Here is a 72,089-nt window from a genome sequence, read left to right as displayed (position 1 = left end):
AATCGAGGAACGTGTCTATGGAAACGACAGGATTTTCTTTTGGGATACGAGTATCTCCTTTTCGATGCACTATTCTTTCTTTACTGCATATCTCGCTCCCTCGCATAGACGAATTAACACAGAAAATGCGTCGCCATGTAATATTATGGGTTATAGGAATTCTCATTCTAAATCGAGGAACGTTTCTATGGAACGACAGGATTTTCTTTTGGGATACGAGTATCTCCTTTCCGATGCACTATTCCTTCTTTACTGCATCTCTCGCTCCCTCATGTTGACGAATTGACAGGGAAATTGCGTCGCTATGAAATACTATGGGTTATAGGAATTCCAATTCTAAATCGAGGAACGTTTCTATGGAAACGACAGGATTTTCTTTTGGGATACGAGTATCTCCTTTCCGATGCACTATTCCTTCTTTACAGCATCTCTCGCTCCCTCGCATTGACGAATTAACACAGAAATTGCGTCGCTATGAAATACTATGTGTTATAGGAGTTCTCCTTCAAAATCGAGGAACGTTTCTATGGAAACGACAGGATTATCTTTTGGGATACGAGTATCTCCTTTCCGATGCACTATTCCTTCTTTACTGCATCTCTCGCTCCCTCACATTGACGAATTAACAGAGAATTGCGTCGCTATGAAATACCATGGGTTATAGGAGTTCTCCTACTAAATCGAGGAACGTTTCTATGGAAACGACAGGATTTTCTTTTGGGATACGAGTATCTCCTTTTCGATGCACTATTCTTTCTTCACTGCATCTCTCGCTGCCTCTTATTACGCATTAACACAGAAAATGCGTCGCTATGAAATACTATGGTTTATAGGAATTCTCCTTCTAAATCGAGGAACGTTTCTATGGAAACGAAAGGATTTTCTTTTGGGATACGAGTATCTCCTTTTCGATGCACTATTCCTTCTTTACTGCATCTCTCGCTCCCTCACATTGACGAATTAACACATAGTTGCGTCGCTATGAAATACTATGGGTTATAGGAATTCTCCTACTAAATCGAGGAACGTTTCTATGGAAACGACAGGATTTTCTTTTGGGATACGAGTATCTCCTTTCCGATGCACTATTCCTTCTTTACTGCATCTCTCGCTCCCTCCCATTGACGAATTAACACAGAATTGCGTCGCTATGAAATACCATGGGTTATAGGAATTCTCCTTCTAAATCGAGGAACGTTTCTATGGAAACGTCAGGATTATCTTTTGGGATACGAGTATCTCCTTTTCGATGCACTATTCCTTCTTTACTGCATCTCTCGCTCCCTCCTATTGACGAATTAACACAGAATTGCGTCGCTATGAAATACCATGGGTTATAGGAATTCTCTTAATAAATCGAGGAACGTTTCTATGGAAATGACAGGATTTTCTTTTGGGATACGAGTAACTCCTTTTCGATGCACTATTCCTTCTTTACTGCATCTCTCGCTCCCTCTTATTGACGAATTACACTGAAATTGCGTCGCTTTGAGATACCATGGGTTATAGGAATTCTCCTTCTAAATCGAGGAACGTTTCTATGGAAACGACAGGATTTTCTTTTGGGATACGAGTATCTCCTTTTCGATGCACTATTCCTTCTTGACTGCATCTCTCGCTGCCTCTTATTACGAATTAACACAGAATTGCGTCGCTATGAAATACTATGGGTTTTAGGAATTCTCCTACTAAATCGAGGAACGTTTCTATGGAAACGACAGGATTTTCTTTTGGGATACGAGTATCTCCTTTCCGATGCACTATTCCTTCTTTACTCCATCTCTCGCTCCCTCTTATTGACGAATTACACTGTAATTGCGTCGCTATGAAATACCATGGGTTATAGGAATTCTCCTTCTAAATCGAGGAACGTTTCTATGGAAACGACAGGATTTTCTTTTGGGATGCGGGTATCTCCTTTTCGATGCACTATTCCCTCTTTACTCCATCTCACGCTCCCTCGTATTGACGAATTACACTGAAATTGCGTCGCTATGAAATACCATGGGTTATAGGAATTCTCCTTCTAAATCGAGGAACGTTTCTATGGAAACGACAGGATTTTCTTTTGGGATACGAGTATCTCCTTTTCGATGCACTATTCCTTCTTTACTCCATCTCTCGCTCCCTCTTATTGACGAATTACACTGAAATTGCGTCGCTTTGAAATACCATGGGTTAAAGGAATTCTCCTTCTAAATCGAGGAACGTTTCTATGGAAACGACAGGATTTTCTTTTGGGATACGAGTATCTCCTTTTCGGTGCACTATTCCTTCTTGATTGCATCTCTCGCTGCCTCTTATTACGAATTAACACAGAATTGCGTCGCTATGAAATACTATGGGTTATAGGAATTCTCCTACTAAATCGAGGAACGTTTCTATGGAAACGATAGGATTTTCTTTTGGGATACGAGTATCTCCTTTTCGATGCACTATTCCTTCTTGACTGCATCTCTCGCTGCCTCTTATTACGAATTAACACAGAATTGCGTCGCTATGAAATACCATGGGTTATAGGAATTCTCCTACTAAATCGAGGAACGTTTCTATGGAAACGACAGGATTTTCTTTTGGGATAGGAGTATCTCCTTTCCGATGCACTATTCCTTCTTTACTCCATCTCTCGCTCCCTCTTATTGACGAATTACACTGTAATTGTGTCGCTATGAAATACCATGGGTTATAGGAATTCTCCTTCTAAATCGAGGAACGTTTCTATGGAAACGACAGGATTTTCTTTTGGGATACGGGTATCTCCCTTTCGATGCACTAGTCCCTCTTTACTCCATCTCACGCTCCCTCGTATTGACGAATTACACTGAAATTGCGTCGCTATGAAATACCATGGGTTATAGGAATTCTCCTTCTAAATCGAGGAACGTTTCTATGGAAACGACAGGATTTTCTTTTGGGATACGAGTATCTCCTTTTCGATGCACTATTCCTTCTTTACTCCATCTCTCGCTCCCTCTTATTGACGAATTACACTGTAATTGCGTCGCTTTGAAATACCATGGGTTAAAGGAATTCTCCTTCTAAATCGAGGAACGTTTCTATGGAAACGACAGGATTTTCTTTTGGGATACGAGTATCTCCTTTTCGATGCACTATTCCTTCTTGACTGCATCTCTCGCTCCCTCTTATTACGAATTAACACAGAATTGCGTCGCTATGAAATACTATGGGTTATAGGAATTCTCCTACTAAATCGAGGAACGTTTCTATGGAAACGACAGGATTTTCTTTTGGGATACGAGTATCTCCTTTCCGATGCACTATTCCTTCTTTACTCCATCTCTCGCTCCCTCTTATTGACGAATTACACTGTAATTGCGTCGCTATGATATACCATGGGTTATAGGAATTCTCCTTCTAAATCGAGGAACGTTTCTATGGAAACGACAGGATTTTCTTTTGGGATACGAGTATCTCCTTTCCGATGCACTATTCCTTCTTTACTCCATCTCTCGCTCCCTCTTATTGACGAATTGCACTGAAATTGCGTCGCTATGAAATACCATGGGTTATAGGAATTCTCCTTCTAAATCGAGGAACGTTTCTATGGAAACGACAGGATTTTCTTTTGCGATACGAGTATCTCCTTTTCGATGCACTATTCCTTCTTTACTCCATCTCTCGCTCCCTCTTATTGACGAATTACACTGAAATTGCGTCGCTTCGAAATACCATGGGTTATAGGAATTCTCCTTCTAAATCGAGGAACGTTCCTATGGAAACGAAAGGATTTTCTTTTGGGATACGAGTATCTCCTTTTCGATGCACTATTCCTTCTTGACTGCATCTCTCGCTGCCTCTTATTACGATTTAACACAGAATTGCGTCGCTATGAAATACTATGGGTTATAGGAATTCTCCTACTAAATCGAGGAACGTTTCTATGGAAACGACAGGATTTTCTTTTGGGATACGAGCATCTCCTTTCCGATGCACTATTCCTTCTTTACTCCATCTCTAGCTCCCTCTTATTGACGAATTACACTGAAATTGCGTCGCTATGAAATACCATGGGTTATAGGAATTCCCCTTCTAAATCGAAGAACGTTTCTATGGAAACGAAAGGATTTTCTTTTGGGATACGAGTATCTCCTTTTCGGTACACTATTCCTTCTTTACTGCATCTCTCGCTCCCTCTTATTGACGAATTACACTGAAATTGCGTCGCTATGAAATACCATGGGTTATAGGAATTCTCCTTCTAAATCGAGGAACGTTTCTATGGAAACGAAAGGATTTTCTTTTGGGATACGAGTATCTCCTTTTCGATGCACTATCCCTTCTTTACTGCATCTCTCGCTCCCTCACATTGATGAATTAACACAGAATTGCGTCGCTATGAAATACCATGGGTTATAGGAATTCTCCTACTAAATCGAGGAACGTTTCTATGGAAACGACAGGATTTTGTTTTGGGATACGAGTATCTCCTTTCCGATGCACTATTTCTTCTTTACTGCATCTCTCGCTCCCTCTTATTGACGAATTACACTGAAATTGCGTCGCTATGAAATACCATGGGTTATAGGAATTCTCCTTCTAAATCGAGGAACGTTTCTATGGAAACGACAGGATTTTCTTTTGGGATACGAGTATCTCCTTTTCGATGCACTATTCCTTCTTTACTGCATCTCTCGCTGCCTCTTATTACGAATTAACACAGAATATGCGTCCCTATGAAATACTATGGTTTATAGGAATTCTCCTTCTAAATCGAGGAACGTTTCTATGGAAACGACAGGATTTTCTTTTGGGATACGAGTATCTCCTTTTCGATGCACTATTCCTTCTTTACTGCATCTCTCGCTCCATGACATTGACGAATTAACACAGAATTGCGTCGCTATGAGATACTATGGGTTATAGGAATTCTCCTACTAAATCGAGGAACGTTTCTATTGAAACGACAGGATTTTCTTTTGGGATACGAGTATCTCCTTTCCGATGCACTATTCCTTCTCTACTGCATCTCTCGCTCCCTCTTATTGACGAATTACACTGAAATTTCTTCGCTATGAAATACCATGGGTTATAGGAATTCTCCTTCTATATCGAGGAACGTTTCTATGGAAACGACAGGATTTTCTTTTGGGATACGAGTATCTCCTTTTCGATGCACTATTCCTTCTTTACTGCATATCTCGCTCCCTCCCATTGACGAATTACCACAGAATTGCGTCGCTATGAAATACCATGGGTTATAGGATATCTCCTACTAAATCGAGTAACGTCTCTATGGAAACGACAGGATTTTCTTTTGGGATACGAGTATCTCCTTTTCGAAGCACTATTCCTTCTTTATCTGCATCACTCGCTGCCTCTTATTACGAATTAACACAGAAAATGCGTCGCTATGAAATACTTTGGTTTATAGGAATTCTCCTTCTAAATCGAGGAACGTTTCTATGGAATCGACAGGATTTTCTTTTGGGATACGAGTATCTCCTTTTCGATGCACTATTCCTTCTTTACTGCATCTCTCGCTCCCTCACATTGACGAATTAACACAAAATTGCGTCGCTATGAAATACCATGGGTTATAGGAATTCTCCTACTAAATCGAGCAACGTTTCTATGGAAACGACAGGATTTTCTTTTGGGATACGAGTATCTCCTTTCCGATGCACTATTCCTTCTTTACTGCATCTGTCGCTCCCTCATATTGACGAACTACACTGAAATTGCGTCGCTATGAAATACCATGGGTTATAGGAATTCTCGTTCTAAATCGAGGAACGTTTCTATGGAAACGACAGGATTTTCTTTTGGGATACGAGTATCTCCTTTCCGAAGCACTATTCCTTTCTTACTGCATCTTTCGCTTTCTCACATTGACGAATTAACACAGAAATTGCGACGCAATGAAATACTGTGGGTTATAGGAAATCTCCTTCTAAATCGAGGAACGTTTCTATGGAAACGACAGGATTTCCTTTGGGGATACGAGTATCTCCTATCCGATGCACTATTCCTTCTTTACTGCATCTCTCGCTCCCTCAAATCGACGAATTGACACAGAAATTGCGTCGCTCTGAAATACTTTGGGTTCTATGACTTCTCCTTCTAAATGGAGGAACGTTTCTATGGAAACGACAGGATTATCTTTTGGGATACGAGTATCTCCTTTCCGATGCACTATTCCTTCTTTACTGCATCTCTCGCTCCCTCTTATTGACGAATTAACACAGAAAATGCGTCGCTATTAAATACTATGGTTTATAGGAATTTTCCTTCTAAATCGAGCAACGTTTCTATGGAAACGACAGGATTTTCTTTTAGGATACGAATATCTCCTTTCCGATGCACTATTCCTTTTTTACTGCATCTCTCGCTCCCTCTTATTGACGAACTACACTGAAATTGCGTCGCTATGAAATACCATGGGTTATAGGAATTCTCGTTCTAAATCGAGGAAAGTTTCTATGGAAACGACAGGATTTTCTTTTGGGATCTCCTTTCCGATGCACTATTCCTTCTTTACTGCATCTCTCGCTCCCTCTTATTGACGAACTACACTGAAATTGCGTCGCTATGAAATACCATGGGTTATAGGAATTCTCCTTCTAAATCGAGGAACGTTTCTATGGAAACGACAGGATTTTCTTTTGGGATACGAGTATCTCCTTTTCGGTGCACTATTCCTTCTTTACTGCAACTCTCGCTGCCTCTTATTACGAATTAACACAGAAAATGCGTCGCTATGAAATTCTATGGTTTATAGGAATTCTCCTTCTAAATCGAGAAACGTTTCTATGGAAACGACAGGATTTTCTTTTGGGATACGAGTATCTCCTTTTCGATGCTCTATTCCTTCTTTACTGCATCTCTCGCTCCCTCACATTGACGAAGTAACACAGAATTGCGTCTCTATGAAATACCATGGGTTATAGGAATTCTCCTTCTAAATCGAGGAACGTTTCTATGGAAACGACAGGATTTCCTTTTGGGATACTAGTATCTCCTATCCGATGCACTATTCCTTCTTTACTGCATCTCTCGCTCCCTCACATCGACGAATTGACACAGAAATTGCGTCGCTCTGAAATACTTTGGGTTCTATGACTTCTCCTTCTAAATGGAGGAACGTTTCTATGGAAACGACAGGATTATTTTTTGGGATACGAGTATCTCCTTTCCGATGCACTATTCCTTCTTTACTGCATCTCTCGCTCCCTCTTATTGACGAATTAACACAGAAAATGCGTCGCTATGAAATACTATGGTTTATAGGAATTCTCCTTCTAAATCGAGCAACGTTTCTATGGAAACGACAGGATTTTCTTTTGGGATACGAGTATCTCCTTTCCGATGCACTATTCCTTCTTTACTGCATCTCTCGCTCCCTCTTATTGACGAACTACACTGAAATTGCGTCGCTATGAAATACCATGGGTTATAGGAATTCTCGTTCTAAATCGCGGAAAGTTTCTATGGAAACGACAGGATTTTCGTTTGGGATCTCCTTTCCGATGCACCATTCCTACTTTACTGCATCTCTCGCTCCCTCTTATTGACGAACTACACTGACATTGCGTCGCTATGACATACCATGGGTTATAGGTATTCTCGTTCTAAATCGAGGAACGTTTCTATGGAAACGACAGGATTTTCTTTTGGGATACGAGTATCTCCTTTGCGATGCACTATTCCTTTTTTACTGCATCTTTCGCTTTCTCACATTGACGAATTAACACAGAAATTGCGACGCAATGATATACTGTGGGTTATAGGAAATCTCCTTCTAAATCGAGGAACGTTTCTATGGAAACGACAGGATTTTCTTTTGGAATACGAGTATCTCCTATCCGATGCACTATTCCTTCTATTCTGCATCTCTCGCTCCCTCACATCGACGAATTGACACAGATATTGCGTCGCTCTGAAATACTTTGTGTTCTATGACTTCTCCTTCTAAATGGAGGAACGTTACTATGGAAACGACAGGATTATCTTTTGGGATACGAGTATCTCCTTTCCGATGCACTATTCCTTCTTTACTGCATCTCTCGCTCCCTCACATTGACGAATTAAAACAGAATTGCGTCGCTATGAAATACTATGGGTTATAGGAATTCTCCTACTAAATCGAGGAACGTTTCTATGGAGACGACAGGATTTTCTTTGGGATACGAGTATTACCTTTCCGATGCACTATTCCTTCTTTACTGCATCACTCGCTCCCTCTTATTGACGAATTACACTGAAATTGCGTCGCTATGAAATACCATGGGTTATAGGAATTCTCCTTCTAAATCGAGGAACGTTTCTATGCAAACGACAGGATTTTCTTTTGGGATACGAGTATCTCCTTTTCGGGGCACTATTCCTTCTTTACTGCAACTCTCGCTGCCTCTTATTACGAATTAACACAGAAAATGCGTCGCTATGAAATTCTATGGTTTATAGGAATTCTCCTTCTAAATCGAGGAACGTTTCTATGGAAACGACAGGATTTTCTTTTGGGATACGAGTATCTCCTTTCCAATGCACTATTCCTTCTTTACTGCATCTCTCGCTCCCTCTTATTGACGAATTACACTGAAATTGCGTCGCTATGAAATACCATGGGTTATAGGAATTCTCCTTCTAAATCGAGGAACGTTTCTATGGAATCGACAGGATTTTCTTTTGGGATACGAGTATCTCCTTTTCGATGCACTATTCCTTCTTTACTGCATCTCTCGCTCCCTCACATTGACGAATTAACACAAAATAGCGTCGCTATGAAATACCATGGGTTATAGGAATTCTCCTACTAAATCGAGCAACGTTTCTATGGAAACGACAGGATTTTCTTTTGGGATACGAGTATCTCCTTTCCGATGCACTATTCCTTCTTTACTGCATCTGTCGCTCCCTCTTATTGGCGAACTACACTGAAATTGCGTCGCTATGAAATACCATGGGTTATAGGAATTCTCGTTCTAAATCGAGGAACGTTTCTATGGAAACGACAGGATTTTCTTTTGGGATACGAGTATCTCCTTTCCGATGCACTATTCCTTTTTTACTGCATCTTTCGCTTTCTCACATTGACGAATTAACACAGAAATTGCGACGCAATGAAATACTGTGGGTTATAGGAAATCTCCTTCTAATTCGAGGAACGTTTCTATGGAAACGGCAGGATTTCCTTTTGGGATACGAGTATCTCCTATCCGATGCACTATTCCTTCTTTACTGCATCTCTCGCTCCCTCACATCGACGAATTGACACAGAAATTGCGTCGCTCTGAAATACTTTGGGTTCTATGACTTCTCCTTCTAAATGGAGGAACGTTTCTATGGAAACGACAGGATTATCTTTTGGGATACGAGTATCTCCTTTCCGATGCACTATTCCTTCTTTACTGCATCTCTCGCTCCCTCTTATTGACGAATTAACACAGAAAATGCGTCGCTATGAAATACTATGGTTTATATGAATTTTCCTTCTAAATCGAGCAACGTTTCTATGGAAACGACAGGATTTTCTTTTGGGATACGAGTATCTCCTTTCCGATGCACTATTCCTTCTTTACTGCATCTCTCGCTCCCTCTTATTGACGAACTACACTGAAATTGCGTCGCTATGAAATACCATGGGTTATAGGAATTCTCGTTCTAAATCGAGGAAAGTTTCTATGGAAACGACAGGATTTTCTTTTGGGATCTCCTTTCCGATGCACTATTCATTCTTTACTGCATCTCTCGCTCCCTCTTATTGACGAACTACACTGAAATTGCGTCGCTATGAAATACCATGGGTTATAGGAATTCTCCTTCTAAATCGAGGAACGTTTCTATGGAAACGACAGGATTTTCTTTTGGGATACGAGTATCTCCTTTTCGGTGCACTATTCCTTCTTTACTGCAACTCTCGCTGCCTCTTATTACGAATTAACGCAGAAAATGCGTCGCTATGAAATTCTATGGTTTATAGGAATTCTCCTTCTAAATCGAGAAACGTTTCTATGGAAACGACAGGATTTTCTTTTGGGATACGAGTATCTCCTTTTCGATGCTCTATTCCTTCTTTACTGCATCTCTCGCTCCCTCACATTGACGAAGTAACACAGAATTGCGTCTCTATGAAATACCATGGGTTATAGGAATTCTCCTTCTAAATCGAGGAACGTTTCTATGGAAACGACAGGATTTCCTTTTGGGATACTAGTATCTCCTATCCGATGCACTATTCCTTCTTTACTCCATCTCTCGCTCCCTCACATCGACGAATTGACACAGAAATTGCGTCGCTCTGAAATACTTTGGGTTCTATGACTTCTCCTTCTAAATGGAGGAACGTTTCTATGGAAACGACAGGATTATTTTTTGGGATACGAGTATCTCCTTTCCGATGCACTATTCCTTCTTTACTGCATCTCTCGCTCCCTCTTATTGACGAATTAACACAGAAAATGCGTCGCTATGAAATACTATGGTTTATAGGAATTCTCCTTCTAAATCGAGCAACGTTTCTATGGAAACGACAGGATTTTCTTTTGGGATACGAGTATCTCCTTTGCGATGCACTATTCCTTTTTTACTGCATCTTTAGCTTTCTCACATTGACGAATTAACACAGAAATTGCGACGCAATGATATACTGTGGGTTATAGGAAATCTCCTTCTAAATCGAAGAACGTTTCTATGGAAACGACAGGATTTTCTTTTGGGATACGTTTATCTCCTATCCGATGCACTATTCCTTCTATACTGCATCTCTCGCTCCCTCACATCGACGAATTGACACAGATATTGCGTCGCTCTGAAATACTTTGGGTTCTATGACTTCTCCTTCTAAATGGAGGAACGTTACTATGGAAACGACAGGATTATCTTTTGGGATACGAGTATCTCCTTTCCGATGCGCTATTCCTTCTTTACTGCATCTCTCGCTCCCTCACATTGACGAATTTACACAGAATTGCGTCGCTATGAAATACTATGGGTTATAGGAATTCTCCTACTAAATCGAGGAACGTTTCTATGGAGACGACAGGATTTTCTTTGGGATACGAGTATTACCTTTCCGATGCACTATTCCTTCTTTACTGCATCACTCGCTCCCTCTTATTGACGAATTACACTGAAATTGCGTCGCTATGAAATACCATTGGTTATAGGAATTCTCCTTCTAAATCGAGGAACGTTTCTATGGAAACGACAGGATTTTCTTTTGGGATACGAGTATCTCCTTTTCGGGGCACTATTCCTTCTTTACTGTAACTCTCGCTGCCTCTTATTACGAATTAACACAGAAAATGCGTCGCTATGAAATTCTACGGATTATAGGAATTCTCCTTCTAAATCGAGGAACGTTTCTATGGAAACGACAGGATTTTCTTTTGGGATACGAGTATCTCCTTTCCAATGCACTATTCCTTCTTTACTGCATCTCTCGCTCCCTCTTAATGACGAATTACACTGAAATTGCGTCGCTATGAAATACCATGGGTTATAGGAATTCTCCTTCTAAATCGAGGAACGGTTCTATGGAAACGACAGGATTTTCTTTTGTGATACGAGTATCTCCTTTTCGATGCACTATTCCTTCTTTACTGCATCTCTCGCTCCCTCACATTGACGAATTAACACAGAATTGCGTCGCTATGAAATACTATGGGTTATAGGTATTCTCCTACTAAATCGAGGAACATTTCTATGGAAACGACAGGATTTTCTTTTGGGATACGAGTATCTCCTTTCCGATGCACTATTCCTTCTTTACTGCATCTCTCGCTCCCTCTTCTTGACGAATTACACTGAAATTGCGTCGCTATGAAATACCATGGGTTATAGGAATTCTCGTTCTAAATCGAGGAACGTTTCTATGGAAACGACAGGGTTTTCTTTTGGGATACGAGTATCTCCTTTCCGATGCACTATTCCTTCTTTACTGCATCTCTCGCTCCCTCTTATTGACGTATTACACTGAAATTGCGTCGCAATGAAATACCATGGGTTATAGGAATTCTCGTTCTAACTCGAGGAACGTTTCTATGGAAACGGCAGGATTTTCTTTTGGGATACGAGTATCTCCTTTCCGATGCACTGTTGCTTCTTTACTGCATCTCTCGCTCCCTCTTATTGTCGAATTACACTGAAATTGCGTCGCTATGAAATACCATGGGTTATAGGAATTCTCGTTCTCAATCGAGGAACGTTTCTCTGGAAACGACAGGATTTTCTTTTGGGATACGAGTATCTCCTTTTCGGTGCACTATTCCTTCTTTACTGCATCTCTCGCTGCCTCTTATTACGAATTAACACAGAAAATGCGTCGTTATGAAATACTATGGTTTATAGGAATTCTCCTTCTAAATCGAGGAACGTTTCTATGGAAACGACAGGATTTTCTTTTGGGATACGAGTATCTCCTTTTCGATGCACTATTCCTTCTTTACTGCATCTCTCGCTCTCTCACATTGACGAATTAACACAGAATTGCGTCGCTATGAAATACGATGGGTTATAGGAATTGTCCTACTAAATCGAGGAACGTTTCTATGGAAACGACAGGATTTTCTTTTGGGATACGAGTATCTCCTTTCCGATGCACTATTCCTTTTTTACTGCATCCATCGCTTTCACACATTCACGAATTAACACAGAAATTGCGTCGCAATGAAATACTGTGGGTTATAGGAAATCTCCTTCTAAATCGAGGAACGTTTCTATGGAAACGACAGGATTTTCTTTTGGGATACGAGTATCTTCTTCCCGATGCACTATTTCTTCTTTACTGCATCTCTCGTTTCCTCTTATTGACGAATTACACTGTAATTGCGTCGCTATGAAATACCATGGGTTATAGGATTTCTCCTACTAAATCGAGGAACGTTTCTATGGAAACGATAGGATTTTCTTTTGGGATACGAGTATCTCCTTTTCGATGCACTATTCCTTCTTTACTGCATCTCTCGCTGCCTCTATTTACGAATTAACACAGAAAATGCGTTGCTATGAAATACTATGGTTTATAGGAATTCTCCTTCTATATCGAGGAACGTTTCTATGGAAACGACAGGATTTTCTTTTGGGATATGAGTATCTCCTTTTCGATGCACTATTCCTTCTTTACTGCATCTCTTGCTCCCTCACATTGACGAATTAACACAGAATTGCGGCGCTATGAAATACCATGGGTTATAGGAATTCTCCTAATAAATCGAGCAACGTTTCTATGGAAACGACAGGATTTTCTTTTGGGATACGAGTATCTCCTTTCCGATGCACTGTTCCTTTTTTACTGCATCTCTCGCTTTCTCACATTGACGAATTAAAACAGAAAATGCGTCGCTATGAAATACTATGGTTTATAGGAATTCTCCTTCTAAATCGAGGAACGTTTCTATGGAAACGACAAGATTTTCTTTTGGGATACGAGTATCTCCAATCCGATGCACTATTCCTTCTTTACTGCATCTCTCGCTCCCTCACATTGACGAATTGACACAGAAATTGCGTCGCTATGAAATACTATGGGTTATAAGAATTCTCCTACTAAATCGAGGAACGTTTCTATGGAAACGACAGGATTTTCTTTTGGGATACGGGTATCTCCTTTCCGATGCACTATTCCTTCTTTACTGCATCTCTCGCTCCCTCACATTGACGATTTGACACAGGAATTGCGTCGCTATGAAATACTATGGGTTATAGGAATTCTCCTTCAAAATCGAGGAAAATTTCTATGGAAACGACAGGATTTTCTTTTGGGATACGAGTATCTCCTTTCCGATGCACTATTACTTCTTTACTGCATCTCTCGTTCCCTCACATTGACGAATTGACAGGGAAATTGCGTCGCTATGAAATACCATGGGTTATAGGAATTCTCCTTCTAAATCGAGGAACGTTTCTATGGAAACGACAGGATTTTCTTTTGGGATACGAGTATCTCCTTTTCGATGCACTATTCCTTCTTTACTGCATCTCTCGCTACCTCGCATTGACGAATTAACACAGAAATTGCGTCGCTATGAAATACTATGGGTTATAGGAATTCTCCTTCTAAATCGAGGAAAGTTTCTATGGAAACGACAGGATTTTCTTTTGGGATACGATTATCTCCTTTCCGATGCACTATTCCTTCTTTACTGCATCTCACGCTCCCTCACATTGACGAATTAACACAGAAATTGCGTCGCTATGAAATACTATGTGTTATAGGAGTTTCCTTCTAAATCGAGGAACGTTTCTATGGAAACGACAGGATTATCTTTTGGGATACGAGTATCTCCTTTCCGATGCACTATTCCTTCTTTACTGCAACTCTCGCTGCCTCTTATTACGAATTAACACAGAAAATGCGTCGCTATGAAATACTATGGGTTATAGGAATTCTTCTTCTAAATCAAGGAACGTTTCTATGGAAACGACAGGATTTCCTTTTGGGATACGAGTATCTCCTTTTCGATGCACTATTCCTTCTTTACTGCATCTCACGCTCCCTCACATTGACGAATTAACACAGAAATTGCGTCGCTATGAAATACTATGTGTTATAGGAGTTCTCCTTCTAAATCGAGGAACGTTTCTATGGAAACGACAGGATTATCTTTTGGGATACGAGTATCTCCTTTCCGATGCACTCTTCCTTCTTTACTGCATCTCACGCTCCCTCACATTGACGAATTAACACAGAAATTTCGTCGCTATGAAATACTATGTGTTATAGGAGTTCTCCTTCTAAATCGAGGAACGTTTCTATGGAAACGACAGGATTTTATTTTGGGATACGAGTATCTCCTTTCCGATGCACTATTCCTTCTTTACTGCAACTCTCGCTGCCTCTTATTACGAATTAACACAGAAAATGCGTCGCTATGAAATACTATGGGTTATAGGAATTCTCCTTCTAAATCGAGGAACGTTTCTATGGAAACGACAGGTTTTTATTTTGGGATACGGGTATCTCCTTTTCGATGCACTATTCCTTCTTTACTGCATCTGACGCTCCCTCACATTGACGAATTAACACAGAAATTGCGTTGCTATGAAATACTATGTGTTATAGGAGTTCTCCTTCTAAATCGAGGAACGTTTCTATGGAAACGACAGGATTATCTTTTGGGATACGAGTATCTATTTTTCGATGCACTATTCCTTCTTTACTGCATCTCTCGCTGCCTCTTATTACGAATTAACACAGAAAATGCGTCGCTATGAAATACTATGGGTTATAGGGATTCTCCTTCTTAATCGAGGAACGTTTCTATGGAAACGACAGGATTTTCTTTTGGGATACGATTATCTCCTTTCCGATGCACTATTCCTTCTTTACCGCATCTCACGCTCCCTCACATTGACGAATTAACACAGAAATTGCGTCGCTATGAAATTCAATGTGTTATAGGAGTTCTCCTTCTAAATCGAGGAACGTTTCTATGAAAACGACAGGATTATCTTTTGGGATACGATTATCTCCTTTCCGATGCACTATTCCTTCTTTACTGCATCTCTCGCTGCCTCTTATTACGAATTAACACAGAAAATGCGTCGCTATGAAATACTATGGTTTATAGGGATTCTCCTTCTAAATCGACGAACGTTTCTATGGAAACGACAGGATTTTCTTTTGGGATACGATTATCTCCTTTCCAATGCACTATTCCTTCTTTACTGCATCTCACGCTCCCTCACATTGACAAATTAACACGGAAATTGCGTCGCTATGAAATACTATGTGTTATAGGAGTTCTCGTACTTAATCGAGGAACGTTTCTAAGGAAACGACAGGATTATCTCTTGGGATACGAGTATCTCCTTTCCGATGCACTATTCCTTCTTTACTGCATCTCACGCTCCCTCACATTGACGAATTAACACAGAAATTGCGTCGCTATGAAATACTATGTGTTATAGGAGTTCTCCTTCTAAATCGAGGAACGTTTCTATGGAAACGACAGGATTATCTTTTGGGATACGATTACCTCCTTTCCGATGCACTATTCCTTCTTTACTGCAACTCTCGCGGCCTCTTATTGCGAATTAACACAGTTAATGCGTCGCTATGTAATACTATGGGTTATAGGAATTCTCCTTCTAAATCGAGGAACGTTTCTATAGAAACGACATGATTTTCTTTTGGGATACGATTATCTCCTTTCCGATGCACTATTCCTTCTATACTGCATCTCACGCTCCCTCACATTGACGACTTAACACAGAAATTGCGTCGCTATGAAATACTATGTGTTATAGGAGTTCTCCTTCTAAATCGAGGAACGTTTCTATGAAAACAACAGGATTATCTTTTGGGATACGAGTATCTCCTTTCCGATGCACTATTCCTTCTTTACTGCACCTCTCGCCGCCTCTTATTACGAATTAGCACAGAAAATGCGTCGCTATGATATACTATGGGTTATAGGAATTCTCCTTCTAAATCGAGGCACGTTTCTATGGAAACGACAGGATTTTCTTTTGGGATACGATTAACTCCTTTCCGATGCACTATTCCTTCTTTACTGCATCTCACGCTCCCTCACATTGACGAATTAACACAGATATTGCGTCGCTATGAAATACTATGTGTTATAGGAGTTCTCCTTCCAAATCGAGGAACGTTTCTATGGAAACGACAGGATTATCTTTTGGGATACGAGTATCTCCTTTTCGATGCACTATTCCTTCTTTACTGCATCTCTCGCTGCCTCTTATTACGAATTAACACAGAAAATGCGTCGCTATGAAATACTATGGGTTATAGGAATTCCCCTTCTTAATCGAGGAACGTTTCTATCTAAACGACAGGATTTCATTTTGGGATACGATTATCTCTTTTCCGATGCACTACTCCTTCTTTACCACCTCTCACGCTCCCTCACATTGACGAATTAACACAGAAATTGCGTCGCTATGAAATTCAGTGTGTTATAGGAGTTTTCCTTCTAAATCGAGGAACGTTTCTATGGAAACGACAGGATTGTCTTTTGGGATACGATTATCTCCTTTCCGATGCACTATTCCTTCTTTACTGCAACTCTCGCTGCCTCTTATTACGAATTAACACAGAAAATGCGTCGCTATGAAATACTATGGGTTATAGGAATTCTCCTTCTAAATCGAGGAACGTTTCTATTGAAACGACAGGATTTTCTTCTGGGATCCAATTATCTCCTTTCCGATGCACTATTCCTTCTTTACTGCATCTCACGCTCCCTCACATTGACGAATTAACACAGAAATTGCGTCGCTATGAAATACTATGTGTTATAGGAGTTCTCCTTCTAAATCGAGGAACTTTTCTATGGAAACGACATGATTATCTTTTGGGATACGAGTATCTCCTTTCCGATGCACTATTCCTTCTATACTGCATCTCACGCTCCCTCACATTGACGAATTAACACAGAAATTGCGTCGCTGTGAAATACTATGTGTTATAGGAGTTCTCCTTCTAAATTTAGGAACGTTGCTATGGAAACGACAGGATTATCTTTTGGGATACCATTATCTCCTTTTCGATGCACTATTCCTTCTTTACTGCAACTCTCGCTGCCTCTTATTACGAATTAACACAGAAAATGCGTCGCTATGAAATACTATGTGTTATAGGAATTCTCCTTCTAAATCGAGGGACGTTTCTATCGAAACGACAGGATTTTCTTTTGGGATACGATTTTCTGCTTTCCGATGCACTATTCCTTCTTTACTGCATCTCACGCTCCCTCACATTGACGATTTAACACAGAATTTGCGTCGCTATGAAATACTATGTGTTATAGGAGTTCTCCTTCTGAATCGAGGAACGTTTCTATGAAAACGACAGGATTATCTTTTGGGATACGAGTATCTCCTTTTCGATGCACTATTCCTTCTTAACTGCATCTCTCGCCGCCTCTTATTACGAATTAACACAGCAAAGGCGTCGCTATGAAATACTATGGGTTATAGGAATTCTCCTTCTAAATCGAGGAACGTTTCTATGGAAACGACAGGATTTTCTTTTGGGATACGATTATCTCCTATACGATGCACTATTCCTTCTTCACTGCATCTCACGCTCCCTCACATTGACGAATTAACACAGAAATTGTGTCGCTATGAAACACTTTGTGTTATAGGAGTTCTCCTTCTAAATCGAGGAACGTTTCTATGGAAACGACAGGATTATCTTTTGGGATACGATTAACTCCTTTCCGATGCACTATTCCTTCTTTACTGCATCTCACGCTCCCTCACATTGACGAATTAACACAGAAATTGCGTCGCTATGAAATACTATGTGTTATAGGAGTTCTCCTTCTAAATCGAGGAACGCTTCTATGGAAACGACGGGATTATCTTTTGGGATACGAGTATCTCCTTTCCGATGCACTATTCCTTCTCTACTGCATCTCTTGCTCCCTCGCATTGACGAATTAACACAGAAATTGCGTCGCTATGAAATACTATGGTTTATAGGAATTCTCCTTCTAAATCGAGGAACGTTTCTATGGAAACGACAAAATTTTCTTTTGGGATACGATTATCTCCTTTGCGATGAACTATTCCTTCTTTACTGCATCTCACGCTCCCTCACATTGACGAATTAACACAGAAATTGCGTCGCTATGAAATACTATGTGTTATAGGAGTTCTCCTTCCAAATCGAGGAACGTTTCTATGGAAACAACAGGATTATCTTTTGGGATACGAGTATCTCCTTTTCGATGCACTAATCCTTCTTTACTGCAACTCTCGCTGCCTCTTATTACGAATTAACACAGAAAATGCGTCGCTATGAAATACTATGGGTTATAGGAATTCTCCTTCTAAATCGAGGAACATTTCTATGGAAACGACAGGATTTTCTTTTGGGATCCAATTATCTCCTTTCCGATGCACTATTCCTTCTTTACTGCATCTCACGCTCCCTCACATTGACGAATTAACACAGAAATTGCGTCGCTATGAAATACTATGTGTTATAGGAGTTCTCCTTCTCAATCGAGGAACGTTTCTATGGAAACGACATGATTATCTTTTGGGATACGAGTATCTCCTTTCCGATGCACTATTCCTTCTATACTGAATCTCACGCTCCCTCACATTGACGAATTAACACAGAAATTGCGTCGCTGTGAAATACTATGTGTTGTAGGAGTTCTCCTTCTAAATTTAGGAACGTTTCTATGGAAACGACAGTTTTATCTTTTGGGATACGATTATCTCCTTTTCGATGCACTATTCCTTCTTTACTGCAACTCTCGCTGCCTCTTATTACGAATTAACACAGAAAATGCGTCGCTATGAAATACTATGTGTTATAGGAATTCTCCTTCTAAATCGAGGAACGTTTCTATCGAAACGACAGGATTTTCTTTTGGGATACGATTATCTCCTTTCCGATGCACTATTCCTTCTTTACTGCATCTCACGCTCCCTCACATTGACGACTTAACACAGAAATTGCGTCGCTATGAAATACTATGTGTTATAGGAGTTCTCCTTCTAAATCGAGGAACGCTTCTATGAAAACGACAGGATTATCTTTTGGTATACGAGTATCTCCTTTCCGATGCACTATTCCTTCTTTACTGCATCTCACGCACCCTCACATTGACGAATTAACACAGAAATTGCGTCGCAATGAAATACTATGTGTTATAGGAGTTCTCCTTCTAAATCGAGGAACGTTTCTATGGAAACGACAGGATTATCTTTTGGGATACGAGTATCTCCTTTTCGATGCACTATTCCTTCTTAACTGCATCTCTCGCCGCCTCTTATTACGAATTAACACAGAAAAGGCGTCGCTATGAAATACTATGGTTTATAGGAATTCTCCTTCTAAATCGAGGAACGTTTCTATGGAAACGACAGGATTTTCTTTTGGGATACAATTATCTCCTTTCCAATGCACTATTCCTTCTTTACTGCATCTCACGCTCCCTCACATTGACGAATTAACACGGAAATTGCGTCGCTATGAAATACTATGTGTTATAGGAGTTCTCCTTCTTAATCGAGGAACGTTTCTATGGAAACGACAGGATTTTCTTTTGGGATACGAGTATCTCCTTTCCGATGCACTATTCCTTCTTTACTGCATCTATCGCCGCCTCTTATTACGAATTAACACAGACAATGCGACGCTATGAAATACTATGGGTTATAGGAATTCTCCTTCTAAATCGAGGCACGTTTCTATGGAAACGACAGGATTTTCTTTTGGGATACGATTATCTCCTCTCCGATGCACTATTCCTTCTTTACTGGATCTCATGCTCCCTCACATTGACGAATTAACACAGAAATTACGTCGCTATGAAATACTATGTGTTATAGGAGTTCTCGTTCCAAATCGAGGAACGTTTCTATGGAAACGACAGGATTATCTTTTGGGATACGAGTATCTCCTTTTTGATGCACTAATCCTTCTTTACTGCATCTCTCGCTGCCTCTTATTACGAATTAACACAGAAAATGCGTCGCTATGAAATACTATGGGTTATAGGAATCCCCCTTCTTAATCGAGGAACGTTTCTATGGAAACGACAGGATTTCCTTTTGTGATACGATTATCTCCTTTCCGATGCACTACTCCTTCTTTACCACCTCTCACGCTCCCTCACATTGACGAATTAACACAGAAATTGCGTCGCTATGAAATTCAATGTGTTATAGGAGTTCTCCTTCTAAATCGAGGAACGTTTCTATGGAAACGACAGGATTATCTTTTGGGATACGATTATCTCCTTTCCGATGCAGTATTCCTTCTTTACTGCAACTCTCGCTGCCTCTTATTACGAATTAACACAGAAAATGCGTCGCTATGAAATACTATGGGTTATAGGAATTCCCCTTCTTAATCGAGGAACGTTTCTATGGAAACGACAGGATTTTCTTCTGGGATCCAATTATCTCCTTTCCGATGCACTATTCCTTCTTTACTGCATCTCACGCTCCCTCACATTGACGAATTAACACAGAAATTGCGTCGCTATGAAATACTATGTGTTATAGGAGTTCTCCTTCTAAATCGAGGAACGTTTCTATGGAAACGACATGATTATCTTTTGGGATACGAGTATCTCCTTTTCGATGCACTATTCCTTCTATACTGCATCTCACGCTCCCTCACATTGACGAATTAACACAGAAATTGCGTCGCTGTGAAATACTATGTGTTATAGGAGTTCTCCTTCTAAATTTAGGAACGTTGCTATGGAAACGACAGGATTATCTTTTGGGATACCATTATCTCCTTTTCGATGCACTATTCCTTCTTTACTGCAACTCTCGCTGCCTCTTATTACGAATTAACACAGAAAATGCGTCGCCATGAAATACTATGTGTTATAATAATTCTCCTTCTAAATCGAGGGACGTTTCTATCGAAACGACAGGATTTTCTATAGGGATACGATTTTCTCCTTTCCGATGCACTATTCCTTCTTTACTGCATCTCACGCTCCCTCACATTGACGATTTAACACAGAAATTGCGTCGCTATGAAATACTATGTGTTATAGGAGTTCTCCTTCTGAATCGAGGAATGTTTCTATGAAAACGACAGGATTATCTTTTGGGATACGAGTATCTCCTTTTCGATGCACTATTCCTTCTTAACTGCATCTCTCGCCGCCTCTTATTACGAATTAACACAGAAAAGGCGTCGCTATGAAATACTATGGGTTATAGGAATTCTCCTTCTAAATCGAGGAACGTTTCTATGGAAACGACAGGATTTTCTTTTGGGATTCGATTATCTCCTATCCGATGCACTATTCCTTCTTCACTGCACCTCACGCTCCCTCACATTGACGAATTAACACAGAAATTGTGTCGCTGTGCAACACTTTGTGTTATAGGAGTTCTCCTTCCAAATCGAGGAACGTTTCTATGGAAACGACAGGATTATCTTTTGGGATACGAGTATCTCCTTTCCGATGCACTATTCCTTCTTTACTGCATCTCACGCTCCCTCACATTGACGAATTAACACAGAAATTGCGTCGCTATGAAATACTAAATCGAGGAACGCTTCTATGGAAACGACGGGATTATCTTTTGGGATACGAGTATCTCCTTTCCGATGCACTATTCCTTCTCTACTGCATCTCTTGCTCCCTCGCATTGACGAATTAACACAGAAATTGCGTCGCTATGAAATACTATGGTTTATAGGAATTCTCCTTCTAAATCGAGGAACGTTTCTATGGAAACGACAGTATTTTCTTTTGGGATACGATTATCTCCTTTGCGATGCACTATTCCTTCTTTACTGCATCTCACGCTCCCTCACATTGACGAATTAACACAGAAATTGCGTCGCTATGAAATACTATGTGTTATAGGAGTTCTCCTTCCAAATCGAGGAACGTTTCTATGGAAACGACAGGATTATCTTTTGGGATACGAGTATCTCCTTTTCGATGCACTAATCCTTCTTTACTGCAACTCTCGCTGCCTCTTATTACGAATTAACACAGAAATTGCGTCGCTATGAAATACTATGTGTTATAGGAGTTCTCCTTCTCAATGGTGGAACGTTTCTATGGAAACGACATGATTATCTTTTGGGATACGAGTATCTCCTTTCCGATGCCCTATTCCTTCTATACTGAATCTCACGCTCCCTCACATTGACGAATTAACACAGAAATTGCGTCGCTGTGAAATACTATGTGTTGTAGGAGTTCTCCTTCTAAATTTAGGAACGTTTCTATGGAAACGACAGTATTATCTTTTGGGATACGATTATCTCCTTTTCGATGCACTATTCCTTCTTTACTGCAACTCTCGCTGCCTCTTATTACGAATTAACACAGAAAATGCGTCGCTATGAAATACTATGTGTTATAGGAATTCTCCTTCTAATTCGAGGAACGTTTCTATCGAAACGACAGGATTTTCTTTTGGGATACTATTATCTCCTTTCCGATGCACTATTCCTTCTTTACTGCATCTCACGCTCCCTCACATTGACGACTTAACACAGAAATTGCGTCGCTATGAAATACTATGTGTTATAGGAGTTCTCCTTCTAAATCGAGGAACGTTTCTATGAAAACGACAGGATTATCTTTTGGGATACGAGTATCTCCTTTTCGATGCACTATTCCTTCTTAACTGCATCTCTCGCCGCCTGTTATTACGAATTAACACAGAAAAGGCGTCGCTATGAAATACTATGGTTTATAGGAATTTTCCTTCTAAATCGAGGAACGTTTCTATGGAAACGACAGGATTTTCTTTTGGGATACAATTATCTCCTTTCCAATGCACTATTCCTTCTTTACTGCATCTCACGCTCCCTCACATTGAGGAATTAACACGGAAATTGCGTCGCTATGAAATACTATGTGTTATAGGAGTTCTCCTTCTTAATCGAGGAACGTTTCTATGGAAACGACAGGATTATCTTTTGGGATACGAGTATCTGCTTTCCGATGCACTATTCCTTCTTTACTGCATCTCACGCATCCTCACATTGACGAATTAACACAGAAATTGCGTCGCAATGAAATACTATGTGTTATAGGAGTTCTCCTTCTAAATCGAGGAACGTTTCTATGTAAACGACAGGATTATCTTTTGGGATACGAGTATCTCCTTTTCGATGCACTATTCCTTCTTAACTGCATCTCTCGCCGCCTCTTATTACGAATTAACACAGAAAAGGCGTCGCTATGAAATACTATGGTTTGTAGGAGTTCTCCTTCTAAATCGAGGAACGTTTCAATGGAAACGACAGGATTATCTTTTGGGATACGAGTATCTCCTTTTCGATGCACTAATCCTTCTTTACTGCATCTCTCGCTGCCTCTTATTACGAATTAACACAGAAAATGTGTCGCTATGAAATACTATGGGTTATAGGAATCCCCCTTCTTAATCGAGGAACGTTTCTATGGAAACGACAGGATTTCCTTTTGTGATACGATTATCTCCTTTCCGATGCACTATTCCTTCTTTACTGCATCTCACGCTCCCCCACATTGACGATTTAACACAGAAATTGCGTCGCTATGAAATACTATATGTTATAGGAGTTCTCCTTCTAAATCGAGGAACGTTTCTATGGAAACGACATGATTATCTTTTGGGATACGAGTATCTCCTTTCCGATGCACTATTCCTTCTATACTGCATCTCACGCTCCCTCACATTGACGAATTAACACAGAAATTGCGTCGCTGTGAAATACTATGTGTTATAGGAGGTCCCCTTCTAAATTTGGGAACGTTTCTATGGAAACGACAGGATTATCTTTTGGGATACGATTATCTCCTTTTCGATGCACTATTCCTTCTTTACTGCAACTCTCGCTGCCTCTTATTACGAATTAACACTGAAATTGCGTCGCTATGAAATACTATGTGTTATAGGAATTCTCCTTCTAAATCGAGGAACGTTTCTATCGAAACGACAGGATTTTCTATTGGGATACGATTATCTCCTTTCCGATGCACTATTCCTTCTTTACTGCATCTCACGCTCCCTCACATTGACGAATTAACACAGAAATTGCGTCGCTATGAAATACTATGTGTTGTAGGAGATCTCCTTCTAAATCGAGGAACGTTTCTATGAAAACGACAGGATTATCTTTTGGGATACGAGTATCTCCTTTCCGATGCACTATTCCTTCTATACTGCATCTCACGCTCCCTCACATTGACGTATTAACACAGAAATTGCGTCGCTGTGAAATACTATGTGTTATAGGAGTTCTCCTTCTAAATTTAGGAACGTTTCTATGGAAACGACAGGATTATCTTTTGGGATACGATTATCTCCTTTTCGATGCACTATTCCTTCTTTACTGCAACTCTCGCTGCCTCTTATTACGAATTAGCACAGAAAATGCGTCGCTATGAAATACTATGGGTTATAGGAATTCTCCTTCTAAATCGAGGAACGTTTCTATGGAAACGACAGGATTTTCTTTTGGGATACGATTATCTCCTATCCGATGCACTATTCCTTCTTCACTGCATCTCACGCTCCCTCACATTGACGAATTAACACAGAAATTGCGTCGCTATGAAATACTTTGTGTTATAGGAGTTCTCCTTCTAAATCGAGGAACGTTTCTATGGAAACGACGGGATTATCTTTCGGGATACGAGTATCTCCTTTCCGATGCACTATTCCCTCTTTACTGCATCTCACGCTCCCTCACATTGACGATTTAACACAGAAATTGAGTCGCTATGAAATACTATGTGTTATAGGAGTTTCCTTCTATATCGAGGAACGTTTCTATGGAAACGACAGGATTATCTTTTGGGATACGAGTATCTCCTTTCCGATGCACTATTCCTTCTTTACTGCAACTCTCGCTGCCTCTTATTACGAATTAAACAGAAAATGCGTCGCTATGAAATACTATGGGTTATAGGAATTCTCCTTCTAAATCGAGGAACGTTTCTATAGAAACGACAGGATTTCCTTTTGGGATACGAGTATCTCCTTTTCGATGCACTATTCCTTCTTTACTGCATCTCTCGCTCCCTCGCATTGACGAATTAACACAGAAATTGCGTCGCTATTAAATACTATCGTTTATAGGAATTCTCCTTCTAAATCGAGGAACGTTTCTATGGAAACGACAGGATTTTCTTTTGGGATACGAGTATCTCCTTTTCGATGCATTATTCCTTCTTTACTGCATCTCTCGCTGCCTCTTATTACGAATTAACACAGAAAATGCGTCGCTATGAAATACTATGTGTTATTGGAATTCTCCTTCTAAATCGAGGAACGTTTCTATGGAAACGACAGGATTTTCTTTTGGGATACGATTATCTCCTTTCCGATGCACTATTCCTTCTATACTGCAACTCACGCTCCCTCACATTGACGAATTAACACAGAAATTGCGTCGCTATGAAATACTATGTGTTATAGGAGTTCTCCTTCTAAATCGAGGAACGTTTCTATGGAAACGACAGGATTATCTTTTGGGATACGAGTATCTCCTTTCCGATGCACTCTTCCTTCTTTACTGCATCTCACGCTCTCTCACATTGACGAATTAACACAGAAATTGCGTCGCTATGAAATACTATGTGTTATAGGAGTTCTCCTTCTAAATCGAGGAACGTTTCTATGGAAACGACAGGATTTTCTTTTGGGATACGAGTATCTCCTTTCCGATGCACTATTCCTTCTTTACTGCAACTCTGGCTGCCTCTTATTACGAATTAACACAGAAAATGCGTCGCTATGAAATACTATGGGTTATAGGAATTCTCCTTCTAAATCGAGGAACGTTTCTATGGAAACGACAGGATTTTCTTTTGGGATACGATTATCTCCTTTCCGATGCGCTATTCCTTCTTTACTGGATCTCACGCTCCCTCACATTGACGAATTAACACGGAAATTGCGTCGCTATGAAATACTATGTGCTATAGGAGTTCTCCTTCTTAATCGAGGAACGTTTCTATGGAAACGACAGGATTATCTTTTGGGATACGAGTATCTCCTTTCCGATGCACTATTCCTTCTTTACTGCATCTCACGCACCCTCACATTGACGAATTAACACAGAAATTGCGTCGCTATGAAATACTATGTGTTATAGGAGTTCTCCTTCTAAATCGAGGAACGTTTCTATGGAAACGACAGGATTATCTTTTGGGATACGAGTATCTCCTTTTCGATGCACTATTCCTTCTTAACTGCATCTCTCGCCGCCTCTTATTACGTATTAACACAGGAAAGGCGTCGCTATGAAATACTATGGTTTATAGGAATTCTCCTCCTAAATCGAGGAACGTTTCTATGGAAACGACAGGATTTTCTTTTGGGATACAATTATCTCCTTTCCAATGCACTATTCCTTCTTTACTGCATCTCACGCTCCCTCACATTGACGAATTATCACGGAAATTGCGTCGCTATGAAATACTATGTGTTATAGGAGTTCTCCTTAATCGAGGAACGTTTCTATGGAAACGACAGGATTTTCTTTTGGGATACGAGTATCTCCTTTCCGATGCACTATTCCTTCTTTACTGCATCTATCGCCGCCTCTTATTACGAATTAACACAGAAAATGCGTCGCTATGAAATACTATGGGTTATAGGAATTCTCCTTCTAAATCGAGGGACGTTTCTATGGAAACGACAGGATTTTCTTTTGGGATACGATTATCTCCTTTCCGATGCACTATTCCTTCTTTACTGTATCTCATGCTCCCTCACATTGACGAATTAACACAGAAATTGCGTCGCTATGAAATACTACGTGTTATAGGAGTTCTCCTTCTAAATCGAGGAACGTTTCTATGGAAACGGCAGGATTATCTTTTGGGATTCGATTATCTCCTTTGCGATGCACTATTCCTTCTTTACTGCATCTCACGCACCCTCACATTGACGGATTAACACAGAAATTGCGTCGCTATGAAATACTATGTGTTATAGGAGTTCTCCTTCCAAATCGAGGAACGTTTCTATGGAAACGACAGGATTATCTTTTGGGATACGAGTATCTCCTTTTCGATGCACTAATCCTTCTTTACTGCATCTCTCGCTGCCTCTTATTACGAATTAACACAGAAAATGCGTCGCTATGAAATACTATGGGTTATAGGAATTCCAATTCTTAATCGAGGAACGTTTCTATGGAAACGACAGGATTTCCTTTTGGGATACGATTATCTCCTTTCCGATGCACTACTCCTTCTTTACCACCTCTCACGCTCCCTCACATTGACGAATTAACACAGAAATTGCGTCGCTATGAAATTCAATGTGTTATAGGAGTTCTCCTTCTAAATCGAGGAACGTTTCTATGGAAACGACAGGATTATCTTTTGGGATACGATTATCTCCTTTCCGACGCACTATTCCTTCTTTACTGCAACTCTCGCTGCCTCTTATTACGAATTAACACAGAAAATGCGTCGCTATGAAATACTATGGGTTATAGGAATTCTCCTTCTAAATCGAGGAACGTTTCTATGGAAACGACAGGATTTTCTTTTGGGATCCAATTATCTCCTTTCCGATGTACTATTCCTTCTTTACTGCATCTCACGCTCCCTCACATTGACGAATTAACACAGAAATTGCGTCGCTATGAAATACTATGTGTTATAGGAATTCTCCTTCTAAATCGAGGAACGTTTCTATGGAAACGACATGATTATCTTTTGGGATACGAGTATCTCCTTTCCGATGCACTATTCGTTCTATACTGCATCTCACGCTCCCTCACATTGACGAATTAACACAGAAATTGCGTCGCTGTGAAATACAATGTGTTATAGGAGTTCTCCTTCTAAATTTAGGAACGTTTCTATGGAAACGACAGGATTATCTTTTGGGATACGATTATCTCCTTTTCGATGCTCTATTCCTTCTCTACTGCAACTCTCGCTGCCTCTTATTACGAATTAACACAGAAAATGCGTCGCTATGAAATACTATGTGTTATAGGAATTCTCCTTCTAAATCGAGGAACGTTTCTATGGAAACGACAGGATTTACTTTTGGGATACGATTGTCTCCTTTCCGATGCACTATTCCTTCTTTACTGCATCTCACGCTCCCTCACATTGACGAATTAACACAGAAACTGCGTCGCTATGAAATACTATGTGTTATAGGAGTTCTCCTTCCAAATCGAAGAACGTTTCTATGGAAACGACAGGATTATCTTTTGGGATACGAGTATCTCCTTTTCGATGCACTAATCCTTCTTTACTGCATCTCTCGCTGCCTCTTATTACGAATTAACACAGAAAATGCGTCGTTATGAAATACTATGGGTTATAGGAATTCCCCTTCTTAATCGAGGAACCTTTCTATGGAAACGACAGGATTTTCTTTTGGGATACAATTATCTCCTTTCCAATGCACTATTCCTTCTTTACTGCATCTCACGCTCCCTCACATTGCCGAATTATCACGGAAATTGCGTCGCTATGAAATACTATGTGTTATAGGAGTTCTCCTTCTTAATCGAGGAACGTTTCTATGGAAACGGCAGGATTATCTTTTGGGATACGATTATCTCCTTTGCGATGCACTATTCCTTCTTTACTGCATCTCACGCTCCCTCACATTGACGGATTAACACAGAAATTGCGTCGCTATGAAATACTATGTGTTATAGGAGTTCTCCTTCCAAATCGAGGAACGTTTCTATGGAAACGACAGGATTATCTTTTGGGATACGAGTATCTCCTTTTCGATGCACTAATCCTTCTTTACTGCATCTCTCGCTGCCTCTTATTACGAATTAACACAGAAAATGCGTCGTTATGAAATACTATGGGTTATAGGAATTCCCCTTCTTAATCGAGGAACCTTTCTATGGAAACGACAGGATTTCCTTTTGGGATACGATTATCTCCTTTCCGATGCACTATTCCTTCTTTACTGGATCTCATGCTCCCTCACATTGACGAATTAACACAGAAATTGCGTCGCTATGAAATACTATGTGTTATAGGAGTTCTCCTTCTAAATCGAGGAACGTTTCTATGGAAACCACATGATTATCTTTTGGGATACGAGTATCTCCTTTCCGATGCACTATTCCATCTATACTGCATCTCACGCTCCCTCACATTGACGAATTAACACAGAAATTGCGTCGCTGTGAAATACTATGTGTTATAGGAGTTCTCCTTCTAAATTTAGGAACGTTTCTATGGAAACGACAGGATTATCTTTTGGGATACGATTATCTCCTTTTCGATGCACTATTCCTTCTTTACTGCAACTCTCGCTGCCTCTTATTACGAATTAACACAGAAAATGCGTCGCTATGAAATACTATGTGTTATAGGAATTCTCCTTCTAAATCGAGGAACGTTTCTATCGAAACGACAGGATTTTCTATTGGGATACGATTATCTCCTTTCCGATGCACTATTCCTTCTTTACTGCATCTCACGCTCCCTCACATTGACGAATTAACACAGAAATTGCGTCGCTATGAAATACTATGTGTTATAGGAGTTCTCCTTCTAAATCGAGGAACGTTTCTATGAAAACGACAGGATTATCTTTTGGGATACGAGTATCTCCTTTTCGATGCACTATTCCTTCTTAACTGCATCTCTCGCCGCCTCTTATTACGAATTAACACAGAAAAGGCGTCGCTATGAAATACTATGGGTTATAGGAATTCTCCTTCTAAATCGAGGAACGTTTCTATGGAAACGACAGGATTTTCTTTTGGGATACGATTATCTCCTATCCGATGCACTATTCCTTCTTCACTGCATCTCACGCTCCCTCACATTGACGAATTAACACAGAAATTGTGTCGCTATGAAACACTTTGTGTTATAGGAGTTCTCCTTCTAAATCGAGGAACGTTTCTATCGAAACGACAGGATTATCTTTTGGGATACGATTATCTCCTTTCCGATGCACTATTCCTTCTTTACTGCATCTCACGCTCCCTCACATTGACGAATTAACACAGAAATTGCGTCGCTATGAAATACTATGTGTTATAGGAGTTCTCCTTCTAAATCGAGGAACGCTTCTATGGAAACGACGGGATTATCTTTTGGGATACGAGTATCTCCTTTCCGATGCACTATTCCTTCTTTACTGCAACTCTGGCTGCCTCTTATTACGAATTAACACAGAAAATGCGTCGCTATGAAATACTATGGGTTATAGGAATTCTCCTTCTAAATCGAGGCACGTTTCTATGGAAACGACAGGATTTTCTTTTGGGATACGATTATCTCCTTTCCGATGCACTATTCCTTCTTTACTGGATCTCATGCTCCCTCACATTGACGAATTAACACAGAAATTGCGTCGCTATGAAATACTATGTGTTATAGGAGTTCTCCTTCTAAATCGAGGAACGTTTCTATGGAAACGGCAGGATAATCTTTTGGGATACGATTATCTCCTTTGCGATGCACTATTCCTTCTTTACTGCATCTCACGCTCCCTCACATTGACGGATTAACACAGAAATTGCGTCGCTATGAAATACTATGTGTTATAGGAGTTCTCCTTCCAAATCGAGGAACGTTTCTATGGAAACGACAGGATTATCTTTTGGGATACGAGTATCTCCTTTTCGATGCACTAATCCTTCTTTACTGCATCTCTCGCTTCCTCTTATTACGAATTAACACAGAAAATGCGTCGCTATGGAATACTATGGGTTATAGGAATTCCCCTTCTTAATCGAGGAACGTTTCTATGGAAACGACAGGATTTCCTTTTGGGATACGATTATCTCCTTTCCGATGCACTACTCCTTCTTTACCACCTCTCACGCTCCCTCACATTGACGAATTAACACAGAAATTGCGTCGCTATGAAATTCAATGTGTTATAGGAGTTCTCCTTCTAAATCGAGGAACGTTTCTATGGAAACGACAGGATTCTCTTTTGGGATACGATTATCTCCTTTCCGATGCACTATTCCTTCTTTACTGCAACTCTCGCTGCCTCTTATTACGAATTAACACAGAAAATGCGTCGCTATGAAATACTATGGGTTATAGGAATTCTCCTTCTAAATCGAGGAACGTTTCTATGGAAACGACAGGATTTTCTTTTGGGATCCAATTATCTCCTTTCCGATGCACTATTCCTTCTTTACTGCATCTCACGCTCCCTCACATTGACGAATTAACACAGAAATTGCGTCGCTATGAAATACTATGTGTTATAGGAGTTCTCCTTCTAAATCGAGGAACGTTTCTATGGAAACGACATGATTATCTTTTGGGATACGAGTATCTCCTTTCCGATGCACTATTCCTTCTATACTGCATCTCACGCTCCCTCACATTGACGAATTAACACAGAAATTGCGTCGCTGTGAAATACTATGTGTTATAGGAGTTCTCCTTCTAAATTTAGGAACGTTTCTATCGAAACGACAGGATTATCTTTTGGGATACGATTATCTCCTTTTCGATGCACTATTCCTTCTTTACTGCAACTCTCGCTGCCTCCTATTACGAATTAACACAGAAAGTGCGTCGCTATGAAATACTATGTGTTATGGGAATTCTCCTTCTAAATCGAGGAACGTTTCTATCGAAACGACAGGATTTTCTATTGGGATACGATTATCTCCTTTCCGATGCACTATTCCTTCTTTACTGCATCTCACGCTCCCTCACATTGACGAATTAACACAGAAATTGCGTCGCTATGAAATACTATGTGTTATAGGAGTTCTCCTTCTAAATCGAGGAACGTTTCTATGAAAACGACAGGATTATCTTTTGGGATACGAGTATCTCCTTTTCGATGCACTATTCCTTCTTAACTGCATCTCTCGCCGCCTCTTATTACGAATTAACACAGAAAAGGCGTCGCTATGAAATACTATGGGTTATAGGAATTCTCCTTCTAAATCGAGGAACGTTTCTATGGAAACGACAGGATTTTCTTTTGGGATACGATAATCTCCTATCCGATGCCCTATTCCTTCTTCACTGCATCTCACGCTCCCTCACATTGACGAATTAACATGGAAATTGCGTCGCTATGAAATACTATGTGTTATAGGAGTTCTCCTTCTTAATCGAGGAACGTTTCTATGGAAACGACAGGATTATCTTTTGGGATACGAGTATCTCCTTTCCGATGCACTATTCCTTCTTTACTGCATCTCACGCACCCTCACATTGACGAATTAACACAGAAATTGCGTCGCTATGAAATACTATGTGTTATAGGAGTTCTCCTTCTAAATCGAGGAACGTTTCTATGGAAACGACAGGATTATCTTTTGGGATACGAGTATCTCCTTTTCGATGCACTATTCCTTCTTAACTGCATCTCTCGCCGCCTCTTATTACGAATTAACACAGAAAAGGCGTCGCTATGAAATACTATGGTTTATAGGAATTCTCCTTCTAAATCCAGGAACGTTTCTATGGAAACGACAGGATTTTCTTTTGGGATACAATTATCTCCTTTCCAATGCACTATTCCTTCTTTTCTGCATCTCACGCTCCCTCACATTGACGAATTAACACGGAAATTGCGTCGCTATGAAATACTATGTGTTATAGGAGTTCTCCTTCCAAATCGAGGAACGTTTCTATGGAAACGACAGCATTATCTTTTGGGATACGATTATCTCCTTTGCGATGCACTATTCCTTCCTTACTGCATCTCACGCTCCCTCACATTGACGATTTAACACAGAAATTGCGTCGCTATGAAATACTATGTGTTATAGGAGTTCTCCTTCCAAATCGAGGAACGTTTCTATGGAAACGACAGCATTATCTTTTGGGATACGAGTATCTCCTTTTCGATGCACTAATCCTTCATTACTGCATCTCTCGCTGCCTCTTATTACGAATTAACACAGAAAATGCGTCGCTATGAAATACTATGGTTTATAGGAATTCCCCTTCTTAATCGAGGAACGTTTCTATGGAAACGACAGGATTTCCTTTTGGGATACGATTATCTCCTTTCCGATGCACTACTCCTTCTTTACCACCTCTCACGCTCCCTCACATTGACGAATTAACACAGAAATTGCGTCGCTATGAAATTCAATGTGTTATAGGAGTTCTCCTTCTAAATCGAGGAACGTTTCTATGGAAACGACAGGATTCTCTTTTGGGATACGATTATCTCCTTTGCGATGCACTATTCCTTCTTTACTGCAACTCTCGCTGCCTCTTATTACGAATTAACACAGAAAATGCGTCGCTATGAAATACTATGGGTTATAGGAATTCTCCTTCTAAATCGAGGAACGTTTCTATGGAAACGACAGGATTTTCTTTTGGGATCCAATTATCTCCTTTCCGATGCACTATTCCTTCTTTACTGCATCTCACGCTCCCTCACATTGACGAATTAACACAGAAATTGCGTCGCTATGAAATACTATGTGTTATAGGAGTTCTCCTTCTAAATCGAGGAACGCTTCTATGGAAACGACGGGATTATCTTTTGGGATACGAGTATCTCCTTTTCGATGCACTATTCCTTCTTAACTGCATCTCTCGCCGCCTCTTATTACGAATTAACACAGAAAATGCGTCGTTATGAAATACTATGGGTTATAGGAATTCCCCTTCTTAATCGAGGAACCTTTCTATGGAAACGACAGGATTTTCTTTTGGGATACAATTATCTCCTTTCCAATGCACTATTCCTTCTTTACTGCATCTCACGCTCCCTCACATTGCCGAATTATCACGGAAATTGCGTCGCTATGAAATACTATGTGTTATAGGAGTTCTCCTTCTTAATCGAGGAACGTTTCTATGGAAACGGCAGGATTATCTTTTGGGATACGATTATCTCCTTTGCGATGCACTATTCCTTCTTTACTGCATCTCACGCTCCCTCACATTGACGGATTAACACAGAAATTGCGTCGCTATGAAATACTATGTGTTATAGGAGTTCTCCTTCCAAATCGAGGAACGTTTCTATGGAAACGACAGGATTATCTTTTGGGATACGAGTATCTCCTTTTCGATGCACTAATCCTTCTTTACTGCATCTCTCGCTGCCTCTTATTACGAATTAACACAGAAAATGCGTCGTTATGAAATACTATGGGTTATAGGAATTCCCCTTCTTAATCGAGGAACCTTTCTATGGAAACGACAGGATTTCCTTTTGGGATACGATTATCTCCTTTCCGATGCACTATTCCTTCTTTACTGGATCTCATGCTCCCTCACATTGACGAATTAACACAGAAATTGCGTCGCTATGAAATACTATGTGTTATAGGAGTTCTCCTTCTAAATCGAGGAACGTTTCTATGGAAACCACATGATTATCTTTTGGGATACGAGTATCTCCTTTCCGATGCACTATTCCATCTATACTGCATCTCACGCTCCCTCACATTGACGAATTAACACAGAAATTGCGTCGCTGTGAAATACTATGTGTTATAGGAGTTCTCCTTCTAAATTTAGGAACGTTTCTATGGAAACGACAGGATTATCTTTTGGGATACGATTATCTCCTTTTCGATGCACTATTCCTTCTTTACTGCAACTCTCGCTGCCTCTTATTACGAATTAACACAGAAAATGCGTCGCTATGAAATACTATGTGTTATAGGAATTCTCCTTCTAAATCGAGGAACGTTTCTATCGAAACGACAGGATTTTCTATTGGGATACGATTATCTCCTTTCCGATGCACTATTCCTTCTTTACTGCATCTCACGCTCCCTCACATTGACGAATTAACACAGAAATTGCGTCGCTATGAAATACTATGTGTTATAGGAGTTCTCCTTCTAAATCGAGGAACGTTTCTATGAAAACGACAGGATTATCTTTTGGGATACGAGTATCTCCTTTTCGATGCACTATTCCTTCTTAACTGCATCTCTCGCCGCCTCTTATTACGAATTAACACAGAAAAGGCGTCGCTATGAAATACTATGGGTTATAGGAATTCTCCTTCTAAATCGAGGAACGTTTCTATGGAAACGACAGGATTTTCTTTTGGGATACGATTATCTCCTATCCGATGCACTATTCCTTCTTCACTGCATCTCACGCTCCCTCACATTGACGAATTAACACAGAAATTGTGTCGCTATGAAACACTTTGTGTTATAGGAGTTCTCCTTCTAAATCGAGGAACGTTTCTATCGAAACGACAGGATTATCTTTTGGGATACGATTATCTCCTTTCCGATGCACTATTCCTTCTTTACTGCATCTCACGCTCCCTCACATTGACGAATTAACACAGAAATTGCGTCGCTATGAAATACTATGTGTTATAGGAGTTCTCCTTCTAAATCGAGGAACGCTTCTATGGAAACGACGGGATTATCTTTTGGGATACGAGTATCTCCTTTCCGATGCACTATTCCTTCTTTACTGCAACTCTGGCTGCCTCTTATTACGAATTAACACAGAAAATGCGTCGCTATGAAATACTATGGGTTATAGGAATTCTCCTTCTAAATCGAGGCACGTTTCTATGGAAACGACAGGATTTTCTTTTGGGATACGATTATCTCCTTTCCGATGCACTATTCCTTCTTTACTGGATCTCATGCTCCCTCACATTGACGAATTAACACAGAAATTGCGTCGCTATGAAATACTATGTGTTATAGGAGTTCTCCTTCTAAATCGAGGAACGTTTCTATGGAAACGGCAGGATAATCTTTTGGGATACGATTATCTCCTTTGCGATGCACTATTCCTTCTTTACTGCATCTCACGCTCCCTCACATTGACGGATTAACACAGAAATTGCGTCGCTATGAAATACTATGTGTTATAGGAGTTCTCCTTCCAAATCGAGGAACGTTTCTATGGAAACGACAGGATTATCTTTTGGGATACGAGTATCTCCTTTTCGATGCACTAATCCTTCTTTACTGCATCTCTCGCTTCCTCTTATTACGAATTAACACAGAAAATGCGTCGCTATGGAATACTATGGGTTATAGGAATTCCCCTTCTTAATCGAGGAACGTTTCTATGGAAACGACAGGATTTCCTTTTGGGATACGATTATCTCCTTTCCGATGCACTACTCCTTCTTTACCACCTCTCACGCTCCCTCACATTGACGAATTAACACAGAAATTGCGTCGCTATGAAATTCAATGTGTTATAGGAGTTCTCCTTCTAAATCGAGGAACGTTTCTATGGAAACGACAGGATTCTCTTTTGGGATACGATTATCTCCTTTCCGATGCACTATTCCTTCTTTACTGCAACTCTCGCTGCCTCTTATTACGAATTAACACAGAAAATGCGTCGCTATGAAATACTATGGGTTATAGGAATTCTCCTTCTAAATCGAGGAACGTTTCTATGGAAACGACAGGATTTTCTTTTGGGATCCAATTATCTCCTTTCCGATGCACTATTCCTTCTTTACTGCATCTCACGCTCCCTCACATTGACGAATTAACACAGAAATTGCGTCGCTATGAAATACTATGTGTTATAGGAGTTCTCCTTCTAAATCGAGGAACGTTTCTATGGAAACGACATGATTATCTTTTGGGATACGAGTATCTCCTTTCCGATGCACTATTCCTTCTATACTGCATCTCACGCTCCCTCACATTGACGAATTAACACAGAAATTGCGTCGCTGTGAAATACTATGTGTTATAGGAGTTCTCCTTCTAAATTTAGGAACGTTTCTATCGAAACGACAGGATTATCTTTTGGGATACGATTATCTCCTTTTCGATGCACTATTCCTTCTTTACTGCAACTCTCGCTGCCTCCTATTACGAATTAACACAGAAAGTGCGTCGCTATGAAATACTATGTGTTATGGGAATTCTCCTTCTAAATCGAGGAACGTTTCTATCGAAACGACAGGATTTTCTATTGGGATACGATTATCTCCTTTCCGATGCACTATTCCTTCTTTACTGCATCTCACGCTCCCTCACATTGACGAATTAACACAGAAATTGCGTCGCTATGAAATACTATGTGTTATAGGAGTTCTCCTTCTAAATCGAGGAACGTTTCTATGAAAACGACAGGATTATCTTTTGGGATACGAGTATCTCCTTTTCGATGCACTATTCCTTCTTAACTGCATCTCTCGCCGCCTCTTATTACGAATTAACACAGAAAAGGCGTCGCTATGAAATACTATGGGTTATAGGAATTCTCCTTCTAAATCGAGGAACGTTTCTATGGAAACGACAGGATTTTCTTTTGGGATACGATAATCTCCTATCCGATGCCCTATTCCTTCTTCACTGCATCTCACGCTCCCTCACATTGACGAATTAACATGGAAATTGCGTCGCTATGAAATACTATGTGTTATAGGAGTTCTCCTTCTTAATCGAGGAACGTTTCTATGGAAACGACAGGATTATCTTTTGGGATACGAGTATCTCCTTTCCGATGCACTATTCCTTCTTTACTGCATCTCACGCACCCTCACATTGACGAATTAACACAGAAATTGCGTCGCTATGAAATACTATGTGTTATAGGAGTTCTCCTTCTAAATCGAGGAACGTTTCTATGGAAACGACAGGATTATCTTTTGGGATACGAGTATCTCCTTTTCGATGCACTATTCCTTCTTAACTGCATCTCTCGCCGCCTCTTATTACGAATTAACACAGAAAAGGCGTCGCTATGAAATACTATGGTTTATAGGAATTCTCCTTCTAAATCCAGGAACGTTTCTATGGAAACGACAGGATTTTCTTTTGGGATACAATTATCTCCTTTCCAATGCACTATTCCTTCTTTTCTGCATCTCACGCTCCCTCACATTGACGAATTAACACGGAAATTGCGTCGCTATGAAATACTATGTGTTATAGGAGTTCTCCTTCCAAATCGAGGAACGTTTCTATGGAAACGACAGCATTATCTTTTGGGATACGATTATCTCCTTTGCGATGCACTATTCCTTCCTTACTGCATCTCACGCTCCCTCACATTGACGATTTAACACAGAAATTGCGTCGCTATGAAATACTATGTGTTATAGGAGTTCTCCTTCCAAATCGAGGAACGTTTCTATGGAAACGACAGCATTATCTTTTGGGATACGAGTATCTCCTTTTCGATGCACTAATCCTTCATTACTGCATCTCTCGCTGCCTCTTATTACGAATTAACACAGAAAATGCGTCGCTATGAAATACTATGGTTTATAGGAATTCCCCTTCTTAATCGAGGAACGTTTCTATGGAAACGACAGGATTTCCTTTTGGGATACGATTATCTCCTTTCCGATGCACTACTCCTTCTTTACCACCTCTCACGCTCCCTCACATTGACGAATTAACACAGAAATTGCGTCGCTATGAAATTCAATGTGTTATAGGAGTTCTCCTTCTAAATCGAGGAACGTTTCTATGGAAACGACAGGATTCTCTTTTGGGATACGATTATCTCCTTTGCGATGCACTATTCCTTCTTTACTGCAACTCTCGCTGCCTCTTATTACGAATTAACACAGAAAATGCGTCGCTATGAAATACTATGGGTTATAGGAATTCTCCTTCTAAATCGAGGAACGTTTCTATGGAAACGACAGGATTTTCTTTTGGGATCCAATTATCTCCTTTCCGATGCACTATTCCTTCTTTACTGCATCTCACGCTCCCTCACATTGACGAATTAACACAGAAATTGCGTCGCTATGAAATACTATGTGTTATAGGAGTTCTCCTTCTAAATCGAGGAACGCTTCTATGGAAACGACGGTATTATCTTTTGGGATACGAGTATCTCCTTTTCGATGCACTATTCCTTCTTAACTGCATCTCTCGCCGCCTCTTATTACGAATTAACACAGAAAAGGCGTCGCTATGAAATACTATGGGTTATAGGAATTCTCCTTCTAAATCGAGGAACGTTTCTATCGAAACGACAGGATTTTCTATTGGGATACTATTATCTCCTTTCCGATGCACTATTCCTTCTTTACTGCATCTCACGCTCCCTCACATTGACGAATTAACACAGAAATTGCGTCGCTATGAAATACTATGTGTTATAGGACTTCTCCTTCTAAATCGAGGAACGTTTCTATGAAAACGACAGGATTATCTTTTGGGATACGAGTATCTCCTTTTCGGTGCACTATTCCTTCTTAACTGCATCTCTCGCCGCCTCTTATTACGAATTAACACAGAAAAGGCGTCGCTATGAAATACTATGGGTTATAGGAATTCTCCTTCTAAATCGAGGAACGTTTCTATGGAAACGACAGGATTTTCTTTTGGGATACGATTATCTCCTATCCGATGCACTATTCCTTCTTCACTGCATCTCACGCTCCCTCACATTGACGAATTAACACAGAAATTGTGTCGCTATGAAACACTTTGTGTTATAGGAGTTCTCCTTCTAAATCGAGGAACGTTTCTATGGAAACGACAGGATTATCTTTTGGGATACGATTAACTCCTTTCCGATGCACTATTCCTTCTTTACTGCATCTCACGCTCCCTCACATTGACGAATTAACACAGAAATTGCGTCGCTATGAAATACTATGTGTTATAGGAGTTCTCCTTCTAAATAGAGGAACGCTTCTATGGAAACGACGGGATTATCTTTTGGGATACGAGTATCTCCTTTCCGATGCACTATTCCTTCTTTACTGCATCTCTTGCTCCTTCGCATTGACGAATTAACACAGAAATTGCGTCGCTATGAAATACTATGTGTTATAGGAGTTCTCCTTCTAAATCGAGGAACGTTTCTATGAAAACGACAGGATTATCTTTTGGGATACGAGTATCTCCTTTTCGATGCACTATTCCTTCTTAACTGCATCTCTCGCCGCCTCTTATTACGAATTAACACAGAAAAGGCGTCGCTATGAAATACTATGGTTTATAGGAATTCTCCTTCTAAATCGAGGAACGTTTCTATGGAAACGACAGGATTTTCTTTTGGGATACGATTATCTCCTTACCGATGCACTATTCCTTCTTTACTGCATCTCACGCTCCCTCACATTGACGAATTAACACAGAAATTGCGTCGCAATGAAATACTATGTGTTATAAGAGTTCTCCTTCTAAATCGAGGAACGTTTCTATGGAAACGACGGGATTATCTTTTGGGATACGAGTATCTCCTTTCCGATGCACTATTCCCTCTTTACTGCATCTCACGCTCCCTCACATTGACGAATTAACACAGAAATTGCGTCGCTATGAAATACTATGTGTTATAGGAGTTTCCTTCTAAATCGAGGAACGTTTCTATGGAAACGACAGGATTATCTTTTGGGATACGAGTATCTCCTTTCCGATGCACTATTCCTTCTTGACTGCAACTCTCGCTGCCTCTTATTACGAATTAAACAGAAAATGCGTCGCTATGAAATACTATGGGTTATAGGAATTCTCCTTCTAAATCGAGGAACGTTTCTATGGAAACGACAGGATTTCCTTTTGGGATACGAGTATCTCCTTTTCGATGCACTATTCCTTCTTTACTGCATCTCACGCTCCCTCACATTGACGAATTAACACAGAAGTTGCGTCGCTATGAAATACTATGTGTTATAGGAGTTCTCCTAAATCGAGGAAAGTTTCTAAGGAAACGACAGGATTATCTTTTGGCATACGATTATCTCCTTTGCGATGCACTGTTCCTTCTTTACTGCATCTCACGCTCCCTCACATTGACGAATTAACACAGAAACTGCGTCGCTATGAAATACTATGTGTTATAGGAGTTCTCCTTCTAAATCGTGGAACGTTTCTATGGAAACGACAGGATTATCTTTTGGGATACGAGTATCTATTTTTCGATGCACTATTCCTTCTTTACTGCATCTCTCACTGCCTCTTATTACGAATTAACACAGAAAATGCGTCGCTATGAAATACTATGCGTTATAGGAATTCTCCTTCTTAATCGAGGAACGTTTCTATGGAAACGACAGGATTTTCTTTTGGGATACGATTATCTCCTTTCCGATGCACTATTCCTTCTTTACCGCATCTCACGCTCCCTCACATTGACGAATTAACACAGAAATTGCGTCGCTATGAAATACTATGTGTTATAGGAGTTCTCCTTCTTAATCGAGGAACATTTCTATGGAAACGACAGGATTATCTTTTGGGATACGATTATCTCCTTTCCGATGCACTATTCCTTCTTTACTGCAACTCTCGCTGCCTCTTATTATGAATTAACACAGAAAATGCTTCGCTATGAAATACTGTGGGTTATAGGAATTCTCCTTCTAAATCGAGGAACGTTTCTATGGAAACGACAGGATTTTCTTTTGGGATACAATTATCTCCTTCCCAATGCACTATTCCTTCTTTACTGCATCTCACGCTCCCTCACATTGACGAATTAACACGGAAATTGCGTCGCTATGAAATACTATGTGTTATAGGAGTTCTCCTTCTTAATCGAGGAACGTTTCTATGGAAACGACAGGATTATCTTTTGGGATACGAGTATCTCCTTTTCGATGCACTATTCCTTCTTAACTGCATCTCTCGCCGCCTCTTATTACGAATTAACACAGAAAAGGCGTCGATATGAAATACTATGGTTTATAGGAATTCTCCTTCTAAATCGAGGAACGTTTCTATGGAAACGACAGGATTTTCTTTTGGGATACGATTATCTCCTTTCCGATGCACTATTCCTTCTTTACTGCATCTCACGCTCCCTCACATTGACGAATTAACACAGAAATTGCGTCGCTATGAAATACTATGTGTTATAGGAGTTCTCCTCCTAAATCGAGGAACGTTTCTATGGAAACGACAGGATTATCTTTTGGGATACGATTATCTCCTTTGCGATGCACTATTCCTTCTTTACTGCATCTCACGCTCCCTCACATTGACGAATTAACACAGAAATTGCGTCGCTATGAAATACTATGTGTTATAGGAGTTCTCCTTCTAAATCGTGGAACGTTTCTATGGAAACGACAGGATTATCTTTTGGGATACGAGTATCTATTTTTCGATGCACTATTCCTTCTTTACTGCATCTCTCACTGCCTCTTATTACGAATTAACACAGAAAATGCGTCGCTATGAAATACTATGGGTTATAGGAATTCTCCTTCTTAATGGAGGAACGTTTCTATGCTAACGACACGATTTTCTTTTGGGATACGATTATCTCCTTTCCGATGCACTATTCCTTCTATACCGCATCTCACGCTCCCTCACATTGACGAATTAACACAGAAATTGCGTCGCTATGAAATACTATGTGTTATAGGAGTTCTCCTTCTTAATCGAGGAACGTTTCTATGGAAACGACAGGATTATCTTTTGGGATACGATTATCTCCTTTCCGATGCACTATTCCTTCTTTACTGCAACTCTCGCTGCCTCTTATTATGAATTAACACAGAAAATGCTTCGCTATGAAATACTATGGGTTATAGGAATTCTCCTTCTAAATCGAGGAACGTTTCTATGGAAACGACAGGATTTTCTTTTGGGATACAATTATCTCCTTTCCAATGCACTATTCCTTCTTTACTGCATCTCACGCTCCCTCACATTGACGAATTAACACGGAAATTGCGTCGCTATGAAGTACTATGTGTTATAGGAGTTCTCCTTCTTAATCGAGGAACGTTTCTATGGAAACGACAGGATTATCTTTTGGGATACGATTATCTCCTTTCCGATGCACTATTCCTTCTTTACTGCATCTCACGCTCCCTCACATTGACGAATTAACACAGAAATTGCGTCGCTATGAAATACTATGTGTTATAGGTGTTCTCCTTCTAAATCGAGGAACGTTTCTATGGAAACGACAGGATTATCTTTTGGGATACTATTACCTCCTTTCCGATGCACTATTCCTTCTTTACTGCATCTCTCGCTGCCTCTTATTACGAATTAACACAGATAATGCGTCGCTATGAAATACTATGGGCTATAGGAATTCTCCTTCTTAATCGAGGAACGTTTCTATGGAAACGACATTATTTTCTTTTGGGATACGATTATCTCCTTTCCGATGCACCTTCCTTCTTTACTGGATCTCATGCTCCCTCACATTGACGAATTAACACAGAAATTGCGTCGCTATGAAATACTATGTGTTATAGGAGTTCTCCTTCTAAATCGAGGAACGCTTCTATGGAAACGGCAGGATTATCTTTTGGGATACGATTATCTCCTTTGCGATGCACTATTCCTTCCTTACTGCATCTCACGCTCCCTCACATTGACGATTTAACACAGAAATTGCGTCGCTATGAAATACTATGTGTTATAGGAGTTCTCCTTCCAAATCGAGGAACGATTCTATGGAAACGACAGGATTGTCTTTTGGGATACGAGTATCTCCTTTTCGATGCACTAATCCTTCGTTACTGCATCTCTCGCTGCCTCTTATTACGAATTAACACAGAAAATGCGTCGCTATGAAATACTATGGGTTATACTAATACCCCTTCTTAATCGAGGAACGTTTCTATGGAAACGACAGGATTTCCTTTTGGGATACGATTATCTCCTTTCCGATGCACTACTCCTTCTTTACCACCTCTCACGCTCCCTCACATTGACGAATTTACAAAGAAATTGCGTCGCTATGAAATTCAATGTGTTATAGGAGTTCTCCTTCTAAATCGAGGAACGTTTCTATGGAAACGACAGGATTATCTTTTGGGATACGATTATCTCCTTTCCGATGCACTATTCCTTCTTTACTGCAACTCTCGCTGCCTCTTATTACGAATTAACACAGAAAATGCGTCGCTATCAAATACTATGGGTTATAGGAATTCTCATTCTAAATCGAGGAACGTTTCTATGGAAACGACAGGATTTTCTTTTGGGATCCAATTATCTCCTTTCCGATGCACTATTCCTTCTTTACTGCATCTCACGCTCCCTCACATTGACGAATTAACACAGAAATTGCGTCGCTATGAAATACTATGTGTTATAGGAGTTCTCCTTCTAAATCGAGGAACGCCTCTATGGAAACGACGGGATTATCTTTTGGGATACGAGTATCTCCTTTTCGATGCACTATTCCTTCTTAACTGCATCTCTCGCCGCCTCTTATTACGAATTAACACAGAAAAGGCGTCGCTATGAAATACTATGGGTTATGGGAATTCTCCTTCTAAATCGAGGAACGTTTCTATCGAAACGACAGGATTTTCTATTGGGATACGATTATCTCCTTTCCGATGCACTATTCATTCTTTACTGCATCTCACGCTCCCTCACATTGACGAATTAACACAGAAATTGCGTCGCTATGAAATACTATGTGTTATAGGAGTTCTCCTTCTAAATCGAGGAACGTTTCTATGAAAACGACAGGATTATCTTTTGGGATACGAGTATCTCCTTTTCGGTGCACTATTCCTTCTTAAAAGCATCTCTCGCCGCCTCTTATTACGAATTAACACAGAAAAGGCGTCGCTATGAAATACTATGGGTTATAGGAATTCTCCTTCTAAATCGAGGAACGTTTCTATGCAAACGACAGGATTTTCTTTTGGGATACGATTATCTCCTATCCGATGCACTATTCCTTCTTCACTGCATCTCACGCTCCCTCACATTAACGAATTAACACAGAAATTGTGTCGCTATGAAACACTTTGTGTTATAGGAGTTCTCCTTCTAAATCGAGGAACGTTTCTATGGAAACGACAGGATTATCTTTTGGGATACGATTAACTCCTTTCCGATGCACTATTCCTTCTTTACTGCATCTCACGCTCCCTCACATTGACGAATTAACACAGAAATTGCGTCGCTATGAAATACTATGTGTTATAGGAGTTCTCCTTCTAAATCGAGGAACGCTTCTATGGAAACGACGGGATTATCTTTTGGGTTACGAGTATCTCCTTTCCGATGCACTATTCCTTCTTTACTGCATCTCTTGCTCCTTCGCATTGACGAATTAACACAGAAATTGCGTCGCTATGAAATACTATGTGTTATAGGAGTTCTCCTTCTAAATCGAGGAACGTTTCTATGAAAACGACAGGATTATCTTTTGGGATACGAGTATCTCCTTTTCGATGCACTATTCCTTCTTAACTGCATCTCTCGCCGCCTCTTATTACGAATTAACACAGAAAAGGCGTCGCTATGAAATACTATGGTTTATAGGAATTCTCCTTCTAAATCGAGGAACGTTTCTATGGAAACGACAGGATTTTCTTTTGGGATACGATTATCTCCTTTCCGATGCACTATTCCTTCTTTACTGCATCTCACGCTCCCTCACATTGACGAATTAACACAGAAATTGCGTCGCTATGAAATACTATGTGTTATAGGAGTTCTCCTTCTAAATCGAGGAACGTTTCTATGGAAACGACGGGATTATCTTTTGGGATACGAGTATCTCCTTTCCGATGCACTATTCCCTCTTTACTGCATCTCACGCTCCCTCACATTGACGAATTAACACAGAAATTGCGTCGCTATGAAATACTATGTGTTATAGGAGTTTCCTTCTAAATCGAGGAACGTTTCTATGGAAACGACAGGATTATCTTTTGGGATACGAGTATCTCCTTTCCGATGCACTATTCCTACTTTACTGCAACTCTCGCTGCCTCTTATTACGAATTAAACAGAAAATGCGTCGCTATGAAATACTATGGGTTATAGGAATTCTCCTTCTAAATCGAGGAACGTTTCTATGGAAACGACAGGATTTCCTTTTGGGATACGAGTATCTCCTTTTCGATGCACTATTCCTTCTTTACTGCATCTCACGCTCCCTCACATTGACGAATTAACACAGATGTTGCGTCGCTATGAAATACTATGTGTTATAGGAGTTCTCCTAAATCGAGGAACGTTTCTATGGAAACGACAGGATTATCTTTTGGGATACGATTATCTCCTTTGCGATGCACTATTCCTTCTTTACTGCATCTCACGCTCCCTCACATTGACGAATTAACACAGAAATTGCGTCGCTCTGAAATACTATGTGTTATAGGAGTTCTCCTTCTAAATCGTGGAACGTTTCTATGGAAACGACAGGATTATCTTTTGGGATACGAGTATCTATTTTTCGATGCACTATTCCTCCTTTACTGCATCTCTCACTGCCTCTTATTACGAATTAACACAGAAAATGCGTCGCTATGAAGTACTATGGGTTATAGGAATTCTCCTTCTTAATCGAGGAACGTTTCTATGGAAACGACAGGATTATCTTTTGGGATACGATTATCTCCTTTCCGATGCACTATTCCTTCTTTACCGCATCTTACGCTCCCTCACATTGACGAATTAACACAGAAATTGCGTCGCTATGAAATACTATGTGTTCTAGGAGTTCTCCTTCTTAATCGAGGAACATTTCTATGGAAACGACAGGATTATCTTTTGGGATACGACTATCTCCTTTCCGATGCACTATTCCTTCTTTACTGCAACTCTCGCTGCCTCTTATTATGAATTAACACAGAAAATGCTTCGCTATGAAATACTGTGGGTTATAGGAATTCTCCTTCTAAATCGAGGAACGTTTCTATGGAAACGACAGGATTTTCTTTTGGGATACAATTATCTCCTTTCCAATGCACTATTCCTTCTTTACTGCATCTCACGCTCCCTCACATTGACGAATTAACACGGAAATTGCGTCGCTATGAAATACTATGTGTTATAGGAGTTCTCCTTCTTAATCGAGGAACGTTTCTATGGAAACGACAGGATTATCTTTTGGGATACGAGTATCTCCTTTTCGATGCACTATTCCTTCTTAACTGCATCTCTCGCCGCCTCTTATTACGAATTAACACAGAAAAGGCGTCGCTATGAAATACTATGTGTTATAGGAGTACTCCTTCTAAATCGAGGAACGTTTCTATGGAAACGACGGGATTATCTTTTGGGATACGAGTATCTCCTTTCCGATGCACTATTCCCTCTTTACTGCATCTCACGCTCCCTCACATTGACGAATTAACACAGAAATTGCGTCGCTATGAAATACTATGTGTTATAGGAGTTTCCTTCTAAATCGAGGAACGTTTCTATGGAAACGACAGGATTATCTTTTGGGATACGAGTATCTAATTTCCGATGCACTATTCCTTCTTTACTGCAACTCTCGCTGCCTCTTATTACGAATTAAACAGAAAATGCGTCGCTATGAAATACTATGGGTTATAGGAATTCTCCTTCTAAATCGAGGAACGTTTCTATGGAAACGACAGGATTTCCTTTTCGGATACGAGTATCTCCTTTTCGATGCACTATTCCTTCTTTACTGCATCTCACGCTCCCTCACATTGACGAATTAACACAGAAATTGCGTCGCTATGAAATACTATGTGTTATAGGAGTTCTCCTTCTAAATCGAGGAACGTTTCTATGGAAACGACAGGATTTTCTTTTGGGATACGAGTATCTCCTTTCCGATGCACTATTCCTTCTTTACTGCAACTCTCGCTGCCTCTTATTACGAATTAACACAGAAAATGCGTCGCTATGAAATACTATGGGTTATAGGAGTTTTCCTTCTAAATCGAGGAACGTTTCTATGGAAACGACAGGATTTTCTTTTGGGATACGATTATCTCCTTTCCGATGCGCTATTCCTTCTTTACTGGATCTCACGCCCCCTCACATTGACGAATTAACACAGAAGTTGCGTCGCTATGAAATACTATGTGTTATAGGAGTTCTCCTTCTAAATCGAGGAACGTTTCTATGGAAACGACGGGATTATCTTTTGGGATACGAGTATCTCCTTTCCGATGCACTATTCCCTCTTTACTGCATCTCACGCTCCCTCACATAGACGAATTAACACAGAAATTGCGTCGCTATGAAATACTATGTGTTATAGGAGTTTCCTTCTAAATCGAGGAACGTTTCTATGGAAACGACAGGATTATCTTTTGGGATACGAGTATCTCCTTTCCGATGCACTATTCCTTCTTTACTGCAACTCTCGCTGCCTCTTATTACGAATTAAACAGAAAATGCGTCGCTATGAAATACTATGGGTTATAGGAATTCTCCTTCTAAATCGAGGAACGTTTCTATGGAAACGACAGGATTTCCTTTTGGGATACGAGTATCTCCTTTTCGATGCACTATTCCTTCTTTACTGCATCTCACGCTCCCTCACATTGACGAATTAACACAGAAGTTGCGTCGCTATGAAATACTATGTGTTATAGGAGTTCTCCTAAATCGAGGAAAGTTTCTAAGGAAACGACAGGATTATCTTTTGGGATACGATTATCTCCTTTGCGATGCACTATTCCTTCTTTACTGCATCTCACGCTCCCTCACATTGACGAATTAACACAGAAATTGCGTCGCTATGAAATACTATGTGTTATAGGAGTTCTCCTTCTAAATCGTGGAACGTTTCTATGGAAACGACAGGATTATCTTTTGGGATACGAGTATCTATTTTTCGATGCACTATTCCTTCTTTACTGCATCTCTCACTGCCTCTTATTACGAATTAACACAGAAAATGCGTCGCTATGAAATACTGTGGGTTATAGGAATTCTCCTTCTAAATCGAGGAACGTTTCTATGGAAACGACAGGATTTTCTTTTGGGATACAATTATCTCCTTTCCAATGCACTATTCCTTCTTTACTGCATCTCACGCTCCCTCACACTGACGAATTAACACGGAAATTGCGTCGCTATGAAATACTATGTGTTATAGGAGTTCTCCTTCTTAATCGAGGAACGTTTCTATGGAAACGACAGGATTATCTTTTGGGATACGAGTATCTCCTTTTCGATGCACTATTCCTTCTTAACTGCATCTCTCGCCGCCTCTTATTACGAATTAACACAGAAAAGGCGTCGCTATGAAATACTATGTTTTATAGGAATTCTCCTTCTAAATCGAGGAACGTTTCTATGGAAACGACAGGATTTTCTTTTGGGATACGATTATCTCCTTTCCGATGCACTATTCCTTCTTTACTGCATCTCACGCTCCCTCACATTGACGAATTAACACAGAAATTGCGTCGCTATGAAATACTATGTGTTATAGGAGTTCTCCTCCTAAATCGAGGAACGTTTCTATGGAAACGACAGGATTATCTTTTGGGATACGATTATCTCCTTTGCGATGCACTATTCCTTCTTTACTGCATCTCACGCTCCCTCACATTGACGAATTAACACAGAAATTGCGTCGCTATGAAATACTATGTGTTATAGGAGTTCTCCTTCTAAATCGTGGAACGTTTCTATGGAAACGACAGGATTATCTTTTGGAATACGAGTATCTATTTTTCGATGCACTATTCCTTCTTTACTGCATCTCTCACTGCCTCTTATTACGAATTAACACAGAAAATGCGTCGCTATGAAATACTATGGGTTATAGGAATTCTCCTTCTTAATGGAGGAACGTTTCTATGGAAACGACACGATTTTCTCTTGGGATACGATTATCTCCTTTCCGATGCACTATTCCTTCTATACCGCATCTCACGCTCCCTCACATTGACGAATTAACACAGAAATTGCGTCGCTATGAAATACTATGTGTTATAGGAGTTCTCCTTCTTAATCGAGGAACGTTTCTATGGAAACGACAGGATTATCTTTTGGGATACGATTATCTCCTTTCCGATGCACTATTCCTTCTTTACTGCAACTCTCGCTGCCTCTTATTATGAATTAACACAGAAAATGCTTCGCTATGAAATACTGTGGGTTATAGGAATTCTCCTTCTTAATCGAGGAACGTTTCTATGGAAACGACAGGATTATCTTTTGGGATACGATTATCTCCTTTCCGATGCACTATTCCTTCTTTACTGCATCTCACGCTCCCTCACATTGACGAATTAACACAGAAATTGCGTCGCTATGAAATACTATGTGTTATAGGTGTTCTCCTTCTAAATCGAGGAACGTTTCTATGGAAACGACAGGATTATCTTTTGGGATACTATTACCTCCTTTCCGATGCACTATTCCTTCTTTACTGCATCTCTCGCTGCCTCTTATTACGAATTAACACAGATAATGCGTCGCTATGAAATACTATGGGCTATAGGAATTCTCCTTCTTAATCGAGGAACGTTTCTATGGAAACGACATTATTTTCTTTTGGGATACGATTATCTCCTTTCCGATGCACCTTCCTTCTTTACTGGATCTCATGCTCCCTCACATTGACGAATTAACACAGAAATTGCGTCGCTATGAAATACTATGTGTTATAGGAGTTCTCCTTCTAAATCGAGGAACGCTTCTATGGAAACGGCAGGATTATCTTTTGGGATACGATTATCTCCTTTGCGATGCACTATTCCTTCCTTACTGCATCTCACGCTCCCTCACATTGACGATTTAACACAGAAATTGCGTCGCTATGAAATACTATGTGTTATAGGAGTTCTCCTTCCAAATCGAGGAACGTTTCTATGGAAACGACAGGATTATCTTTAGGGATACGAGTATCTCCTTTTCGATGCACTAATCCTTCATTACTGCATCTCTCGCTGCCTCTTATTACGAATTAACACAGAAAATGCGTCGCTATGAAATACTATGGGTTATAGGAATTCCCCTTCTTAATCGAGGAACGTTTCTATGGAAACGACAGGATTTCCTTTTGGGATACGATTATCTCCTTTCCGATGCACTACTCCTTCTTTACCACCTCTCACGCTCCCTCACATTGACGAATTAACAAAGAAATTGCGTCGCTATGAAATTCAATGTGTTATAGGAGTTCTCCTTCTAAATCGAGGAACGTTTCTATGGAAACGACAGGATTATCTTTTGGGATACGATTATCTCCTTTCCGATGCACTATTCCTTCTTTACTGCAACTCTCGCTGCCTCTTATTACGAATTAACACAGAAAATGCGTCGCTATGAAATACTATGGGTTATAGGAATTCTCCTTCTAAATCGAGGAACGTTTCTATGGAAACGACAGGATTTTCTTTTGGGATCCAATTATCTCCTTTCCGATGCACTATTCCTTCTTTACTGCATCTCACGCTCCCTCACATTGACGAATTAACACAGAAATTGCGTCGCTATGAAATACTATGTGTTATAGGAGTTCTCCTTCTAAATCGAGGAACGCTTCTATGGAAACGACGGGATTATCTTTTGGGATACGAATATCTCCTTTTCGATGCACTATTCCTTCTTAACTGCATCTCTCGCCGCCTCTTATTACGAATTAACACAGAAAAGGCGTCGCTATGAAATACTATGGGTTATAGGAATTCTCCTTCTAAATCGAGGAACGTTTCTATCGAAACGACAGGATTTTCTATTGGGATACGATTATCTCCTTTCCGATGCACTATTCATTCTTTACTGCATCTCACGCTCCCTCACATTGACGAATTAACACAGAAATTGCGTCGCTATGAAATACTATGTGTTATAGGAGTTCTCCTTCTAAATCGAGGAACGCTTCTATGGAAACGACGGGATTATCTTTTGGGATACGAGTATCTCCTTTCCGATGCACTATTCCTTCTTTACTGCATCTCTTGCTCCTTCGCATTGACGAATTAACACAGAAATTGCGACGCTATGAAATACTATGTGTTATGGGAGTTCTCCTTCTAAATCGAGGAACGTTTCTATGAAAACGACAGGATTATCTTTTGGGATACGAGTATCTCCTTTTCGATGCACTATTCCTTCTTAACTGCATCTCTCGCCGCCTCTTATTACGAATTAACACAGAAAAGGCGTCGCTATGAAATACTATGGTTTATAGGAATTCTCCTTCTAAATCGAGGAACGTTTCTATGGAAACGACAGGATTTTCTTTTGGGATACGATTATCTCCTTTCCGATGCACTATTCCTTCTTTACTGCATCTCACGCTCCCTCACATTGACGAATTAACACAGAAATTGCGTCGCTATGAAATACTATGTGTTATAGGAGTTCTCCTTCTAAATCGAGGAACGTTTCTATGGAAACGACGGGATTATCTTTTGGGATACGAGTATCTCCTTTCCGATGCACTATTCCCTCTTTACTGCATCTCATGCTCCCTCACATTGACGAATTAACACAGAAATTGCGTCGCTATGAAATACTATGTGTTATAGGAGTTTCCTTCTAAATCGAGGAACGTTTCTATGGAAACGACAGGATTATCTTTTGGGATACGAGTATCTCCTTTCCGATGCACTATTCCTACTTTACTGCAACTCTCGCTGCCTCTTATTACGAATTAAACAGAAAATGCGTCGCTATGAAATACTATGGGTTATAGGAATTCTCCTTCTAAATCGAGGAACGTTTCTATGGAAACGACAGGATTTCCTTTTGGGATACGAGTATCTCCTTTTCGATGCACTATTCCTTCTTTACTGCATCTCACGCTCCCTCACATTGACGAATTAACACAGAAGTTGCGTCGCTATGAAATACTATGTGTTATAGGAGTTCTCCTAAATCGAGGAACGTTTCTATGGAAACGACAGGATTATCTTTTGGGATACGATTATCTCCTTTGCGATGCACTATTCCTTCTTTACTGCATCTCACGCTCCCTCACATTGACGAATTAACACAGAAATTGCGTCGCTATGAAATACTATGTGTTATAGGAGTTCTCCTTCTAAATCGTGGAACGTTTCTATGGAAACGACAGGATTATCTTTTGGGATACGAGTATCTATTTTTCGATGCACTATTCCTTCTTTACTGCATCTCTCACTGCCTCTTATTACGAATTAACACAGAAAATGCGTCGCTATGAAATACTATGGGTTATAGGAATTCTCCTTCTTAATCGAGGAACGTTTCTATGGAAACGACAGGATTATCCTTTGAGATACGATTATCTCCTTTCCGATGCACTATTCCTTCTTTACCGCATCTCACGCTCCCTCACATTGACGAATTAACACAGAAATTGCGTCGCTATGAAATACTATGTGTTATAGGAGTTCTCCTTCTAAATCGAGGAACGTTTCTATGGAAACGACAGGATTTTCTTTTGGGATACAATTATCTCCTTTCCAATGCACTATTCCTTCTTTACTGCATCTCACGCTCCCTCACATTGACGAATTAACACGGAAATTGCGTCGCTATGAAATACTATGTGTTATAGGAGTTCTCCTTCTTAATCGAGGAACGTTTCTATGGAAACGACAGGATTATCTTTTGGGATACGAGTATCTCCTTTTCGATGCACTATTCCTTCTTAACTGCATCTCTCGCCGCCTCTTATTAAGAATTAACACAGAAAAGGCGTCGCTATGAAATACTATGTGTTATAGGAGTACTCCTTTGAAATCGAGGAACGTTTCTATGGAAACGAAGGGATTATCTTTTGGGATACGAGTATCTCCTTTCCGATGCACTATTCCCTCTTTACTGCATCTCACGCTCCCTCACATTGACGAATTAACACAGAAATTGCGTCGCTATGAAATACTATGTGTTATAGGAGTTTCCTTCTAAATCGAGGAACGTTTCTATGGAAACGACAGGATTATCTTTTGGGATACGAGTATCTCCTTTCCGATGCACTATTCCTTCTTTACTGCAACTCTCGCTGCCTCTTATTACGAATTAAACAGAAAATGCGTCGCTATGAAATACTATGGGTTATAGGAATTCTCCTTCTAAATCGAGGAACGTTTCTATGGAAACGACAGGATTTCCTTTTCGGATACGAGTATCTCCTTTTCGATGCACTATTCCTTCTTTACTGCATCTCACGCTCCCTCACATTGACGAATTAACACAGAAATTGCGTCGCTATGAAATACTATGTGTTATAGGAGTTCTCCTTCTAAATCGAGTAACGTTTCTATGGAAACGACAGGATTTTCTTTTGGGATACGAGTATCTCCTTTCCGATGCACTATTCCTTCTTTACTGCAACTCTCGCTGCCTCTTATTACGAATTAACACAGAAAATGCGTCGCTATGAAATACTATGGGATATAGGAATTTTCCTTCTAAATCGAGGAACGTTTCTATGGAAACGACAGGATTTTCTTTTGGGATACGATTATCTCCTTTCCGATGCGCTATTCCTTCTTTACTGGATCTCACGCCCCCTCACATTGACGAATTAACACAGAAGTTGCGTCGCTATGAAATACTATGTGTTATAGGAGTTCTCCTATTAAATCGAGGAACGTTTCTATGGAAACGACAGGATTATCTTTTGGGATACGATTATCTCCTTTGCGATGCACTATTCCTTCTTTACTGCATCTCACGCTCCCTCACATTGACGAATTAACACAGAAATTGCGTCGCTATGAAATACTATGTGTTATAGGAGTTCTCCTTCTAAATCGTGGAACGTTTCTATGGAAACGACAGGATTATCTTTTGGGATACGAGTATCTATTTTTCGATGCACTATTCCTTCTTTACTGCATCTCTCACTGCCTCTTATTACGAATTAACACAGAAAATGCGTCGCTATGAAATACTATGGGTTATAGGAATTCTCCTTCTTAATCGAGGAACGTTTCTATGGAAACGACACGATTTTCTTTTGGGATACGATTATCTCCTTTCCGATGCACTATTCCTTCTTTACCGCATCTCACGCTCCCTCACATTGACGAATTAACACAGAAATTGCGTTGCTATTAAATACTATGTGTTATAGGAGTTCTCCTTCTTAATCGAGGAACGTTTCTATGGAAACGACAGGATTATCTTTTGGGATACGATTATCTCCTTTCCGATGCACTATTCCTTCTTTACTGCAACTCTCGCTGCCTCTTATTATGAATTAACACAGAAAATGCTTCGCTATGAAATACTGTGGGTTATAGGAATTCTCCTTCTAAATCGAGGAACGTTTCTATGGAAACGACAGGATTTTCTTTTGGGATACAATTATCTCCTTTCCAATGCACTATTCCTTCTTTACTGCATCTCACGCTCCCTCACATTGACGAATTAACACGGAAATTGCGTCGCTATGAAATACTATGTGTTATAGGAGTTCTCCTTCTTAATCGAGGAACGTTTCTATGGAAACGACAGGATTATCTTTTGGGATACGATTATCTCCTTTCCGATGCACTATTCCTTCTTTACTGCATCTCACGCTCCCTCACATTGACGAATTAACACAGAAATTGCGTCGCTATGAAATACTATGTGTTATAGGTGTTCTCCTTCTAAATCGAGGAACGTTTCTATGGAAACGACAGGATTATCTTTTGGGATACTATTACCTCCTTTCCGATGCACTATTCCTTCTTTACTGCATCTCTCGCTGCCTCTTATTACGAATTAACACAGATAATGCGTCGCTATGAAATACTATGGGCTATAGGAATTCTCCTTCTTAATCGAGGAACGTTTCTATGGAAACGTCAGGATTATCTTTTGGGATACGATTATCTCCTTTCCGATGCACTATTCCTTCTTTACTGCATCTCACGCTCCCTCACATTGACGAATTAACACAGAAATTGCGTCGCTATGAAATTCAATGTGTTATAGGAGTTCTCCTTCTAAATCGAGGAACGTTTCTATGGAAACGACAGCATTATCTTTTGGGATACGATTATCTCCTTTCCGATGCACTATTCCTTCTTTACTGCAACTCTCGCTGCCTCTTATTATGAATTAACACAGAAAATGCTTCGCTATGAAATACTATGGGTTATAGGAATTCTCCTTCTAAATCGTGGAACGTTTCTATGGAAACGACAGGATTATCTTTTGGGATACGAGTATCTATTTTTCGATGCACTATTCCTTCTTTACTGCATCTCTCACTGCCTCTTATTACGAATTAACGCAGAAAATGCGTCGCTATGAAATACTATGGGTTATAGGAATTCTCCTTCTTAATCGAGGAACGTTTCTATGGAAACGACACGATTTTCTTTTGGGATACGATTATCTCCTTTCCGATGCACTATTCCTTCTTTACCGCATCTCACGCTCCCTCACATTGACGAATTAACACAGAAATTGCGTCGCTATGAAATACTATGTGTTATAGGAGTTCTCCTTCTTAATCGATGAACGTTTCTATGGAAACGACAGGATTATCTTTTGGGATAAGATTATCTCCTTTCCGATGCACTATTCCTTCTTTACTGCAACTCTCGCTGCCTCTTATTATGAATTAACACAGAAAATGCTTCGCTATGAAATACTGTGGGTTATAGGAATTCTCCTTCTAAATCGAGGAACGTTTCTATGGAAACGACAGGATTTTCTTTTGGGATACAATTATCTCCTTTCCAATGCACTATTCCTTCTTTACTGCATCTCACGCTCCCTCACATTGACGAATTAACACGGAAATTGCGTCGCTATGAAATACTATGTGTTATAGTAGTTCTCCTTCTTAATCGAGGAACGTTTCTATGGAAACGACAGGATTATCTTTTGGGATACGATTATCTCCTTTCCGATGCACTATTCCTTCTTTACTGCATCTCACGCTCCCTCACATTGACGAATTAACACAGAAATTGCGTCGCTATGAAATACTATGTGTCATAGGAGTTCTCCTTCTAAATCGAGGAACGTTTCTATGGAAACGACATGATTATCTTTTGGGATACGAGTATCTCCTTTGCGATGCACTATTCCTTCTTTACTGCATCTCAAGCTCCCTCACATTGACGAATTAACACAGAAATTGCGTCGCTATGAAATACTATGTGTCATAGGAGTTCTCCTTCTAAATCGAGGAACGTTTCTATGGAAACGACAGGATTTTCTTTTGGGATACGATTATCTCCTTTCCGATGCACTATTCCTTCTTTACTGCATCTCACGCTCCCTCACATTGACGAATTAACACAGAAATTGCGTCGCTATGAAATACTATGTGTTATAGGAGTTCTCCTTCTAAATCGAGGAACGTTTCTATGGAAACGACGGGATTATCTTTTGGGATACGAGTATCTCCTTTCCGATGTACTATTCCCTCTTTACTGCATCTCACGCTCCCTCACATTGACGAATTAACACAGAAATTGCGTCGCTATGAAATACTATGTATTATAGGAGTTTCCTTCTAAATCGAGGAACGTTTCTATGGAAACGACAGGATTTCCTTTTGGGATACGAGTATCTCCTTTTCGATGCACTATTTCTTCTTTACTGCATCTCACGCTCCCTCACATTGACGAATTAACACAGAAGTTGCGTCGCTATGAAATACTATGTGTTATAGGAGTTCTCCTAAATCGAGGAACGTTTCTTTGGAAACGACAGGATTATCTTTTGGGATACGATTATCTCCTTTGCGATGCACTATTCCTTCTTTACTGCATCTCACGCTCCCTCACATTGACGAATTAACACAGAAATTGCGTCGCTCTGAAATACTATGTGTTATAGGAGTTCTCCTTCTAAATCGTGGAACGTTTCTATGGAAACGACAGGATTATCTTTTGGGATCCGAGTATCTATTTTTCGATGCACTATTCCTTCTTTACTGCATCTCTCACTGCCTCTTATTACGAATTAACACAGAAAATGCGTCGCTATGAAATACTATGGGTTATAGGAATTCTCCTTCTTAATCGAGGAACGTTTCTATGGAAACGACAGGATTTTCTTTGGGGATAGGATTATCTCCTTTCCGATGCACTATTCCTTCTTTACCGCATCTCACGCTCCCTCACATTGACGAATTAACACAGAAATTGCGTCGCTATGAAATACTATGTGTTATAGGAGTTCTCCTTCTTAATCGAGGAACATTTCTATGGAAACGACAGGATTATCTTTTGGGATACGATTATCTCCTTTCCGATGCACTATTCCTTCTTTACTGCAACTCTCGCTGCCTCTTATTATGAATAAACACAGAAAATGCTTCGCTATGAAATACTGTGGGTTATAGGAATTCTCCTTCTAAATCGAGGAACGTTTCTATGGAAACGACAGGATTTTCTTTTGGGATACAATTATCTCCTTTCCAATGCACTATTCCTTCTTTACTGCATCTCACGCTCCCTCACATTGACGAATTAACACGGAAATTGCGTCGCTATGAAATACTATGTGTTATAGGAGTTCTCCTTCTTAATCGAGGAACGTTTCTATGGAAACGACAGGATTATCTTTTGCGATACGAGTATCTCCTTTTCGATGCACTATTCCTTCTTAACTGCATCTCTCGCCGCCTCTTATTACGAATTAACACAGAAAAGGCGTCGCTATGAAATACTATGGTTTATAGGAATTCTCCTTCTAAATCGAGGAACGTTTCTATGGAAACGACAGGATTTTCTTTTGGGATACGATTATCTCCTTTCCGATGCACTATTCATTCTTTACTGCATCTCACGCTCCCTCACATTGACGAATTAACACAGAAATTGCGTCGCTATGAAATACTATGTGTTATAGGAGTTCTCCTTCTAAATCGAGGAACGTTTCTATGGAAACGACGGGATTATCTTTTGGGATACGAGTATCTCCTTTCCGATGCACTATTCCCCCTTTACTGCATCTCACGCTCCCTCACATTGACGAATTAACACAGAAATTGCGTCGCTATGAAATACTATGTGTTATAGGAGTTTCCTTCTAAATCGAGGAACGTTTCTATGGAAACGACAGGATTATCTTTTGGGACACGAGTATCTCCTTTCCGATGCACTATTCCTTCTTTACTGCAACTCTCGCTGCCTCTTATTACGAATTAAACAGAAAATGCGTCGCTATGAAATACTATGGGTTATAGGAATTCTCCTTCTAAATCGAGGAACGTTTCTATGGAAACGACAGGATTTCCTTTTCGGATACGAGTATCTCCTTTTCGATGCACTATTCCTTCTTTACTGCATCTCACGCTCCCTCACATTGACGAATTAACACAGAAATTGCGTCGCTATGAAATACTATGTGTTATGGGAGTTCTCCTTCTAAATCGAGGAACGTTTCTATGGATACGACAGGATTTTCTTTTGGGATACGAGTATCTCCTTTCCGATGCACTATTCCTTCTTTACTGCAACTCTCGCTGCCTCTTATTACGAATTAACACAGAAAATGCGTCGCTATGAAATACTATGGGTTATAGGAATTTTCCTTCTAAATCGAGGAACGTTTCTATGGAAACGACAGGATTTTCTTTTGGGATACGATTATCTCCTTTCCGATGCGCTATTCCTTCTTTACTGGGTCTCACGCTCCCTCACATTGACGAATTAACACAGAAGTTGCGTCGCTATGAAATACTATGTGTTATAGGAGTTCTCCTCCTAAATCGAGGAACGTTTCTAAGGAAACGACAGGATTATCTTTTGGGATACGATTATCTCCTTTGCGATGCACTATTCCTTCTTTACTGCATCTCACGCTCCCTCACATTGACGAATTAACACAGAAATTGCGTCGCTATGAAATACTATGTGTTATAGGAGTTCTCCTCTTAAATCGTGGAACGTTTCTATGGAATCGACAGGATTATCTTTTGGGATACGAGTATCTATTTTTCGATGCACTATTCCTTCTTTACTGCATCTCTCACTGCCTCTTATTACGAATTAACACAGAAAATGCGTCGCTATGAAATACTATGGGTTATAGGAATTCTCCTTCTTAATCGAGGAACGTTTCTATGGAAACGACAGGATTATCCTTTGGGATACGATTATCTCCTTTCCGATGCACTATTCCTTCTTTACCGCATCTCACGCTCCCTCACATTGACGAATTAACACAGAAATTGCGTCGCTATGAAATACTATGTGTTATAGGAGTTCTCCTTCTAAATCGAGGAACGTTTCTATGGAAACGACAGGATTTTCTTTTGGGATACAATTATCTCCTTTCCAATGCACTATTCCTTCTTTACTGCATCTCACGCTCCCTCACATTGACGAATTAACACGGAAATTGCGTCGCTATGAAATACTATGTGTTATAGGAGTTCTCCTTCTTAATCGAGGAACGTTTCTATGGAAACGACAGGATTATCTTTTGGGATACGAGTATCTCCTTTTCGATGCACTATTCCTTCTTAACTGCATCTCTCGCCGCCTCTTATTAAGAATTAACACAGAAAAGGCGTCGCTATGAAATACTATGTGTTATAGGAGTACTCCTTTGAAATCGAGGAACGTTTCTATGGAAACGACAGGATTATCTTTTGGGATACGATTATCTCCTTTCCGATGCACTATTCCTTCTTTACTGCATCTCACGCTCCCTCACATTGACGAATTAACACAGAAATTGCGTCGCTATGAAATACTATGTGTTATAGGTGTTCTCCTTCTAAATCGATTAACGTTTCTATGGAAACGACAGGATTATCTTTTGGGATACTATTACCTCCTTTCCGATGTACTATTCCTTCTTTACTGCATCTCTCGCTGCCTCTTATTACGAATTAACACAGATAATGCGTCGCTATGAAATACTATGGGCTATAGGAGTTCTCCTTCTTAATCGAGGAACGTTTCTATGGAAACGACAGGATTATCTTTTGGGATACGATTATCTCCTTTCCGATGCACTATTCCTTCTTTACTGCATCTCACGCTCCCTCACATTGACGAATTAACACAGAAATTGCGTCGCTATGAAATTCAATGTGTTATAGGAGTTCTCCTTCTAAATCGAGGAACGTTTCTATGGAAACGACAGCATTATCTTTTGGGATACGATTATCTCCTTTCCGATGCACTATTCCTTCTTTACGGCAACTCTCGCTGCCTCTTATTATGAATTAACACAGAAAATGCTTCGCTATGAAATACTATGGGTTATAGGAATTCTCCTTCTAAATCGTGGAACGTTTCTATGGAAACGACAGGATTATCTTTTGGGATACGAGTATCTATTTTTCGATGCACTATTCCTTCTTTACTGCATCTCTCACTGCCTCTTATTACGAATTAACACAGAAAATGCGTCGCTATGAAATACTATGGGTTATAGGAATTCTCCTTCTTAATCGAGGAACGTTTCTATGGAAACGACAGGATTTTCTTTTGGGATACGATTATCTCCTTTCCGATGCACTATTCCTTCTTTACCGCATCTCACGCTCCCTCACATTGACGAATTAACACAGAAATTGCGTCGCTATGAAATACTATGTGTTATAGGAGTTCTCCTTCCAAATCGAGGAACGTTTCTATGGAAACGACAGGATTATCTTTTGGGATACGAGTATCTCCTTTTCGATGCACTAATCCTTCTTTACTGCAACTCTCGCTGCCTCTTATTACGAATTAACACAGAAAATGCGTCGCTATGAAATACTATGGGTTATAGGAATTCCCCTTCTTAATCGAGTAACGTTTCTATGGAAACGACTGGATTTTCTTTTGGGATACGATTATCTCCTTTCCGATGCACTACTCCTTCTTTACCACCTCTCACGCTCCCTCACATTGACGAATTAACACAGAAATTGCGTCGCTATGAAATTCAATGTGTTATAGGAATTCTCCTTCTAAATCGAGGAACGTTTCTATGGAAACGACAGGATTATCTTTTGGGATACGATTATCTCCTTTCCGATGCACTATTCCTTCTTTACTGCATCTCACGCTCTCTCACATTGACGCATTAACACAGAAATTGCGTCGCTATGAAATACTATGTGTCATAGGAGTTCTCCTTCTAAATCGAGGAACGTTTCTATGGAAACGACATGATTATCTTTTGGGATACGAGTATCTCCTTTCCGATGCACTATTCCTTCTATACTGCATCTCACGCTCCCTCACATTGACGAATTAACACAGAAATTGTGTCGCTGTGAAATACTATGTGTTATGGGAGTTCTCCTTCTAAATTTAGGAACGTTTCTATGGAAACGACAGGATTATCTTTTGGGATACGATTATCTCCTTTTCGATGCACTATTCCTTCTTTACTGCAACTCTCGCTGCCTCATATTACGAATTAACACAGAAAATGCGTCGCTATGAAATACTATGTGTTATAGGAATTCTCCTTCTAAATCGAGGAACGTTTCTATCGAAACGACAGGATTTTCTTTTGGGATACGGTTATCTCCTTTCCGATGCACTATTCCTTCCTTACTGCATCTCACGCTCCCTCACATTGACGAATTAACACAGAAAATGCGTCGCTATGAAATACTATGTGTTATAGGAATTCTCCTTCTAAATCGAGGAACGTTTCTATGAAAACGACAGGATTATCTTTTGGGATACGAGTATCTCCTTTTCGATGCACTATTCCTTCTTAACTGCATCTCTCGCCGCCTCTTATTACGAATTAACACAGAAAAGGCGTCGATATGAAATACTATGGGTTATAGGAATTCTCCTTCTAAATCGAGGAACGTTTCTATGGAAACGACAGGATTTTCTTTTGGGATACGATTAACTCCTTTCCGATGCACTATTCCTTCCTTACTGCATCTCACGCTCCTTCACATTGACGAATTAACACAGAAATTGTGTCGCTATGAAACACTTTGTGTTATTGGAGTTCTCCTTCTAAATCGAGGAACGTTTCTATGGAAACGACAGGATTATCTTTTGGGATACGATTAACTCCTTTCGATGCACTATTCCTTCTTTACTGCATCTCACGCTCCCTCACATTGACGAATTAAGACAGAAATTGCGTCGCTATGAAATACTATGTGTTATAGGAGTTCTCCTTCTAAATCGAGGAACGTTTCTATGGAAACGACAGGATTTTCTTTTGGGATACGATTATCTCCTTTCCGATGCACTATTCCTTCTTTACTGCATCTCACGCTCCCTCACATTGACGAATTAACACAGAAATTGCGTCGCTATGAAATACTATGTGTTATAGGAGTCCTCCTTCTAAATCGAGGAACATTTCTATGGAAACGACAGGATTTTCTTTTGGGATACGTATATCTCCTTCCGATGCACTATTCCTTCTTTACTGCAACTCTCGCTGCCTCTTATTACGAATTAACACAGAAAATGCGTCGCTATGAAATATTATGGTTTATAGGAATTCTCCTTCTAAATCGAGGAACGTTTCTATGGAAACGACAGGATTTTCTTTTGGGATACGAGTATCTCCTTTTCGATGCACTATTCCTTCTTTACTGCATCTCTCGCTCCCTCGTATTGACGAATTAACACAGAAATTGCGTCGCTATGAAATACTATGTGTTATAGGAATTCTCCTTCTACATCGAGGAACATTTCTATGGAAACGACAGGATTTTCTTTTGGGATACGAGTATCTCTGTTCCGATGCACTATTCCTTCTTAACTGCATCTCTCGCCGCCTCTTATTACGAATTAACACAGAAAAGGCGTCGCTATGAAATACTATGGTTTATAGGAATTCTCCTTCTAAATCGAGGAACGTTTCTATGGAAACGACGGGATTTTCTTTTGGGATACGATTATCTCCTTTCCGATGCACTATTCCTTCTTTACTGCATCTCACGCTCCCTCACATTGACGAATTAACACAGAAATTGCGTCGCTATGAAATACTATGTGTTATAGGAGTTCTCCTTCTAAATAGAGGAACGTTTCTATGGAAACGACGGGATTATCTTTTGGGATACGAGTATCTCCTTTCCGATGCACTATTCCCTCTTTACTGCATCTCACGCTCCCTCACATTGTCGAATTAACACAGAAATTGCGTCGCTATGAAATACTATGTGTTATAGGAGTTTCCTTCTAAATCGAGGAACGTTTCTATGGAAACGACAGGATTATCTTTTGGGACACGAGTATCTCCTTTCCGATGCACTATTCCTTCTTTACTGCAACTCTCGCTGCCTCTTATTACGAATTAAACAGAAAATGCGTCGCTATGAAATACTATGGGTTATAGGAATTCTCCTTCTAAATCGAGGAACGTTTCTATGGAAACGACAGGATTTCCTTTTCGGATACGAGTATCTCCTTTTCGATGCACTATTCCTTCTTTACTGCATCTCACGCTCCCTCACATTGACGAATTAACACAGAAATTGCGTCGCTATGAAATACCATGTGTTATAGGAGTTCTCCTTCTAAATCGAGGAACGTTTCTATGGAAACGACAGGATTTTCTTTTGGGATACGAGTATCTCCTTTCCGATGCACTACTCCTTCTTTACCACCTCTCACGCTCCCTCACATTGACGAATTAACACAGAAAATGCGTCGCTATGAAATACTATGGGTTATAGGAATTCCCCTTCTTAATCGAGTAACGTTTCTATGGAAACGACAGGATTTTCTTTTGGGATACGATTATCTCCTTTCCGATGCACTATTCCTTCTTTACTGCATCTCACGCTCTCTCACATTGACGCATTAACACAGAAATTGCGTCGCTATGAAATACTATGTGTCATAGGAGTTCTCCTTCTAAATCGAGGAACGTTTCTATGGAAACGACATGATTATCTTTTGGGATACGAGTATCTCCTTTCCGATGCACTATTCCTTCTATACTGCATCTCACGCTCCCTCACATTGACGAATTAACACAGAAATTGTGTCGCTGTGAAATACTATGTGTTATGGGAGTTCTCCTTCTAAATTTAGGAACGTTTCTATGGAAACGACAGGATTATCTTTTGGGATACGATTATCTCCTTTTCGATGCACTATTCCTTCTTTACTGCAACTCTCGCTGCCTCATATTACGAATTAACACAGAAAATGCGTCGCTATGAAATACTATGTGTTATAGGAATTCTCCTTCTAAATCGAGGAACGTTTCTATCGAAACGACAGGATTTTCTTTTGGGATACGATTATCCCTTTCCGATGCACTATTCCTTCCTTACTGCATCTCACGCTCCCTCACATTGACGAATTAACACAGAAAATGCGTCGCTATGAAATACTATGTGTTATAGGAATTCTCCTTCTAAATCGAGGAACGTTTCTATGAAGACGACAGGATTATCTTTTGGGATACGAGTATCTCCTTTTCGATGCACTATTCCTTCTTAACTGCATCTCTCGCCGCCTCTTATTACGAATTAACACAGAAAAGGCGTCGCTATGAAATACTATGGTTTATAGGAATTCTCCTTCTAAATCGAGGAACGTTTCTATGGAAACGACAGGATTTTCTTTTGGGATACGATTATCTCCTTTCCGATGCACTATTCCTTCTTTACTGCATTTCACGCTCCCTCACATTGACGAATTAACACAGAAATTGCGTCGCTATGAAATACTATGTGTTATAGGAGTTCTCCTTCTAAATCGAGGAACGTTTCTATGGAAACGACAGGATTATCTTTTGGGACACGAGTATCTCCTTTCCGATGCACTATTCCTTCTTTACTGCAACTCTCGCTGCCTCTTATTACGAATTAAACAGAAAATGCGTCGCTATGAAATACTATGGGTTATAGGAATTCTCCTTCTAAATCGAGGAACGTTTCTATGGAAACGACAGGATTTCCTTTTCGGATACGAGTATCTCCTTTTCGATGCACTATTCCTTCTTTACTGCATCTCACGCTCCCTCACATTGACGAATTAACACAGAAATTGCGTCGCTATGAAATACTATGTGTTATAGGAGTTCTCCTTCTAAATCGAGGAACGTTTCTATGGAAACGACAGGATTTTCTTTTGGGATACGAGTATCTCCTTTCCGATGCACTATTCCTTCTTTACTGCAACTCTCGCTGCCTCTTATTACGAATTAACACAGAAAATGCGTCGCTATGAAATACTATGGGTTATAGGAATTTTCCTTCTAAATCGAGGAACGTTTCTATGGAAACGACAGGATTTTCTTTTGGGATACGATTATCTCCTTTACGATGCGCTATTCCTTCTTTACTGGATCTCACGCTCCCTCACATTGACGAATTAACACAGAAGTTGCGTCGCTATGAAATACTATGTGTTATAGGAGTTCTCCTCCTAAATCGAGGAACGTTTCTATGGAAACGACAGGATTATCTTTTGGGATACGATTATCTCCTTTGCGATGCACTATTCCTTCTTTACTGCATCTCACGCTCCCTCACATTGACGAATTAACACAGAAATTGCGTCGCTATGAAATACTATGTGTTATAGGAGTTCTCCTCTTAAATCGTGGAACGTTTCTATGGAATCGACAGGATTATCTTTTGGGATACGAGTATCTATTTTTCGATGCACTATTCCTTCTTTACTGCATCTCTCACTGCCTCTTATTACGAATTAACACAGAAAATGCGTCGCTATGAAATACTATGGGTTATAGGAATTCTCCTTCTTAATCGAGGAACGTTTCTATGGAAACGACACGATTTTCTTTTGGGATACGATTATCTCCTTTCCGATGCACTATTCCTTCTTTACCGCATCTCACGCTCCCTCACATTGACGAATTAACACAGAAATTGCGTCGCTATGAAATACTATGTGTTATAGGAGTTCTCCTTCTTAATCGAGGAACGTTTCTATGGAAACGACAGGATTATCTTTTGGGATACGATTATCTCCTTTCCGATGCACTATTCCTTCTTTACTGCAACTCTCGCTGCCTCTTATTATGAATTAACACAGAAAATGCTTCGCTATGAAATACTGTGGGTTATAGGAATTCTCCTTCTAAATCGAGGAACGTTTCTATGGAAACGACAGGATTTTCTTTTGGGATACAATTATCTCCTTTCCAATGCACTATTCCTTCTTTACTGCATCTCACGCTCCCTCACATTGACGAATTAACACGGAAATTGCGTCGCTATGAAATACTATGTGTTATAGGAGTTCTCCTTCTTAATCGAGGAACGTTTCTATGGAAACGACAGGATTATCTTTTGGGATACGATTATCTCCTTTCCGATGCACTATTCCTTCTTTACTGCATCTCACGCTCCCTCACATTGACGAATTAACACAGAAATTGCGTCGCTATGAAATACTATGTGTTATAGGTGTTCTCCTTCTAAATCGATTAACGTTTCTATGGAAACGACAGGATTATCTTTTGGGATACTATTACCTCCTTTCCGATGCACTATTCCTTCTTTACTGCATCTCTCGCTGCCTCTTATTACGAATTAACACAGATAATGCGTCGCTATGAAATACTATGGGCTATAGGAATTCTCCTTCTTAATCGAGGAACGTTTCTATGGAAACGACAGGATTATCTTTTGGGATACGATTATCTCCTTTCCGATGCACTATTCCTTCTTTACTGCATCTCACGCTCCCTCACATTGACGAATTAACACAGAAATTGCGTCGCTATGAAATTCAATGTGTTATAGGAGTTCTCCTTCTAAATCGAGGAACGTTTCTATGGAAACGACAGCATTATCTTTTGGGATACGATTATCTCCTTTCCGATGCACTATTCCTTCTTTACTGCAACTCTCGCTGCCTCTTATTATGAATTAACACAGAAAATGCTTCGCTATGAAATACTATGGGTTATAGGAATTCTCCTTCTAAATCGTGGAACGTTTCTATGGAAACGACAGGATTATCTTTTGGGATACGAGTATCAATTTTTAGATGCACTATTCCTTCTTTACTGCATCTCTCACTGCCTCTTATTACGAATTAACACAGAAAATGCGTCGCTATGAAATACTATGGGTTATAGGAATTCTCCTTCTTAATCGAGGAACGTTTCTATGGAAACGACAGGATTTTCTTTTGGGATACGATTATCTCCTTTCCGAAGCACTATTCCTTCTTTACCGCATCTCACGCTCCCTCACATTGACGAATTAACACAGAAATTGCGTCGCTATGAAATACTATGTGTTATAGGAGTTCTCCTTCCAAATCGAGGAACGTTTCTATGGAAACGACAGGATTATCTTTTGGGATACGAGTATCTCCTTTTCGATGCACTAATCCTTCTTTACTGCAACTCTCGCTGCCTCTTATTACGAATTAACACAGAAGATGCGTCGCTATGAAATACTATGGGTTATAGGAATTCCCCTTCTTAATCGAGTAACGTTTCTATGGAAACGACAGGATTTTCTTTTGGGATACGATTATCTCCTTTCCGATGCACTACTCCTTCTTTACCACCTCTCACGCTCCCTCACATTGACGAATTAACACAGAAATTGCGTCGCTATGAAATTCAATGTGTTATAGGAGTTCTCCTTCTAAATCGAGGAACGTTTCTATGGAAACGACAGGATTATCTTTTGGGATACGATTATCTCCTTTCCGATGCACTATTCCTTCTTTACTGCATCTCACGCTCTCTCACATTGACGCATTAACACAGAAATTGCGTCGCTATGAAATACTATGTGTCATAGGAGTTCTCCTTCTAAATCGAGGAACGTTTCTATGGAAACGACATGATTATCTTTTGGGATACGAGTATCTCCTTTCCGATGCACTATTCCTTCTATACTGCATCTCACGCTCCCTCACATTGACGAATTAACACAGAAATTGTGTCGCTGTGAAATACTATGAGTTATGGGAGTTCTCCTTCTAAATTTAGGAACGTTTCTATGGAAACGACAGGATTATCTTTTGGGATACGATTATCTCCTTTTCGACGCACTATTCCTTCTTTACTGCAACTCTCGCTGCCTCATATTACGAATTAACACAGAAAATGCGTCGCTATGAAATACTATGTGTTATAGGAATTCTCCTTCTAAATCGAGGAACGTTTCTATCGAAACGACAGGATTTTCTTTTGGGATACGATTATCTCCTTTCCGATGCACTATTCCTTCCTTACTGCATCTCACGCTCCCTCACATTGACGAATTAACACAGAAAATGCGTCGCTATGAAATACTATGTGTTATAGGAATTCTCCTTCTAAATCGAGGAACGTTTCTATGAAAACGACAGGATTATCTTTTGGGATACGAGTATCTCCTTTTCGATGCACTATTCCTTCTTAACTGCATCTCTCGCCGCCTCTTATTACGAATTAACACAGAAAAGGCGTCGATATGAAATACTGTGGGTTATAGGAATTCTCCTTCTAAATCGAGGAACATTTCTATGGAAACGACAGGATTTTCTTTTGGGATACGAGTATCTCTGTTCCGATGCACTATTCCATCTTTACTGCAACTCACGCTGCCTCTTATTACGAATTAACACAGAAATTGCGTCGCTATGAAATACTATGGTTTATAGGAATTCTCCTTCTAAATCGAGGAACGTTTCTATGGAAACGACAGGATTTTCTTTTGGGATACGATTATCTCCTATCCGATGCACTATTCCTATTCACTGCATCTCACGCTCCCTCACATTGACGAATTAACACAGAAATTGTGTCGCTATGAAACACTTTGTGTTATTGGAGTTCTCCTTCTAAATCGAGGAACGTTTCTATGGAAACGACAGGATTATCTTTTGGGATACGATTAACTCCTTTCCGATGCACTATTCCTTCTTTACTGCATCTCACGCTCCCTCACATTGACGAAATAAGACAGAAATTGCGTCGCTATGATATACTATGTGTTATAGGAGTTCTCCTTCTAAATCGAGGAACGTTTCTATGGAAACGACAGGATTTTCTTTTGGGATACGATTATCTCCTTTCCGATGCACTATTCCTTCTTTACTGCATCTCACGCTCCCTCACATTGACGAATTAACACAGAAATTGCGTCGCTATGAAATACTATGTGTTATAGGAGTCCTCCTTCTAAATCGAGGAACGTTTCTATGGAAACGACAGGATTTTCTTTTGGGATACGTATATCTCCTTCCGATGCACTATTCCTTCTTTACTGCAACTCTCGCTGCCTCTTATTACGAATTAACACAGAAAATGCGTCGCTATGAAATACTATGGTTTATAGGAATTCTCCTTCTAAATCGAGGAACGTTTCTATGGAAACGACAGGATTTTCTTTTGGGATACGAGTATCTCCTTTTCGATGCACTATTCCTTCTTTACTGCATCTCTCGCTCCCTCGTATTGACGAATTAACACAGAAATTGCGTCGCTATGAAATACTATGTGTTATAGGAATTCTCCTTCTACATCGAGGAACATTTCTATGGAAACGACAGGATTTTCTTTTGGGATACGAGTATCTCTGTTCCGATGCACTATTCCATCTTTACTGCAACTCACGCTGCCTCTTATTACGAATTAACACAGAAATTGCGTCGCTATGAAATACTATGGTTTATAGGAATTCTCCTTCTAAATCGAGGAACGTTTCTATGGAAAGGACAGGATTTTCTTTTGGGATACGAGTATCTCCATTTCGATGTACTATTCCTTCTTTACTGCATATCTCGCTCCCTCACATTGACGAATTAACACAGAATTGCGTCGCTATGAAATACTATGAGTTATAGGAATTCTCCTACTAAATCGAGGAACGTTTCTATGGAAACGACAGGATTTTCTTTTGGGATACGATTATCTCTTTTCCGATGCACTAATCCTTCTTTACTGCAACTCTCGCTGCCTCTTATTACGAATTAACACAGAAATTGCGTCGCTATGAAATACTATGGTTTATAGGAATTCTCCTTCTAAATCGAGGAACGTTTCTATAGAAACGACAGGATTTTCTTTTGGGATAATAGTATCTCCTTTTCGATGCACCATTCCTTCTATACTGCATCTCTCGCTCCCTCGCATTGACGAATTAACACAGAAATTGCGTCGCTATGAAATACTATGGGTTATAGGAATTCTCCTTCTAAATCGAGGAACGTTTCTATGGAAACCACAGGATTTTCTTTTGGGATACGAGTATCTCCTTTCCGATGCACTATTCCTTCTTTACTGCAACTCTCGCTGCCTGTTATTACGAATTAACACAGAAAATGCGTCGCTATGAAATACTATGGTTTATAGGAATTCTCCTTCTAGATCGAGGTACGTTTCTATGGAAACGACAGGATTTTCTTTTGGGATACGAGTATCTCCCTTTCGATGCACTATTCCTTCTTTACTGCATCTCTCGCTCCCTCGCATTGAGGAATTAACACAGTAATTGCGTCGCTATGAAATACTATGGGTTATAGGAATTCTCCTTCTAAATCGAGTAACATTTCTATGGAAACGACAGGATTTCCTTTTGGGATACGAGTATCTCCTTTTCGATGCACTATTCCTTCTTTACTGCATCTCACGCTCCCTCACATTTACGAATTAACACAGAAATTGCGTCGCTATGAAATACTATGTGTTATAGGAGTTCTCCTTCTAAATCGAGGAACGTTTCTATGGAAACGACAGGATTTTCTTTTGGGATACGAGTATCTCCTTTCCGATGCTCTATTCCTTCTTTACTGCAACTTTCGCTGCCTCTTATTACGAATTAACACAGAAAATGCGTCGCTATGAAATACTATGGGTTATAGGAATTCTCCTTCTAAATCGAGGAACGTTTCTATGGAAACGACAGGATTTTCTTTTGGGATACGATTATCTCCTTTCCGATGTGCTATTCCTTCTTTACTGGATCTCACGCTCCCTCACATTGACGAATTAACACAGAAGTTGCGTCGCTATGAAATACTATGTGTTATAGGAGTTCTCCTCCTAAATCGAGGATCGTTTCTATGGAAACGACAGGATTATCTTTTGGGATACGATTATCTCCTTTGCGATGCACTATTCCCTCTTTACTGCATCTCACGCTCCCTCACATTGACGAATTAACACAGAAATTGCGTCGCTATGAAATACTATGTGTTATAGGAGTTCTCCTTCTAAATCGTGGAACGTTTCTATGGAAACGACAGGATTATCTTTTGGGATACGAGTATCTATTTTTCGATGCACTATTCCTTCTTTACTGCATCTCTCACTGCCTCTTATTACGAATTAACACAGAAAATGCGTCGCT

This window comes from Schistocerca cancellata, chromosome 11 (genome assembly GCF_023864275.1).
Source record: "Schistocerca cancellata isolate TAMUIC-IGC-003103 chromosome 11, iqSchCanc2.1, whole genome shotgun sequence".
Classification (NCBI taxonomy): domain Eukaryota; kingdom Metazoa; phylum Arthropoda; class Insecta; order Orthoptera; family Acrididae; genus Schistocerca; species Schistocerca cancellata.
This window is presented reverse-complemented; position numbering follows the sequence as displayed.